Genomic DNA, 72,089 nt, shown 5'->3' with positions numbered 1-72,089 from the left:
ACTGCTTGCTGGAAGCTCTGGGACGCAGAGGGTGTACCTCCGTGCCGTTAGTCGGTACGGAGGGTCTTTTTGCCCCCTTTGCGTGGTTGTTTGTAGGGTTTTGTGTTGACCGCAAAGTTACCTTTCCTATCCTCGCTCTGTTCAGAAAGTCGGGCCTCACTTTGCTAAATCTATTTCATCTCTACGTTTGTCTTTTCATCTTAACTCACAGTCATTATATGTGGGGGGCTGCCTTTTCCTTTGGGGTATTTCTCTGAGGCAAGGTAGGCTTATTTTCTATCTTCAGGCTAGCTAGTTTCTCAGGCTGTGCCGAGTTGCATAGGGAGCGTTGGGCGCAATCCACGGCTGCCTTTAGTGTGGTTGGAGAGGATTAGGGATTGCGGTCAGCAGAGTTCCCACGTCTCAGAGCTCGTTCTATGTTTTTGGGTTATTGTCAGGTCACTGTATGTGCTCTGACTTCTATGTCCATTGTGGTACTGAATTACCTAATCATAACAGTGTGGGTCCCCGACTTCGTGTTGGGGATTTGGTTTGGTTGTCGTCTCGTTATGTTCCTATGAAGGTTTCCTCTCCTAAGTTTAAGCCTCGTTTCATTGGTCCGTATAAGATTTCTGACGTTATCAATCCTGTGTCATTTCGTTTGGCCCTTCCTGCTTCTTTTGCCATCCATAATGTGTTCCATAGGTCGTTATTGCGGAGATACGTGGCGCCTGTGGTTCCATCAGTTGATCCTCCTGCCCCGGTGTTAGTTGAGGGGGAGTTGGAGTATGTGGTGGAGAAGATTTTGGATTCTCGTTTTTCGAGACGGAAACTCCAGTACCTGGTCAAGTGGAAGGGTTATAGTCAGGAAGATAATTCCTGGGTTTTTGCCTCTGATGTTCATGCTGCCGATCTGGTTCGTGCCTTTCATTTGGCTCATCCTGGTCGGCTTGGGGGCTCTGGTGAGGGTTCGGTGACTCCTCCTCAAGGGGGGGGGGGTACTGTTGTGAATTCTGTTGTCGGGCTCCCTCCTGTGGTCATGAATGTTACTTCGGCTGGTTCTGTCCATGGACTTCCTCTGGTGGGTGTTTCTGAGTTTCACAGGTGACGAGGTTAATTCGTTAGCTGCTGCTCTATTTAACTCCATTTAGATCTTTGCTCTATGCCACCTGTCAATGTTCCAGTATTGGTCTGTTCACTCCTGGATCGTTCTTGTGACCTGTCTTCCCATCAGAAGCTAAGTTCCAGCTTGTATTTCTTTGGTTTGCTATTTTTCTGTCCAGCTTGCTATTTAATTTGTTGTCTTGCTTGCTGGAAGCTCTGGGACGCAGAGGGAGCGCCTCCGCACCGTGAGTCGGTGCGGAGGGTCTTTTTGCACCCTCTGCGTGGTCTTTTTGTAGGTTTTTGTGCTGACCGCAAAGTAACCTTTTCTATCCTCGGTCTGTTCAGTAAGTCGGGCCTCACTTTGCTAAATCTATTTCATCTCTGTGTTTGTATTTTCATCTTTACTCACAGTCATTATATGTGGGGGGGCTGCCTTTTCCTTTGGGGAATTTCTCTGAGGCAAGGTAGGCTTTATTTTTCTATCTTCAGGGCTAGCTAGTTTCTTAGGCTGTGCCGAGTTGCATAGGGAGCGTTAGGCGCAATCCACGGCTATTTCTAGTGTGTTTGATAGGTTTAGGGATTGCAGTCAGCAGAGTTCCCACGTCCCAGAGCTCGTCCTTATTATCAGTAACTATCAGGTCATTCCGTGTGCTCTTAACCACCAGGTCCATTATTGTCCTGACCACCAGGTCATAACAGGCCACGCAGTATATAATAATAATAATCTTTATTTTTATATAGCGCTAACATATTCCGCAGCGCTTTACAGTTTGCACACATTATCACTGGCCACGTAATATATAGCACAGCCCGCGCAGTATATAGCAGCCGCATAGTATATAACATTGCCCGCGCAGTATATAGCAACAACGTAGTATATAACACTGCCCACGTAGTATATAGCACAGCCCATGCAGTATATAGCAGCCACGTAGTATATAACACAGGCAACGTAGTATATAACACAGGCCATGCAGTATATAACACTGGCCACGTAATATATAGCACAGCCCACGCAGTATATAGCAGCCACGTAGTATATAACACTGCCGACGCAGTATATAGCAGCCACGTAGTATATAACATTGCCCACGCAGTATATAACAGTGGCCACGTAATATATAGCACAGCCCATGCAGTATATAGCAGCCGCATAGTATATAACACTGCCCACGCAGTATATAGCAGCCATGTAGTATATAACACTGCCCACGTAGTATATAGCACAGCCCACACAGTATATTGCAGCCACATAGTATATAACACAGGCAATGTAGTATATAACACAGGCCACGCAGTATATAACACTGGCCACGTAATATATATCACAGCCCACGCAGTATATAGCAGCCACGTAGTATATATCACTGCCCACGCAATATATAGCAGCCACATAGTATATAACATTGCCCACGCAGTATATAACAGTGGCCACGTAATATATAGCACAGCCCACACAGTATATAGCAGCCGCATAGTATATAACACTGCCCACGCAGTATATAGCAGCCACGTAGTATATAACACTGTCAACGCAGTATATAGCAGCCACGTAGTATATAACATTGCCCACGCAGTATATAACAGTGGCCACGTAATATATAGCACAGCCCATGCAGTATATAGCAGCCGCATAGTATATAACACTGCCCACGCAGTATATAGCAGCCATGTAGTATATAACACTGCCCACGTAGTATATAGCACAGCCCACACAGTATATTGCAGCCACATAGTATATAACACAGGCAATGTAGTATATAACACAGGCCACGCAGTATATAACACTGGCCACGTAATATATATCACAGCCCACGCAGTATATAGCAGCCACGTAGTATATATCACTGCCCACGCAATATATAGCAGCCACATAGTATATAACATTGCCCACGCAGTATATAACAGTGGCCACGTAATATATAGCACAGCCCACACAGTATATAGCAGCCGCATAGTATATAACACTGCCCACGCAGTATATAGCAGCCACGTAGTATATAACACTGTCCACATAGTATATAGCACAGCACATGCAGTATATAGCAGCCACATAGTATATAACACTGCCCACGTAGTATATAGCACAGCCCACACAGTATATAGCAGCCACATAGTATATAACACAGGCAACGTAGTATATAACACAGGCCATGCAGTATATAACACTGGCCACGTAATATATAGCACAGCCCACCAGGGGTGAACCTAGCCTCTCTGCTGTGCACACACATCCCTCCACCGGACCCGGTAATTGCCGCTCGCAGTGGCATACCGGCAGAGGTGTATCTAGGGTTTCTGGCACCAGGGACAAGAATTCATTTTGGTGCCCCCCCTCCACCAAGGACATATACGATTTGCACACTTAGTCATGTACCCACGAGCTCCTGTCCCTAATGCTCTCAATGTTCAGTGAAAAACTGAGAGAAGCAGAAGAGAAGCTCGTTGTCACAGGACCATAAGTATGAAAATCGCATATGAGTGAAGTGTCCATGTGACGACTACTGGAACCTGCAGAGCTGAATCCTGACATCGCAGCTTCTGAATTCTCACAACACATGCACTGCACACTACTAGGATTCTCCCTTGCCGGTGGACGGTCATGTCAGCACAAGCATGTGATTTGTATACTTCTGACCACATTCCGCCTAGACGTGCCCGGCCTCGCTTAGTTCATTTTCAATGACGGAGGCTACACATGTCTAGTCAGCACGTGACCGTGTGTATGTAAATCACCAACACAAGAGAATCCTGACAGCCTGCAGTTCGCACTGTGAGAAGTCAGAAGTCTGCAGTCACAAAGAATGACTGCAGACTCATTGCAAACCTGGACAACCCCTTTAAATCTTCTAACATAAATAAAAACATGAGAATTAGTCAATATCACAAATAACATTTACCGTACATCCAGGTACCTTATAGATGGCGTTGACTCTGGAGCCGTTCTTCTTTTCTTCATCTTGTCCAGACCCCATGATGAGTTTTCTCAGCCACAGCCGTCTCTGCAGACTTCCATCTTTTCCGCTCTTTTGCAGAAAATCTCCACAAGACGCCCTTAAAGATACAAGTGTCATTATACTGCTCCGGAATCAAAAATTTCCCCTCACTATATTGTCTGCACAAAATATGACCCCCACACTGTCCCTCTTATGGTACATGCTCTTCACACTGACCTCTCCTTTCTATACCGGCCCCCTCTTCACACTGTGTCCCACCTATAGGGCCTAGTATTTATACTCCATATTTATACTCCATCCTCCCACCCTGTGTGCATTGCTCCCCCATCCTTCTCCCCTGCGTTCATGGCTCACCCATCCTTCTCCCCTGCGTTCACGGCTCCCCCATCCTTCTCCCCTGCGTTCACGGCTCCCCCATCCTTCTCCCCTGCGTTCACGGCTCCCCCATCCTTCTCCCCTGCGTTCACGGCTCCCCCATCCTTCTCCCCTGAGTTCACGACTCCCCCATCCTTCTCCCCTATGTTCACGGCTCCCCCATCCTTCTCCCCTGAGTTCACGGCTCCCCCATCCTTCTCCCCTGCGTTCACGGCTCCCCATCCTTCTCCCCTGCGTTTGTGGCTCCCCATCCTTCTCCCCTGCGTTCATTGCTCCCCCATCCTTCTCCCCTGCGTGCTTGGCTCCCCTATCCTTCTCCCCTGCGTGCATGCCTTTCCTATCCTCCCACCCTGCGTGCATGGCTCCCCATCCTTTTTCCCTGTCATACTCACCTCTCACAGCGCGGCACAGAACAGAACTTCCTGGCATCTCTTCTGCAGCGTCTTCCTTCCTGTCTTCAGCGGTCACATGATAGCGCTAATTAAGGTCATGAATATGCACATATTCATGACCTTAAATGAGCGGTACCATGTGACCGCTGAAGATAGGACGCGCTGCCGGCGCTGAGATACAGTTGCAGCCACCGCTGGAGGAAGGTCAGTATTACGTCTTCAGGGAGGGGGGGCGGGAAGGAGGGAGGGAGGAGGGGGGGCGGGCACTTGACCCCGGAGTTTTATAAAAAAAAAAAAAAAATCTAGCAGTGCAAATCCAGTTACTACGGAATCTGCCGCCCCCTCTCTTCTACCGCCTGAGCCAAAGGGCCCAAATCGCCTAATGGAAGCAGCGTCCCTGCAGCCCACGCAGTATATAGCAGCCATGTAGTATATAACACTGCCCACGCAGTATATAGCAGCCACGTAGTATATAACACTGCCCACGCAGTATATAGCAGCCACGTAGTATATAACACTGCCCACGTAGTATATAACAGTGGCCACGTAATATATAGCACAGCCCACGCAGTATAGAACACAGCCCACATAGTATATAACACTGCCTATGTAGTATATATCAGCCACGTGGTATCTAACACAGCCCACGTAGTATAGAGCAGTGTGGGCACAATATCCCTGTTAAAAAATTATTAAAATAAAAAATAGTTATATACTCACCCCCTGGGATCCACCGAAGCTCCGGCGATACGCGCGCGGCTGCCGCCATCTTCCGTTCCCAGGATGCATTGCGAAAGTCTCGCAACGGAGGGTGAGAATAGCAGGTTTTTTTTATTATTATTTTTAACATTAGATCTTTTTACTATCGATACTGCATAGGCATCATCAATAGTAAAAACTTGGGGACACACATGGTTAAGGCTATGTTCACACGTTCCTGATTTCCCTGCTGTTTTTTCTGCACTAAAAACCGCAGCTCTTGGCAGAAAACGCAGGTGCGTTTTTTGGTGCGTTTTTGGTGCGTTTTTTGGTGCTTTTTTTATGCGGTTTTTAGTGCGTTTTTTTATGCAGTTTTCTCTGCAGATTGTCTGTGTTTGCTAGGAAGTTTTTTTGCTAGGAAGTAAGGGTTAAAATGGCTGAAAATACCCTAACCCTACCCCTAACCCTAACCCTAACCCTACCCCTAACCCTACCCCTAACCCTACCCCTAACCCTATCCCTAACCCTACCCCTAACCCTATCCCTAACCCTACCCCTTACCCTAACCCTAACCCTAGTTCTAACTGTAGTGGGGGGGGGGGAAATAAATTCTTTATTTTATTATTGTTACTACCTATTATTTTATTTTGATCACTGTGAGGTTATCACAGTGATCAAAATATGCCTGGAACGAATCTGCCGGCCGGCAGATTCGGCGGGCGCACTGCGCATGCGCCCGCCATTTTGGAAGATGGCGGCGCCCAGGGAGAAGACGGACGGACGGACACCGGGAGGCCCGGTAAGTATAAGGGGGGGAGATGAGGGCACGGGGGGGGGGGGGCGTCGGAGCACGGGGGGGTGACATCGGAGCATGGGGGGGTGGGATTGGAGCACGGGGGGACAGCCACACTCCGCCCACGCACTTCCTGCTGCAGCGGTTTCTGCACCACAAACCGCAGAAAACCCGCAGATATTTTTTTCATCTGCGGGTTTTACTGCGGGTTTGACCTCACAATGGAGGTCTATGGGTGCAGAACCGCTGCAGTTCCGCACAAAGAAGTGACATGGTCCTTCTTTTTTACCGCAGCAATTCACCGCGGCTTTTTTAGTGAATTTCCGCAATGTGGGCACAGCGGTTCCTGTTTTCCATAGGGTAACATTGTACTGTACCCTGCATGTAAAACAGCTGCGGACCCGCAGCGGCAAAATCGCGGCGGTTCCGCAGTAAAAAACGCATTGTGTGAACATGGCCTAATAGCAGCGGTTACGGAGTGCGTTACCCGCTGCATAACGCGGTCCGTTACCGCCGGCATTAACCCTGTGTGAGCGGTGACTGAAGGGGAGTATGTGGGCGCCGGGCACTGACTGCGGGGAGTAAGGAGCGGCCATTTTCTTCCGGACTGTGCCCGTCGCTGATTGGTCGTGGCTGTTTTGCCAGGTCCTACTCTTGCCTTACCTCGCTGAGAATAAACGTCTCCATCTGAATGGGTACATGTGAAAACCTCTTCCTAGACTAGCCAAGTGTAGGACCTGGTATAAGAGAGATGCCGTAAAGGGGCTACCAGGTACACATAAAATTGGCCATTTTTATGCGCTAAACGCTCTCATTTTTCATATTTCTAGTGCAGTAATGCAGTTCAAATTTCGTGTTTCAAGTTTGCATGTTCTAGCGCTGCAGTGTGCTGCCTTATTTACTTAACTATATACGAGTTGGCGACTCTAGGTTCAGCACCTGTTCACACTTAGTCTATGTTTGGATGTGCCAGTCAGGTTTTTGAAATGTATTCTTTAGCCTTCTGATCGTGCACTCCGCCTCCTAGCCACAGGTGTTTTAATTACAGCAGGTCCAATACCCCTCCACAGAGAGAGAGAATTTTAGTCTAGGAAGAGGTTTCACATGTACCCATTCAGATGGAGACGTTTATTCTCAGCGAGGTAAGGCAAGTGTAGGACCTGGTATAAGAGAGATGCCGTAAAGGGGCTACCAGGTACACATAAAATTGGCCATTTTTATGCGCTAAACGCTCTCATTTTTCATATTTCTAGTGCAGTAATGCAGTTCAAATTTCGTGTTTCAAGTTTGCATGTTCTAGCGCTGCAGTGTGCTGCCTTATTTACTTAATTATACAGTATGAAGCATCATGTGGGGCCATTATACAGTATGGAGCACTGTGTGGCCATTTTTTTGTTTAGAATGATTGTTTATGAAACAGTGTGAGAGGCAACGCTAAATGGGTGTGGTTGGGGTGTGGCTATGGGTGTGACTAGTTGTGAAATTAGTGTGGTCAGAGGCAGGGCCGCCATCAGGGCATTACAGCTGTGACTGGCGTATGGGGCCCGGTGAGCAGAGGGGGCCCGCTCACCGGGCCCCTACCAGCAGCCGCAGGCTGAACCGGGCCCTTAGCGACGGCCGGCGCTACAGCTGTACGCTATTGACGCAGCTGCAGAGTGCACGGTGCAGCTGCGTGGAGAGAGGAGCGCGGCAGGTAAGCAGAACTTTTATTTTGAGAGCGGCGATGCGGGGGGGGGGGGTCCAGGGCAGTAAAGCTGGACACGGGGGGGGGGGGGCAGTAAAGCTGGACACAGGGTGGGGGGGGCAGTAAAGCTGGACACGTGGTGGGGGGGCAGTAAAGCTGGACACAGGGGGGGGATGTTGTGAATTCTGTGGCAGAGCTCCCTCCTGTGGTCACAAGTGGTACTTCGGCTGGTTCTCTCTGTGAGCTTCCGTTGGTGGAGGAAAGTGGTACTGCGGCTTCTGAGTTTCCTTCCTCAGGTGATGTGGTGAAGTCGTTAGGTGCTGCTCTATTTAACTCCACCTAGTGCTTTGATCCTGGCCTCCAGTCAATGTTCTAGTATTGGACCTGTTTCCTCCTGGATCGTTCCTGTGGCCTGCTGCTCCGCATAGCTAAGTTACTCTTTGCTATTTGTTTGCTGTTTTTTTCTGTCCAGCTTGTCAATTTGTTTTTACTGCTTGCTGGAAGCTCTGGGACGCAGAGGGTGTACCTCCGTGCCGTTAGTTCGGTACGGAGGGTCTTTTTGCCCCCTTTGCGTGGTTTTTGAAGGGTTTTGTGTTGACCGCAAAGTTACCTTTCCTATCCTCGCTCTGTTCAGAAAGTTGGGCCTCACTTTGCTAAATCTATTTCATCTCTACGTTTGTCTTTTCATCTTAACTCACAGTCATTATATGTGGGGGCTGCCTTTTCCTTTGGGGTATTTCTCTGAGGCAAGGTAGGCTTATTTTCTATCTTCAGGCTACCTAGTTTCTCAGGCCGTGCCGAGTTGCATAGGGAGCATTAGGCGCAATCCACAGCTGCCTTTAGTGTGGTTGGAGAGGATTAGGGATTGCGGTCAACAGAGTTCCCACGTCTCAGAGCTCGTTCTTGTTTTTTGGGTTATTGCCAGGTCACTGTATGTGCGCTGACCTCTATGTCCATTGTGGTACTGAATTACCTTTCATAACAGTACTGGAGGCCAAAAGTACTAATGATTCTCTATAGAGGGAAAAAAGAAGTTCTGAGACCATTTTTTTTTCTTTGCACTGTGTTTTGCCTTTTTTTTCCCCTAGACATTTGGGTGGTTCAGGACACAGGTGTAGCAATGGACATTAAAGGTCTGTCTTCATGTGTGGATCAGCTCACGGCAAGAGTACAAAGTATTCAAGACTTTGTGGTTCAGAATTCTATGTTAGAACCGAGAATTCCTATTCCTGATTTGTTTTTTGGAGATAGAACTAAATTTCTGAGTTTCAAAAATAATTGTAAACTATTTCTGGCTTTGAAACCTCGCTCCTCTGGTGACCCAGTTCAACAAGTTAGGATCGTTATTTCTTTTTTGCGTGGCGACCCTCAGGACTGGGCATTTTCTCTTGCGTCAGGAGATCCTGCATTAAGTAATATCGATGCATTTTTCCTGGCGCTCGGATCGCTGTACGATGAGCCTAATTCTGTGGATCAGGCAGAGAAGAATTTACTGGCTCTGTGTCAGGGTCAGGATGAAATAGAGGTATATTGTCAGAAATTTAGAAAGTGGTCCGTACTCACTCAGTGGAATGAAGGTGCGCTCGCAGCTATTTTCAGAAAAGGTCTCTCTGAAGCCCTTAAGGATGTCATGGTGGGATTTCCTATGCCTGCTGGTCTGAATGAGTCTATGTCTTTGGCCATTCAGATCGGTCGACGCTTGCGCGAGCGTAAATCTGTGCACCATTTGGCGGTATTACGTGAGCTTAAACCTGAGCCTATGCAGTGCGATAGGACTTTGACCAGAGTTGAACGGCAAGAACACAGACGTCTGAATGGGCTGTGTTTCTACTGTGGTGATTCCACTCATGCTATCTCTGATTGTCCTAAGCGCACTAAGCGGTTCGCTAGGTCTGCCACCATTGGTACGGTACAGTCAAAATTTCTTCTGTCTGTTACCTTGATCTGCTCTTTGTCATCATATTCTGTCATGGCATTTGTGGACTCAGGCGCTGCTCTGAATTTGATGGACTTGGAGTATGCTAGGCTTTGTGGGTTTTTCTTGGAGCCCTTGCAGTGTCCTATTCCATTGAGAGGAATTGATGCTACGCCTTTGGCCAAGAATAAGCCTCAGTACTGGACCCAGCTGACCATGTGCATGACTCCTGCACATCAGGAGGTTATTCGCTTTCTGGTGTTGCATAATCTGCATGATGTGGTCGTGTTGGGGTTGCCATGGCTACAAGTCCATAATCCAGTATTAGATTGGAAATCCATGTCTGTGTCCAGCTGGGGTTGTCAGGGGGTACATGGTGATGTCCCATTTCTGACTATTTCGTCATCCACCCCTTCTGAGGTTCCTGAGTTCTTGTCTGATTACCGGGATTTATTTGATGAGCCCAAGTCCGATACTCTACCTCCGCATAGGGATTGTGATTGTGCTATCGATTTGATTCCTGGTAGTAAATTCCCAAAAGGTCGACTGTTTAATTTATCTGTGCCTGAGCACGCCGCTATGCGGAGTTATGTGAAGGAGTCTTTAGAGAAGGGGCATATTCGCCCGTCATCGTCGCCATTAGGAGCAGGGTTTTTTGTAGCCAAGAAGGATGGTTCACTGAGACCTTGTATAGATTACCGCCTTCTTAATAAGATCACGGTTAAATTTCAGTACCCCTTGCCATTGTTATCTGATTTGTTTGCTCGGATTAAGGGGGCTAGTTGGTTCACCAAGATAGATCTTCGTGGTGCGTATAATCTTGTGCGTATTAAGCGAGGCGATGAGTGGAAAACTGCATTTAATACGCCCAAGGGCCATTTTGAGTATCTAGTAATGCCGTTCGGACTTGCCAATGCTCCATCAGTGTTTCAGTCCTTTATGCATGACATCTTCCGAGAATACCTGGATAAATTCCTGATTGTGTACTTAGATGACATTTTGATCTTCTCGGATGATTGGGAGTCTCATGTGAAGCAGGTCAGAACGGTGTTTCAGGTCCTGCGTGCTAATTCTTTGTTTGTGAAGGGATCAAAGTGTCTCTTTGGTGTTCAGAAGGTTTCATTTTTGGGGTTCATCTTTTCCCCTTCTACTATCGAGATGGACCCTGTTAAGGTCCAAGCCATCCATAATTGGACTCAGCCGACATCTCTGAAAAGTCTGCAAAAGTTCCTGGGCTTTGCTAATTTTTATCGTCGCTTCATCTGCAATTTTTCTAGTATTGCTAAACCATTGACCGATTTGACCAAGAAAGGTGCTGATGTGGTCAATTGGTCTTCTGCTGCGGTGGAAGCTTTTCAAGAGTTGAAGCGTCGTTTTTCTTCTGCCCCTGTGTTGTGTCAACCAGATGTTTCGCTTCCGTTCCAGGTCGAGGTTGATGCTTCTGAGATTGGAGCAGGGGCTGTTTTGTCACAGAGAAGTTCTGATTGCTCGGTGATGAAACCATGCGCCTTCTTTTCCAGGAAGTTTTCGCCTGCTGAGCGAAATTATGATGTGGGCAATCGAGAGTTGCTGGCCATGAAGTGGGCATTCGAGGAGTGGCGTCATTGGCTTGAAGGAGCTAAGCATCGCGTGGTGGTCTTGACTGATCACAAGAACTTGACTTATCTCGAGTCCGCCAAGCCGTTGAATCCTAGACAAGCTCGTTGGTCGTTGTTTTTTGCCCGTTTTGACTTTGTGATTTCATACCTTCCGGGCTCTAAAAATGTGAAGGCGGATGCTCTGTCTAGGAGTTTTGTGCCCGACTCTCCGGGTGTATCTGAGCCGGCGGGTATCCTCAAAGAGGGAGTAATTGTGTCTGCCATCTCCCCTGATTTGCGGCGGGTGCTGCAAAAATTTCAGGCTAATAAACCTGATCGTTGCCCAGCGGAGAAACTGTTTGTCCCTGATAGGTGGACGAATAAAGTTATCTCTGAGGTTCATTGTTCGGTGTTGGCTGGTCATCCTGGAATCTTTGGTACCAGAGAGTTAGTGGCTAGATCCTTTTGGTGGCCATCTCTGTCGCGGGATGTGCATACTTTTGTGCAGTCCTGTGGGATTTGTGCTCGGGCTAAGCCCTGCTGTTCTCGTGCCAGTGGGTTGCTTTTGCCCTTGCCGGTCCCGAAGAGGCCTTGGACACATATCTCTATGGATTTTATTTCAGATCTTCCCGTCTCTCAAAAGATGTCAGTCATTTGGGTGGTCTGTGATCGCTTCTCTAAGATGGTCCATTTGGTACCCTTGTCTAAATTGCCTTCATCCTCTGATTTGGTGCCATTGTTTTTCCAGCCTGTGGTTCGTTTACATGGCATTCCAGAGAATATCGTTTCTGACAGAGGTTCCCAGTTTGTTTCGAGGTTTTGGCGAGCCTTTTGTGGTAGGATGGGCATTGACTTGTCTTTTTCCTCGGCTTTCCATCCTCAGACTAATGGCCAGACCGAACAAACCAATCAGACCTTGGAAACATATCTGAGATGCTTTGTTTCTGCTGATCAGGATGACTGGGTGTCCTTTTTGCCTTTGGCTGAGTTCGCCCTTAATAATCGGGCCAGCTCGGCTACCTTGGTTTCACCGTTTTTCTGCAACTCTGGGTTCCATCCTCGTTTCTCTTCAGGGCAGGTTGAGTCTTCGGACTGTCCTGGTGTGGATACTGTGGTGGACAGGTTGCAGCAGATTTGGACTCATGTAGTGGACAATTTGACTTTGTCCCAGGAGAAGGCTCAACGTTTCGCTAATCGCAGATGCTGTGTGGGTCCCCGACTTCGGGTTGGGGACTTGGTTTGGTTATCTTCTCGTCATATTCCTATGAAGGTTTCCTCTCCTAAGTTTAAACCTCGTTTTATTGGTCCGTATAGGATTTCTGAGGTTCTTAATCCTGTGTCTTTTCGTCTGACCCTTCCAGATTCATTTTCCATACATAACGTATTCCATAGGTCATTGTTGCGGAGATACGTGGCACCAATGGTTCCATCTGTTGATCCTCCTGCCCCGGTTTTGGTGGAGGGGGAGTTGGAGTATATTGTGGAGAAGATTTTGGATTCTCGTGTTTCAAGGCGGAAACTCCAGTATCTGGTTAAGTGGAAGGGTTATGCTCAGGAAGATAATTCCTGGGTCTTTGCCTCTGATGTCCATGCTCCCAATCTTGTTCGTGCCTTTCATATGGCTCATCCTGGTCATCCTGGGAGCTCTGGTGAGGGTTCGGTGACCCCTCCTCAAGGGGGGGGGGTACTGTTGTGAATTCTGTGGCAGAGCTCCCTCCTGTGGTCACAAGTGGTACTTCGGCTGGTTCTCTCTGTGAGCTTCCGTTGGTGGAGGAAAGTGGTACTGCGGCTTCTGAGTTTCCTTCCTCAGGTGATGTGGTGAAGTCGTTAGGTGCTGCTCTATTTAACTCCACCTAGTGCTTTGATCCTGGCCTCCAGTCAATGTTCTAGTATTGGACCTGTTTCCTCCTGGATCGTTCCTGTGGCCTGCTGCTCTGCATAGCTAAGTTACTCTTTACTATTTGTTTTCTTTCTGTCCAGCTTGTCAATTTGTTTTTACTGCTTGCTGGAAGCTCTGGGACGCAGAGGGTGTACCTCCGTGCCGTTAGTTCGGTACGGAGGGTCTTTTTGCCCCCTTTGCGTGGTTTTTGTAGGGTTTTGTGTTGACCGCAAAGTTACCTTTCCTATCCTGGCTCTGTTCAGAAAGTTGGGCCTCACTTTGCTAAATCTATTTCATCTCTACGTTTGTCTTTTCATCTTAACTCACAGTCATTATATGTGGAGGCTGCCTTTTCCTTTGGGGTATTTCTCTGAGGCAAGGTAGGCTTATTTTCTATCTTCAGGCTAGCTAGTTTCTCAGGCCGTGCCGAGTTGCATAGGGAGCGTAAGGCGCAATCCACGGCTGCCTTTAGTGTGGTTGGAGAGGATTAGGGATTGCGGTCAACAGAGTTCCCACGTCTCAGAGCTCGTTCTTGTTTTTTGGGTTATTGCCAGGTCACTGTATGTGCGCTGACCTCTATGTCCATTGTGGTACTGAATTACCTTTCATAACAGGGGGAGCAGTAAAGCTGGACACAGGGGGGGCAGAAAGCTGGACACAGGGGGGGCAGTAAAACTGGACACGGGGGGGAGGGGGGCAGAAAGCTGGACACAGGGGGGGCAGAGTGCTGGACAGAGATGGGGCAGAGTGCTGGACAGAGATGGGGCAGAGTGCTGGACAGAGATGAGGCAGGATTGGAAACAGATGGGGCAGAGTGCTGGACACAGATGGGGCAGGATTGCACACATACTGGGCAGAGTGCTGGACACAGATGGGGCAGGATTGGACACAGATGGGGCAGAGTGCTGGACACAGATGGGGCAGGATTGGACACAGATGGGGCAGAGTGCTGGACAGAGATGGGGCAGAGTGCTGGACAGAGATGGGGCAGGATTGGACACAGATGGGGCAGAGTGCTGGACACAGATGGGGCAGGATTGGACAGAGATGGGGCAAAGTGCTGGACAGAGATGGGGCAGAGTGCTGGACAGAGATGGGGCAGAGTGCTGGACAGAGATGGGGCAGAGTGCTGGACAGAGATGGGGCGGAGTGCTGGACAGAGATGGGGCGGAGTGCTGGACAGAGATGGGGCGGAGTGCTGGACAGAGATGGGGCACGATTGGACACAGATGGGGCAGAGTGCTGGACAGAGATGGGGCAGGATTGGACAGAGATGGAGCAGAGTGCTGGACAGAGATGGGGCAGAGTGCTGGACAGAGATGGGGCAGAGTGCTGGACAGAGATGGGGCAGAGTGCTGGACAGAGATGGGGCAGAGTGCTGGACAGAGATGGGGCAGAGTGCTGGACAGAGATGAGGCAGGATTGGAAACAGATGGGGCAGAGTGCTGGACACAGATGGGGCAGGATTGCACACAGACTGGGCAGAGTGCTGGACACAGATGGGGCAGGATTGGACACAGATGGTGCAGAGTGCTGGACACAGGTGGGGCAGGATTGGACACAGATGGGGCAGAGTGCTGGACAGAGATGGGGCAGAGTACTGGACAGAGATGGGGCAGGATTGGACACAGATGGGGCAGAGTGCTGGACAGAGATGGGGCACGACTGGACACAGATGGGGCAGAGTGCTGGACAGAGATGGGGCAGGATTGGACAGAGATGGGGCAGAGTGCTGGACAGAGATGGGGCAGAGTGCTGGACAGAGATGGGGCAGAGTGCTGGACAGAGATGGGGCAGAGTGCTGGACAGAGATGGGGCAGAGTGCTGGACAGAGATGGGGCAGAGTGCTGGACAGAGATGGGGCAGAGTGCTGGACAGAGATGAGGCAGGATTGGAAACAGATGGGGCAGAGTGCTGGACACAGATGGGGCAGGATTGCACACAGACTGGGCAGAGTGCTGGACACAGATGAGGCAGGATTGGACACAGATGGGGCAGAGTGCTGGACACAGATGGGGCAGGATTGAACACAGATGGGGCAGAGTGCTGAACACAGATGGGGCAGAGTGCTGGACACAGATGGGGCAGAATTGGACACAGATGGGGCAGAGTGCTGGACACAGATGGGGCAGGATTGTACAGAGATAGCGCAAAGTGCTGGACAGAGATGGGGCAGAGTGCTGGACAGAGATGGGGCAGAGTGCTGGACAGAGATGGGGCAGAGTGCTGGACAGAGATGGGACAGAGTGCTGGACAGAGATGGGGCAGAGTGCTGGACAGAGATGGGGCAGAGTGCTGGTCAGAGATGGGGCAGAGTGCTGGACAGAGATGGGGCAGAGTGCTGAACAGAGATGGGGCAGAGTGCTGGACAGAGATGAGGCAGGATTGGAAACAGATGGGGCAGAGTGCTGGACACAGATGGGGCAGGATTGCACACAGACTGGGCAGAGTGCTGGACACAGATGGGGCAGGATTGGACACAGATGGGGCAGAGTGCTGGACACAGGTGGGGCAGGATTGGACACAGATGGGGCAGAGTGCTGGACAGAGATGGGGCAGAGTACTGGACAGAGATGGGGCAGGATTGGACACAGATGGGGCAGAGTGCTGGACACAGATGGGGCAGGATTGGACAGAGATGGGGAAAAGTGCTGGACAGAGATGGGGCAGAGTGCTGGACAGAGATGGGGCAGAGTGCTGGACAGAGATGGGGCAGAGTGCTGGACAGAGATGGGGCAGAGTGCTGGACAGAGATGGGGCGGAGTGCTGGACAGAGATGGGGCACGACTGGACACAGATGGGGCAGAGTGCTGGACAGAGATGGGGCAGGATTGGACAGAGATGGGGCAGAGTGCTGGACAGAGATGGGGCAGAGTGCTGGACAGAGATGGGGCAGGATTGGACACAGATGGGGCAGAGTGCTGGACACAGATGGGGCAGGATTGGACAGAGATGGGGAAAAGTGCTGGACAGAGATGGGGCAGAGTGCTGGACAGAGATGGGGCAGAGTGCTGGACAGAGATGGGGCAGAGTGCTGGACAGAGATGGGGCAGAGTGCTGGACAGAGATGGGGTAGAGTGCTGGACAGAGATGGGGCAGAGTGCTGGACAGAGATGGGGCACGACTGGACACAGATGGGGCAGAGTGCTGGACAGAGATGGGGCAGGATTGGACAGAGATGGGGCAGAGTGCTGGACAGAGATGGGGCAGAGTGCTGGACAGAGATGGGGCAGAGTGCTGGACAGAGATGGGGCAGAGTGCTGGACAGAGATGGGGCAGAGTGCTGGACAGAGATGGGGCAGAGTGCTGGACAGAGATGGGGCAGAGTGCTGGACAGAGATGAGGCAGGATTGGAAACAGATGGGGCAGAGTGCTGGACACAGATGGGGCAGGATTGCACACAGACTGGGCAGAGTGCTGGACACAGATGAGGCAGGATTGGACACAGATGGGGCAGAGTGCTGGACACAGATGGGGCAGGATTGGACACAGATGGGGCAGAGTGCTGAACACAGATGGGGCAGAGTGCTGGACACAGATGGGGCAGGATTGGACACAGATGGGGCAGAGTGCTGGACACAGATGGGGCAGGATTGTACAGAGATGGCGCAAAGTGCTGGACAGAGATGGGGCAGAGTGCTGGACAGAGATGGGGCAGAGTGCTGGACAGAGATGGGGCAGAGTGCTGGACAGAGATGGGACAGAGTGCTGGACAGAGATGGGGCAGAGTGCTGGACAGAGATGGGGCAGAGTGCTGGTCAGAGATGGGGCAGAGTGCTGGACAGAGATGGGGCAGAGTGCTGGACAGAGATGGGGCAGAGTGCTGGACAGAGATGAGGCAGGATTGGAAACAGATGGGGCAGAGTGCTGGACACAGATGGGGCAGGATTGCACACAGACTGGGCAGAGTGCTGGACACAGATGGGGCAGGATTGGACACAGATGGGGCAGAGTGCTGGACACAGGTGGGGCAGGATTGGACACAGATGGGGCAGAGTGCTGGACAGAGATGGGGCAGAGTACTGGACAGAGATGGGGCAAGATTGGACACAGATGGGGCAGAGTGCTAGACACAGATGGGGCAGGATTGGACAGAGATGGGGAAAAGTGCTGGACAGAGATGGGGCAGAGTGCTGGACAGAGATGGGGCAGAGTGCTGGACAGAGATGGGGCAGAGTGCTGGACAGAGATGGGGCAGAGTGCTGGACAGAGGTGGGGCAGAGTGCTGGACAGAGATGGGGCGGAGTGCTGGACAGAGATGGGGCACGACTGGACACAGATGGGGCAGAGTGCTGGACAGAGATGGGGCAGGATTGGACAGAGATGGGGCAGAGTGCTGGACAGAGATGGGGCAGAGTGCTGGACAGAGATGGGGCAGAGTGCTGGACAGAGATGGGGCAGAGTGCTGGACAGAGATGGGGCAGAGTGCTGGACAGAGATGAGGCAGGATTGGAAACAGATGGGGCAGAGTGCTGGACACAGATGGGGCAGGATTGCACACAGACTGGGCAGAGTGCTGGACACAGATGAGGCAGGATTGGACACAGATGGGGCAGAGTGCTGGACACAGATGGGGCAGGATTGGACACAGATGGGGCAGAGTGCTGGACACAGATGGGGCAGGATTGGACACAGATGGGGCAGAGTGCTGAACACAGATGGGGCAGAGTGCTGGACACAGATGGGGCAGGATTGGACACAGATGGGGCAGAGTGCTGGACACAGATGGGGCAGGATTGTACAGAGATGGCGCAAAGTGCTGGACAGAGATGGGGCAGAGTGCTGGACAGAGATGGGGCAGAGTGCTGGACAGAGATGGGGCAGAGTGCTGGACAGAGATGGGGCAGAGTGCTGGACAGAGATGGGGCAGAGTGCTGGACAGAGATGGGGCAGAGTGCTGGACAGAGATGGGGCAGAGTGCTGGACAGAGATGGGGCAGAGTGCTGGACAGAGATGAGGCAGGATTGGAAACAGACTGGGCAGAGTGCTGGACACAGATGGGGCAGGATTGAACACAGATGGGGCAGAGTGCTGAACACAGATGGGGCAGAGTGCTGGACACAGATGGGGCAGAATTGGACACAGATGGGGCAGAGTGCTGGACACAGATGGGGCAGGATTGTACAGAGATAGCGCAAAGTGCTGGACAGAGATGGGGCAGAGTGCTGGACAGAGATGGGGCAGAGTGCTGGACAGAGATGGGGCAGAGTGCTGGACAGAGATGGGACAGAGTGCTGGACAGAGATGGGGCAGAGTGCTGGACAGACATGGGGCAGAGTGCTGGTCAGAGATGGGGCAGAGTGCTGGACAGAGATGGGGCAGAGTGCTGAACAGAGATGGGGCAGAGTGCTGGACAGAGATGAGGCAGGATTGGAAACAGATGGGGCAGAGTGCTGGACACAGATGGGGCAGGATTGCACACAGACTGGGCAGAGTGCTGGACACAGATGGGGCAGGATTGGACACAGATGGGGCAGAGTGCTGGACACAGGTGGGGCAGGATTGGACACAGATGGGGCAGAGTGCTGGACAGAGATGGGGCAGAGTACTGGACAGAGATGGGGCAGGATTGGACACAGATGGGGCAGAGTGCTGGACACAGATGGGGCAGGATTGGACAGAGATGGGGAAAAGTGCTGGACAGAGATGGGGCAGAGTGCTGGACAGAGATGGGGCAGAGTGCTGGACAGAGATGGGGCAGAGTGCTGGACAGAGATGGGGCAGAGTGCTGGACAGAGATGGGGCAGAGTGCTGGACAGAGATGGGGCGGAGTGCTGGACAGAGATGGGGCACGACTGGACACAGATGGGGCAGAGTGCTGGACAGAGATGGGGCAGGATTGGACAGAGATGGGGCAGAGTGCTGGACAGAGATGGGGCAGAGTGCTGGACAGAGATGGGGCAGGATTGGACACAGATGGGGCAGAGTGCTGGACACAGATGGGGCAGGATTGGACAGAGATGGGGAAAAGTGCTGGACAGAGATGGGGCAGAGTGCTGGACAGAGATGGGGCAGAGTGCTGGACAGAGATGGGGCAGAGTGCTGGACAGAGATGGGGCAGAGTGCTGGACAGAGATGGGGTAGAGTGCTGGACAGAGATGGGGCAGAGTGCTGGACAGAGATGGGGCACGACTGGACACAGATGGGGCAGAGTGCTGGACAGAGATGGGGCAGGATTGGACAGAGATGGGGCAGAGTGCTGGACAGAGATGGGGCAGAGTGCTGGACAGAGATGGGGCAGAGTGCTGGACAGAGATGGGGCAGAGTGCTGGACAGAGATGGGGCAGAGTGCTGGACAGAGATGGGGCAGAGTGCTGGACAGAGATGGGGCAGAGTGCTGGACAGAGATGAGGCAGGATTGGAAACAGATGGGGCAGAGTGCTGGACACAGATGGGGCAGGATTGCACACAGACTGGGCAGAGTGCTGGACACAGATGAGGCAGGATTGGACACAGATGGGGCAGAGTGCTGGACACAGATGGGGCAGGATTGGACACAGATGGGGCAGAGTGCTGAACACAGATGGGGCAGAGTGCTGGACACAGATGGGGCAGGATTGGACACAGATGGGGCAGAGTGCTGGACACAGATGGGGCAGGATTGTACAGAGATGGCGCAAAGTGCTGGACAGAGATGGGGCAGAGTGCTGGACAGAGATGGGGCAGAGTGCTGGACAGAGATGGGGCAGAGTGCTGGACAGAGATGGGACAGAGTGCTGGACAGAGATGGGGCAGAGTGCTGGACAGAGATGGGGCAGAGTGCTGGTCAGAGATGGGGCAGAGTGCTGGACAGAGATGGGGCAGAGTGCTGGACAGAGATGGGGCAGAGTGCTGGACAGAGATGAGGCAGGATTGGAAACAGATGGGGCAGAGTGCTGGACACAGATGGGGCAGGATTGCACACAGACTGGGCAGAGTGCTGGACACAGATGGGGCAGGATTGGACACAGATGGGGCAGAGTGCTGGACACAGGTGGGGCAGGATTGGACACAGATGGGGCAGAGTGCTGGACAGAGATGGGGCAGAGTACTGGACAGAGATGGGGCAAGATTGGACACAGATGGGGCAGAGTGCTAGACACAGATGGGGCAGGATTGGACAGAGATGGGGAAAAGTGCTGGACAGAGATGGGGCAGAGTGCTGGACAGAGATGGGGCAGAGTGCTGGACAGAGATGGGGCAGAGTGCTGGACAGAGATGGGGCAGAGTGCTGGACAGAGATGGGGCAGAGTGCTGGACAGAGATGGGGCGGAGTGCTGGACAGAGATGGGGCACGACTGGACACAGATGGGGCAGAGTGCTGGACAGAGATGGGGCAGGATTGGACAGAGATGGGGCAGAGTGCTGGACAGAGATGGGGCAGAGTGCTGGACAGAGATGGGGCAGAGTGCTGGACAGAGATGGGGCAGAGTGCTGGACAGAGATGGGGCAGAGTGCTGGACAGAGATGAGGCAGGATTGGAAACAGATGGGGCAGAGTGCTGGACACAGATGGGGCAGGATTGCACACAGACTGGGCAGAGTGCTGGACACAGATGAGGCAGGATTGGACACAGATGGGGCAGAGTGCTGGACACAGATGGGGCAGGATTGGACACAGATGGGGCAGAGTGCTGAACACAGATGGGGCAGAGTGCTGGACACAGATGGGGCAGGATTGGACACAGATGGGGCAGAGTGCTGGACACAGATGGGGCAGGATTGTACAGAGATGGCGCAAAGTGCTGGACAGAGATGGGGCAGAGTGCTGGACAGAGATGGGGCAGAGTGCTGGACAGAGATGGGGCAGAGTGCTGGACAGAGATGGGGCAGAGTGCTGGACAGAGATGGGACAGAGTGCTGGACAGAGATGGGGCAGAGTGCTGGACAGAGATGGGGCAGAGTGCTGGACAGAGATGGGGCAGAGTGCTGGACAGAGATGAGGCAGGATTGGAAACAGACTGGGCAGAGTGCTGGACACAGATGGGGCAGGATTGGACACAGATGGGGCAGAGTGCTAGACACAGATGGGGCAGGATTGGACACAGATGGGGCAGAGTGCTGAACACAGATGGGGCAGAGTGCTGGACACAGATGGGGCAGGATTGGACACAGATGGGGCAGAGTGCTGGACACAGATGGGGCAGGATTGGACAGAGATGGGGCAAAGTGCTGGACAGAGATGGGGCAGAGTGCTGGACACAGATGGGGCAGAGTGCTGGACAGAGATGGGGCAGAGTGCTGGACAGAGATGGGGCGGAGTGCTGGACGGAGATGGGGCGGAGTGCTGGACAGAGATGGGGCACGATTGGACACAGATGGGGCAGAGTGCTGGACAGAGATGGGGCAGGATTGGACAGAGATGGGGCAGGATTGGACAGAGATGGGGCAGAGTGCTGGACAGAGATGGGGCAGAGTGCTGGACAGAGATGGGGCAGAGTGCTGGTCAGAGATGGGGCAGAGTACTGGACAGAGATGGGGCAGAGTGCTGGACAGAGATGGGGCAGAGTGCTGGACAGAGATGGGGCAGAGTGCTGGACAGAGATGAGGCAGGATTGGAAACAGATGGGGCAGAGTGCTGGACACAGATGGGGCAGGATTGGACACAGATGGGGCAGGATGGATACGATGGAGACAGATGGGGCAGGATGGGGAGATCATATGGGGCAGAATGGATACTCATGAGGGCAGGATGGGAGAACATATGGCTGGAGCCTGGAATGAGACACACGGGGGCTAGGATGGCGAATATTACTATAGGGGCTAATTAAGGGATATTATTATTGCAGTGATGTATTTAATTTTTTGAGTATACTGTTTTAAATGGGGGGGCGATCCTGTTACTGTGTAGAGTGATACTATGTTGCCTTTTTCATGTGGTCTAATGTAGAAGTTGGGAAAATTAAGTAATGTGTTCTACAAGCGGAACTCGAGATAACTGTTTTATTTCCTGCAGAGACGAGTCCTGGCTGGATGAAGTGATGGCGGTCTGTGCTGGATGAAAGATGAAGGACTTCACCTAGAGACGTCACTGGTGAGTCAGTGTTACCTATACACTGACACTATACACTGTATACTATATACAGAGGTCCTGTGTACAATGTCACCAGTGATCACTGTATTACCTATACATTATATACAGAGCTCCTGTGTATAATGTCACCGGTGATCACTGTATTACCTCTACACAGACACTGCATACTAATTACAGATCTCCTGTGCATAATGGCACTGCTGGTGATAGTATTGTGGGTTTTTTTTTTATTACTGATCAGTATTGTAGTATTCAGTCATTGGTGGTAATATGCGGTCTGGTCATGGTGTAGCGGTATTTGTTCCTTGTATTTTATATTATTCGATCACTGTGGTGGTAATATGTCATCTGGTCATAGTGCGGTGGTATTTGTTCCTTGTATGTAGTATTATAGGTCATTTTAAAAATTGAAAAATAAATAAAAATATACCTAAATTGTATTGCATATTTTAACAAATATTTAGTAGATTACAGTAGAGTAGGGCCCGGCCAAAAGTGTCTACCGGGTTATGGTGGCGGCTTAAAAAATCTTTTGGCCAAAACAAAAGCTGCCGGCTATATGTGTGATCTGGTGATGGGAACTGGCAATGTGTGATAGGTGAGAAGTGGAGATTTCCCAAGAGAGAGCGGTGGGACTGTGGACAGTTCGTGGGGTGGAGCCTGGAGGCGGGGCTGGGGTGGAGCCTGGGCGGAGTTTCAAGGGGGCCCCGAAAATTTTGCCAGTATGGGGCCCCGAAGTTTCTAGTGGCAGCCCCGGTGTAGAATAAAATTGTGCCGCGGCGAATGCGCCGTAAACTTTGAACCGCTTTCCCTTCTTCAAAAGTTGTGAGGTATGATAAAATAATAAGAAAGAAAACAATCCTAGTACATCAGTAGAAGCCTCATGTGCTGCTTGTGGGCGGCACACCAGTATTATTTCCAGCTGCCACTCCGGTAGCACAGAGCGCTGGTCGCACTGCGCGCACGTTACGCTGCGACTCCTTCTGGTCTCCCCGGGAACTAGCAGCCTGTGTACTCACTGCACCGCTCACCGCAGATCTGACAGGAGAATAACCCCCGCCCCAAAAATGACGTCACGAAAGGCTTCAGCCTTGCGCAGCCAGAACGATTCTATTGGTAACTTTTTCCGATGCTAAGTTGTGATTGGCTCGCTGCGCTGGATTTAGGAGTCTGATTGGCTGAAGAAAATCAGTGACTTCCTGCAAGTGCAGCAAAGAGAAAGCGGGGTCGGGCGGAGAGGGATGTAATATTTCGGGACTGGAGGGAGCTGTCGCGACATAAGGTATGATGTTACCTGTCTCCGCGTCCTTTTACAGCGCTGCTTCCCCGGACATGTGCTCCGCCCTGCAGTGCATGCACGTCTAGTGGCGGACGGTCAGCCATCCCCTGCTGCTGTCATGTAGGGAAAGTCAGTGACTTATTGAAGTAGGGAAGAGCCGATTACATCGGCCGATGTGGACTTTTTTTTTCTTGATCGATTGCTGTACTGTATTATATGAATGTTCTCCCATGATGTCTGATACTCGGCCGATCAGATCTGCTGGTGTGCGGGCTCTTTACCAATGTCTATGGCCTCAGTGACGGCTAATGAATGGACATTAGTTGGATTTTATGGGTACGTTAAGTGAGGAGGCAGATCTGAGTATCTGATGCTTCATATTACCAGTGCTGTGTGAGCTCTGCAGCTGTCAGGGGCCGCGGTGCACGGAGGGGCGCCGTGGTGGGGCCGCGGTGCACGGAGGGGCGCCGTGGTGGGGCCGCGGTGCACGGAGGGGCGCCGTGGTGGGGCCGCGGTGCACGGAGGGGCGCCGTGGTGGGGCCGCGGTGCACGGAGGGGCGCCGTGGTGGGGCCGCGGTGCACGGAGGGGCGCCGTGGTGGGGCCGTGGTGGGGCCGCGGTGCACGGAGGGGCGCCGTGGTGGGGCCGCGGTGCACGGAGGGGCGCCGTGGTGGGGCCGCGGTGCACGGAGGGGCGCCGTGGTGGGGCCGCGGTGCACGGAGGGGCGCCGTGGTGGGGCCGCGGTGCACGGAGGGGCGCCGTGGTGGGGCCGCGGTGCACGGAGGGGCGCCGTGGTGGGGCCGCGGTGCACGGAGGGGCGCCGTGGTGGGGCCGCGGTGCACGGAGGGGCGCCGTGGTGGGGCCGCGGTGCACGGAGGGGCGCCGTGGTGGGGCCGCGGTGCACGGAGGGGCGCCGTGGTGGGGCCGCGGTGCACGGAGGGGCGCCGTGGTGGGGCCGCGGTGCACGGAGGGGCGCCGTGGTGGGGCCGCGGTGCACGGAGGGGCGCCGTGGTGGGGCCGCGGTGCACGGAGGGGCGCCGTGGTGGGGCCGCGGTGCACGGAGGGGCGCCGTGGTGGGGCCGCGGTGCACGGAGGGGCGCCGTGGTGGGGCCGCGGTGCACGGAGGGGCGCCGTGGTGGGGCCGCGGTGCACGGAGGGGCGCCGTGGTGGGGCCGCGGTGCACGGAGGGGCGCCGTGGTGGGGCCGCGGTGCACGGAGGGGCGCCGTGGTGGGGCCGCGGTGCACGGAGGGGCGCCGTGGTGGGGCCGCGGTGCACGGAGGGGCGCCGTGGTGGGGCCGCGGTGCACGGAGGGGCGCCGTGGTGGGGCCGCGGTGCACGGAGGGGCGCCGTGGTGGGGCCGCGGTGCACGGAGGGGCGCCGTGGTGGGGCCGCGGTGCACGGAGGGGCGCCGTGGTGGGGCCGCGGTGCACGGAGGGGCGCCGTGGTGGGGCCGCGGTGCACGGAGGGGCGCCGTGGTGGGGCCGCGGTGCACGGAGGGGCGCCGTGGTGGGGCCGCGGTGCACGGAGGGGCGCCGTGGTGGGGCCGCGGTGCACGGAGGGGCGCCGTGGTGGGGCCGCGGTGCACGGAGGGGCGCCGTGGTGGGGCCGCGGTGCACGGAGGGGCGCCGTGGTGGGGCCGCGGTGCACGGAGGGGCGCCGTGGTGGGGCCGCGGTGCACGGAGGGGCGCCGTGGTGGGGCCGCGGTGCACGGAGGGGCGCCGTGGTGGGGCCGCGGTGCACGGAGGGGCGCCGTGGTGGGGCCGCGGTGCACGGAGGGGCGCCGTGGTGGGGCCGCGGTGCACGGAGGGGCGCCGTGGTGGGGCCGCGGTGCACGGAGGGGCGCCGTGGTGGGGCCGCGGTGCACGGAGGGGCGCCGTGGTGGGGCCGCGGTGCACGGAGGGGCGCCGTGGTGGGGCCGCGGTGCACGGAGGGGCGCCGTGGTGGGGCCGCGGTGCACGGAGGGGCGCCGTGGTGGGGCCGCGGTGCACGGAGGGGCGCCGTGGTGGGGCCGCGGTGCACGGAGGGGCGCCGTGGTGGGGCCGCGGTGCACGGAGGGGCGCCGTGGTGGGGCCGCGGTGCACGGAGGGGCGCCGTGGTGGGGCCGCGGTGCACGGAGGGGCGCCGTGGTGGGGCCGCGGTGCACGGAGGGGCGCCGTGGTGGGGCCGCGGTGCACGGAGGGGCGCCGTGGTGGGGCCGCGGTGCACGGAGGGGCGCCGTGGTGGGGCCGCGGTGCACGGAGGGGCGCCGTGGTGGGGCCGCGGTGCACGGAGGGGCGCCGTGGTGGGGCCGCGGTGCACGGAGGGGCGCCGTGGTGGGGCCGCGGTGCACGGAGGGGCGCCGTGGTGGGGCCGCGGTGCACGGAGGGGCGCCGTGGTGGGGCCGCGGTGCACGGAGGGGCGCCGTGGTGGGGCCGCGGTGCACGGAGGGGCGCCGTGGTGGGGCCGCGGTGCACGGAGGGGCGCCGTGGTGGGGCCGCGGTGCACGGAGGGGCGCCGTGGTGGGGCCGCGGTGCACGGAGGGGCGCCGTGGTGGGGCCGCGGTGCACGGAGGGGCGCCGTGGTGGGGCCGCGGTGCACGGAGGGGCGCCGTGGTGGGGCCGCGGTGCACGGAGGGGCGCCGTGGTGGGGCCGCGGTGCACGGAGGGGCGCCGTGGTGGGGCCGCGGTGCACGGAGGGGCGCCGTGGTGGGGCCGCGGTGCACGGAGGGGCGCCGTGGTGGGGCCGCGGTGCACGGAGGGGCGCCGTGGTGGGGCCGCGGTGCACGGAGGGGCGCCGTGGTGGGGCCGCGGTGCACGGAGGGGCGCCGTGGTGGGGCCGCGGTGCACGGAGGGGCGCCGTGGTGGGGCCGCGGTGCACGGAGGGGCGCCGTGGTGGGGCCGCGGTGCACGGAGGGGCGCCGTGGTGGGGCCGCGGTGCACGGAGGGGCGCCGTGGTGGGGCCGCGGTGCACGGAGGGGCGCCGTGGTGGGGCCGCGGTGCACGGAGGGGCGCCGTGGTGGGGCCGCGGTGCACGGAGGGGCGCCGTGGTGGGGCCGCGGTGCACGGAGGGGCGCCGTGGTGGGGCCGCGGTGCACGGAGGGGCGCTGGGCAGGGGCCGCGGTGCACGGAGGGGCGCTGGGCAGGGGCCGCGGTGCACGGAGGGGAGCTTGGCAGGGGCCGCGGTGCACGGAGGGGCGCTGGGCTGAGGTCGCGGTGCACGGAGGGGCGCTGGGCAGGGGCCGCGGTGCACGGAGGGGCGCTGGGCAGGGGCCGCGGTGCACGGAGGGGCGCTGGGCAGGGGCCGCGGTGCACGGAGGGGCGCTGGGCTGAGGTCGCGGTGCACGGAGGGGCGCTGGGCAGGGGCCGCGGTGCACGGAGGGGCGCTGGGCAGGGGCCGCGGTGCACGGAGGGGCGCTGGGCAGGGGCCGCGGTGCACGGAGGGGCGCTGGGCAGGGGCCGCGGTGCACGGAGGGGTGCTCTGCTGAGGCCGCCATACGGACTGAGCCATACACATAGGAAGTACATGGCCTGGAGTTTCTGAGCAGAAAACTTGCGTCAATATCTGCACATTTGCGGTGATAATCCTGCAATCTTCTCCTCTTGCATCTCAAATCTGTCATCGGACAATTTACGTTTCAATAATTCTCAGTAATGACGGAGTGTGTGATTTTTTTTTTTTTTTATTTATTTTTATTTTTTTTTCCCCTTCCCAAGACCCTAATTTTGTAAGAGACATCAGATTTTCCACCCAAAAAACCAGACATGCATTGCGAATACAAATATCCACATATTGGTGCAATGCCAGAGTCAAATATTGCCAGACAGGGCCTGAATGATGTAGTGTTGTTCCCTGGCAGCATGCACACCAACACTGTGCGGTGCACTACAGCCTATAACTAAGGCTGGAATCACACCAGTGTACGGCGTCCGAGGCGACGTGCTGATGACCCTCTGCTCTCTGTGATCCGAGTGTCCTGCTACTGTGCCCTGAGCCTCTCACTTCACAGGTTCGCAGCATAGGTGCAGAGAAGATGGTGACAGTAATTTTTCCATCTCCCCCATTACCTGTCTTGCTGTATATTGGACTGCACTGGGGTGACATTCGAGTGCAGTCCGATGTTTCACACGCACCCATAGACATGTATGTCTATAGTCATGCTGCCATTGTTCTCTCGCCGAATCGGCATGAGAAAATAATGGTAGCTCTGAGCTGCCCCATGGTATAACACCAGGCAGCGTGCGATGTGATGATTTATCGCATAGCACTGGGCCATGTTATACGGTAGTGTGACTCCAGCCTAAAGCTGCAAACACACATTAGATAACTGTCAGCCAAACCATGATTCCGCCATCTGTCTCGTATACAGGAGCGCCATTGTGTTCTCTGTTAGAAAACTGGTGACTGACATGTTGGCCGCTGGCTTATCTCCGGGAGAACAATCCGATTGGCAGTCCGAAATCAGGCGAGCACGAGTGACATCTCTCCCGACCATTAGTCAGCTGATGCACCCATACACGTTAGGCCATTAATATCGGCGTGTTCGGCTGACAGTGTTATGTGTATGGGTGGTGGGGCTTTGGATCACCGTACAGCGCTCACAAAATACTATCCTATAACGGCTCATCAATCATTAGTACCTAAATGGATACCATACTGTGTCCATAGAATAGTCCTATATACAGTGGCCACTTAATAACATGAAGTATTCTTACCTAGGATCATGGTGAATTAATGCTGCAATCTATTGCTCAAACAATACCCCATAAATTACGCTAGCAGTGCTCCTCAAATAAGATAAAAACTATTTCCATTAAAAGCATACCTAGCAGGGTATTCCGCTCTTCGCCATTCAACGTGTGAATGGGAGTACCAGTATACAGTTGTGTCAAAGTGATTGTCCCCCCTGCCTCCCCTAAAACGTAAATTAACTATGGTCTATCACATCTTTCGGAAGCTAAATTCAAATTCCCCAGTCACTGTTCTCAATCAAGAAGTCACTTAAATAGGACCTGCCTGACAAAGTGAAGTAGACTAAGTCCTGAAAAGCTAGACATCATGGAATAATCCTAAGAAATTCTGGAACAAATGAGAAACCAAGTAATTAAATCTATCAATCTGGACAAGGTTATGCAGCCATTTCTAAAGCTTTGGGACTCCAGCTAACCACAGTGAGAGTATTAACCACAAATTAACCTAAGAGCGCAGCAATGACTCGTCTAAGAGGGCACAAAAGACCACACAACAACATCCAAAGAACTGAAGGCCTCACTTGCCTCAATTAAGGTTGGAGTTCATGATTCCACCATAAGAAAGAGACTGGGCAAAAATGGCCTGTATGACAGAGTTCCCAGATGAAAACCACTGCTGTGCAATAGGGACATAAAGGTTCTTCTCACTTTTGCCAGAAAACATCTTGATGATCCCCAGAACTTTTGGGAGAATACTCTGTGGACTGACAAGATAAAAGTTGAACCTTTTGGAAGGTGTATCTCCCATTATTTGGCGTAGATGCAACACCGCATTTCAGAAAAGGAACATCATATCATCAGTAAAATATGGTGGGGGTAGTGTGATGGTCTGAGGCTGTTTTGCTGCTTCAGGACCTGGAAGACTTGCTGTTGTAAATGGAACCATGAATTCTGCTGTCTACCAAAAATCCTGAAGGAGAACATCAGGCCATCTGTTTGTGACCACAAGCTGAAGCGCACTTGGGTTATGCAGTAGAAAAATGATCCAAAACACTCCAGAAAGTCCACCTCTCAATGGCTTAAGAAAAACCAAATTAAGACTTTGAAGTGGCCTAGTCTGGTCCTGACCTTAATCTGATTGAGACTCTGTGGCATAACCTTAAAAAGGCGGTTGGAAACCCTCCAATGTGGCTGAATCACAACAATTCTGCAAAGATGAATGGGCCAAAATTCCTTCAGAGGGTTATAAAAGGCTCATTGCCAGTTATTGCGTACGCTTAATTGCAGTTGTTGCTGCGAAGGTTGGCCCAAGCAGTTATAATGTTTAGGGGCAATCACTTTTTCACACAGGGCCCTGAAGGTTTGGATTTCTTTTTCCCTTAATAATAAAGACCTTACTTTAAAGAAACTGCATTCTGTGTTTACTGGTTTTGGCTTACAAATACTGAAGTAAAATACTGACCATGTGAACGTGGCCTTCCAATCAGATCCCTTGGTACAACTTCAGACACAGTATTTAATTTCCATAAAAATGTGACCAGTATGATGTTTTTACTTTACAGGGATTGGATCGCTATTAGCTGGGGAAGACAACCACTATGACCACGGAAACCTTTGTGAAGGATGTGAAGCCTGGACTTAAAAACCTGAATGTTATTTTCATTGTCCTGGAGACCGGTAAGGACATGTGGTATACAAATACAATGGCTAAATGTGCTACCGTAGTAAATGTCATTTTAAAGAATGTTTACAGCGAAAGATTTTTTTCCAATCTAGGCATCTTGCGTTTTCGGTGCAATGTACGGGATCGTTTCTGATGTCTTTCGCGGGAACGCTGTACAATGTATGGGTGCTCTGTACATAGAAATCTGAGATGTTGTTGGTTCAAGTCATTGAAGCTGCGGCCAAGCCAGGATTTGCAGCTTTGTTGCTCTTAAAGGGGTATTGTCAAGTTTGAAACATGTCCCCTACCCAAGAGATGGGGGATAACATCCCGATCACTGGGGGTCTGACCGCTGGTGCCGCCACTGACCCCGAGATCCAGGGCTCTGAAGTGCTCCATCTGAATGGAGCAGAACTTGATCTGGTGCACTGCTGCTCCATTCGTTCTTATGGGAGTACCGAAGACCAGCACAGCGTCTTCTGCAGTTCCAATAAAAATGATGGCGTGGCGGTGGTCAAGAGCCACCACTGCTACATTCACACAGGGCTCTTGTTATCGGGATAGATAGGGTCCCAGTGGTCAGAACACCAGGGATCGAGAAGTTGCTCCCTAAATCTCAAACTTGAGGATACCTCTTTAAGGGTATGTTTCCATGTTAAGGAAACTCTGCGTGTTTGACGCTGCGTTGAGTCACAGCGTCAAACACGCAGCGTCCAGATGTTACAGCATAGTGGAGGGGATTGAATGAAATCCCGTCTCCACTATGCATGGTAAGGCTAGGTTCAGATTGCATTAGGGCAATCCGTTTAGTGCTAAGCGCTAGCGGATTGCGCTAACGCAATGTCTTTTTTGGGGTCGCGTTTAACATCCCCGCTCTCGCAGATCCCCGATCTGCGAGAGCGGGGAACGGACCTCGGGCGCGCTGCGGATGCTGCAAGCAGCGTCTGAGGCGCGTCACAAAACACCGGCACATCACTAGCGCGTGCCGAAAATGGCATGCGCTAGCGATGCACGTTCCCATTGCTGCCAATGGGCGCGTTAACGGACGCGTTGCACGGCGTTAATTTCGCCGTGCAACGCTGTTCGTTAGCGCAGTCCCATTAACGCAATCTGAATCTAGCCTTACATGCATCCGGCGTCCCTGTGATTCCAGACATGCGGTGCATCTTTTTAGATCGCAGCATGTCCGTATATCCTGCGAAGCCGCAAGGTATAACACAGGGCCCTATGTGTGGGGTGCGATGATACCAGATGTGTGCAATGAACACATCCGGCATCATCGCGTCCCCAGAAGGGGGCGGAGCTTTGGGCGGAGCTAGTTCGCTGCTCTGTCAAAACCGCTGGCCATCCTGAAGGTGGACACATACCCTAATTGGTAAATTAAGGCTGTGTTCACACTGAGAATTCTCCTTTTATGCGTTCTGAAGGAGGATTTAGTAGATAGAAAAGATAAACTATATAATGCATTTCTTTGCTTTGCAGGTAGAGTGACTAAAACAAAGGATGGACATGAAGTCAGAACATGCAAAGTAGCAGACAAGACGGGTAGCATCAACATCTCCGTGTGGGATGATGTGGGCAACTTGATTCAGCCTGGAGACATCATCAGACTTACAAAGGGGTAACTACCTGGACTGATAGTCAAAGACCATAAATCTGCAGCTATCAGGAAAAATCTCCACCTTTTAAAATGCGAATATGTGGAAAGCTGATGTATTTTTGACCATTATGGCGGATGAGTTATTGCCTATTGATCACAAGCCTAAAATAAGGCTATTTGTGAGTCATAAAGCTTTATCAAAATTGACCCTATTGACTCTCATTTTCATAGCTATGTCATGGCCAAGACCTAAACATTCGAGGGCTGCCTTACCTATTGAAATGAGCCAGTCGTGCTGCCTCGGTTTTGGGGAGAATGAATCTAGTTTTCACTCTGGCCATTATAAAGTCATATTTGCTGCCCTTTCAGTAAAGGTACCGTCACACATAGCGACGCTGCAGCGATACCGACAACGATCCGGATCGCTGCAGCGTCGCTGTTTGGTCGCTGGAGAGCTGTCACACAGACCGCTCTCCAGCGACCAACGATCCCGAGGTCCCCGGTAACCAGGGTAAACATCGGGTAACTAAGCGCAGGGCCGCGCTTAGTAACCCGATGTTTACCCTGGTTACCATCCTAAAAAGTAAAAAAAAAACAAACACTACATACTTACCTACCGCTGTCTGTCCTCGGCGCTCTGCTTCTCTGGTCTGGCTGTGAGCGCCGGGCAGCCAGAAAGCAGAGCGGTGACGTCACCGCTCTGCTTTCCGGCTGACCGACGCTCACAGCCAGAGCAGGAGGAGAGCAGAGCACAGCGCTGGAGGACAGACGGCTGTAGGTAAGTATGTAGTGTTTGTTTTTTTACTTTTAGGATGGTAACCAGGGTAAACATCGGGTTACTAAGCGCGGCCCTGCGCTTAGTTACCCGATGTTTACCCTGGTTACCAGCAAAGACATCGCTGAATCGGTGTCACACACGCCGATTCAGCGATGTCTACGGGGAGTCCAGCGACGAAATAAAGTTCTGGACTTTCTTCCCCGACCAGCGATCTCCCAGCAGGGGCCTGATCGCTGCTGCCTGTCACACTGGACAATATCGCTAGCGAGGACGCTGCAACGTCACGGATCGCTAGCGATATCGTCTAGTGTGACAGTACCTTAAGCGTTTCCATCAGGCTCCTTATCAGTCAGGATTACAATGACCGGTAACACCTGTATACACAGCTAGCTGAAGGCATATGATCCACCAATCACAATAGGCGATGTCACAGCTGACACTGCGTACCCATAGACTTGAATGGGTGAGTCTGGTCCGAATTTTTTTTATTTTTTTATTTTTTTTTTGTTTATTTTGTTCAAACCGTGAATATAAAATGTACAGTAATTACTATATAATTTAAATTCCCCCCCCCTAAAAAAATAAATAAATTGTGATGTAGTTTTTTACATTCTGTTATAAAATAATAGCTTTTCCTTGCTTAACCAAATTATGAGAATTTAATTTTCATTCAAGGAAGTGGTTGTGGCAGCCTGAGCATGTTCCCTCAATATGTCCCTGGAGGTTTCGTATATCGAATTTAGAATTGGACCAATATTTTTCAGATGGTAAATGTCCGTTCAAGTCTATACAGTATGCAGTTTAATAGTGTTGTGAACCTGCGTGGTGCCAGCACGTAGAGCCCCGCCGCCAAGAGGAAATTAACTTTATTCCTCCCGGTAACGTTCAGGTTCCAGTCATAGGGGTGACGCCGGCGTGGGTTCAGTCACCACTCTGTGCATGGAGAGCAGCGGCTCTAACCGCACCCCCGACACTGACTGACAGCCGGTCTGTCACTTCATGGTCTTCCACTTTCTACTTTCAGGTATGCGTCTGTCTTCAAAGGCTGCCTCACTCTATACACAGGACGGGGAGGTGAACTGCAGAAGATTGGAGAGTAAGGAATAGTACATTATTATAATTTATTTCTATAGCACCACTGATTCCATGGTGCTGTACATGAGAAGGGCTTACATACAAATTACAGTAAACAGACTGACAATAAGACTGATACAAAGGGAACAGGACCCTGCCCTTGTGGGTTTACATACTACAAGATAATGGAGAAGGAGACCATATGTCAGGGGGTTGCAGCAGCTCTGATGGTGGTGAGATGGCAGCAGGGTCATTGCAGGCTGTAAGCTTTTTTTGGAAGAGATGGGTTTTAAGGTTTCTTCTGAAAGTTCTGAATGTGGTGGATAATCGTAAATGTTGGGTCACAGAATTCCAGAGGATGGGGGATACTTGGTAGAAGTTTTGGAGGTGATTAGGTGGTGAGGAATGTATAAGTGAGAAGGTCTTGCGAGGACTGGAGATTACGTGTGGGAAGGTATTGGGAGATTCGTTTGGAGATATTTGGGGGAGACTATTATGGACATCATTGTAGGGCCATCATGTTAGTGGCTTACCTTGGGGAATTGGGAGTCAATGAAGGGCGATGCAGAGGTGGATTAATTGGGCAGCAGAGTTGAGGACAGACTGGAGAAGTGCGAGTGTGTTAGCAGGGAGGCTACAGAGGAAGATATTGCAGTGGTGGAGGCAGGAGATGAGGGCATGCCCTCAACATTTTAGTAGATTCAGGGTTGAGGAAAGGACCGATTCTGGAAATATTTGGTGGTGGCAACAGGAGATGGCAAGAGCTTGGATGTGCGGTTTGAAGGACAAGGGAGAGTCGAGGATAACTTCGAGGCAGCGGACGTCCGGTACATGGGGAAAGCATGATGTCATTTATTGTGATAGATCAGGTAGGGAAGATAGGTGAGATGGAGGAAAGATGAGTTTGGTATATCACATATTACATTTCCATAAATTTAATGTAGAAATTTTGTTTTATTTAAAAAAACAAACAAACATTGGAGCCCATGAATGATGAATGCTTCCTTTATAGCATCTATTAAACCCTTCCCAACGTGTGATATACTTGTACATCAGATATCGGGTCCCCTAGTATGGAGTGGGCTTAGGACCTGAGAACACCATAAATCCAGGAGATATCAGCTGTGAAACACAGCAGGCATCTTGCTGTAGCAGCAGCAACTAGATCGCTCACTGCTGTTTTAACCATTTAAATGCCGCTGACATGATTGTGGACGGTTTGATGGGTTTTTATGGCAGCCTGTGGAGCTACCATCTTTGTCTTCATGTGAAGCACAGACAATGGCTAGGCATGTGGGATTATTTTATCCATATACTGGTACCGCAGTGTATAGTAGAAGTAATCAAACAACCACTGGTTCAAGCCCCTGCTTTTAAAAACATTTTTTAAATTGCCACATCCATCAACCTCTGATATATCAAAATTTTGCAGTAATTTAACAGTAAATGCTGTAATGAGAGAAAAATTTTAAGTGCCAGAATAAAATTTTTTTATTTTTTTATTTGTGTATATAGATACCGTATATACTCGAGTATAAGCCAAGATTTTCAGCCCAAATTTTTGGGCTGAAAATGCCCCTCTCGGCTAATACTCGAGTCACGATCGGGTGAGGGGGAGAGGGCGCTGAGGCATACTCGCCTAGTCCCGGCGATCCTGGCGCTCCCCCTGCCGTCCCACGGTCTTCGGGTGCTGCAGCTCTTCCCTCTTCAGCGGTCACGTGGGACCGCTCATTAGAAAAATGAATATGGACTCCACTCCCATAAGGGTGGAGCCGCATATTCATTTCTCTAATCAGCGGTAACGGTGACCGCTGACAGAGGAAGAGGCTGCGGCACCGAAGACCAGCTGTCCGGGAGAAGGAGCTGGACGCTGGGTGCAGGTAAGTATGTCATATTTACCTGTCCCCGTTCCACACGCCGGGCGTCGCTCCATCTTCCCGGGGTCTCTCCGCTCTGACTGTGCAGGTCAGAGGGCGCGATGACGCATATAGTGTGCGCGCCGCCCTCTGCCTGATCAGTCAGTGTGGAGAGACGCCGGGACCGGACGCCGGGAGCTGCAAGCAAGAGAGGTGAGTATGGCTTTTTTTTTTTTTTTTTTTTTTTTTTTTTTTAATTGCAGCAGCAATGGCAGAGCTATCTATGGGGCAATAATGAACGGTGCAGAGCATTGTATATGGGGCACAGCTTTATTTGGAGCATCTATGGGGCAATAATGAACTGTATGGAGCATTATATGGGGCTCCTGATTCAATATGGATATTCAAAAACACGTAACCTACTGATGTTTCAATTAATTTTACTTTTATTGGTATCTATTTTTATTTTTTACATTAACCGGTAGCTGCTCCATTTTCCACCCTAGGCTTATACTCGAGTCAATAAGTTTTCCCAGTTTTTTTGTGGCAAAATTAGGGGGGTCGGCTTATACTCGAGTATATACGGTATATAAAAAAGAGCAGCACAATTCTACTTCTCTTCAGGTGCAAGGCCCCCAGGGAATCCGTCCAATATATCCCAACCTCACATATACTTCGCAAAAAAGAGGCAGCACTCCATCGTTTCAGTGTTAGACGTGCAGGATTTTAATCAACCTACTTGTCTGGGTGACGTTTTGGCTCTGAATTAAACTTTCTCAAGCAGTGGGTGTTTCAATAAGGTACATATTTATAATAGTCCCAACAATCCTTAATTACAACCAATCAAAGTACATTTCATAAAGTGCATCTTGTAAATGTGCTAAATTCATAATTGCCAGTTCACTAAGGTAACATAAGGTGCGTTAGTGTAAAGTGCTTTGTGCTCATATAAAGTTATTTACATAACATTACTTCTATGTAATCTAGATCGCTCATTTGAATATCCAACTTTTGCTTCATCATCATCAATCATCAATCATCATAATATTATTTTCTCCAGTCACCTTCCACGACAGCCGTATCGGAGGAGGTCTTCCCGCCCTAATAGGGGACAGGAAACAAAGAGGTTAAATACCCCTCCCTGCAACCACAGGTGTTTTTCCTGTCCCCTATGGGGCATGAAGAGGTTTTCTGATAGTGCTGCCGTGGCCGGCGATCGGGAGCGCTGCTACTTTGAAGCCGGGCAGTCGAGGTCGGGGGCTCCACTCTCCTCCTCCTTTTAGACTGCTCCCATCTCTGCGTCTACCGTGCGACTTGGGACCTTCACCCGCCCTTCCTGCACCTTTTTCGGGAGGCAAAGCAGGGTGGTGTAGTGCTCCGGGGTCCTCCTGCAGCTCCCCGACTTCCTCCTTCCTCCACACTGCTGCTGGTGGTGGCACGCGCGCACCAGAAGTGACGCGCACCCGAACTTGCGGTTTCAGACGCGGCAAGCGCGCGCCGGCCGGCGTCCCTACCCCTAGGACATCCAGCGGCAGCCATGACGGGCACCATGGGGGTAGATACGAGGTAGAGGGCCATTCCGTACAGCATGACATGTTTGGGGGGTCTGAAACCTAAGACTGTGAAGGGATTCCCCATACACGAAAATATCGAAAGCCTTGTCCTCCATGAGTGGGGCCTACCAGAAAAGGGGTTAAATGTCCCATCAGAGTTTAAGAATCGTTTTCCCCTTGAGGGAGACTGTTCTCTACTGGAAATGCCCAAAGTAGATGTTCAAGTGTCAAGGGTAACCAAAAAAACGGCCCTACCCTTTGACGATTCCTCTCAGCTGAAAGATCCCATGTATCGGAAAACTGAGAGCTTAGTGAGAAAATCTTGGGACACTTCAGCTAATTTACTGAGATCTAATGTGGCCTCAACATGTGTAGCCAGATCCTTGTTTCTCTGGCTATGTACCTTAGAGAATCACCTCGTACAAGGTACGTCAAGGGAAGAGATTCTTAATTCTCTCCCACTGCTTCAGAAGGCGACCGGATTCCTCGCGGACGCCTCCGCAGAATCAATACGAGTAGCCGCTAGATCTGCTGTCCTCACTAATTCGGCTAGAAGGGCCTTATGGCTTAAATCCTGGGGAGGCGATATTAACTCAAAGTTCAAGCTTTGGTATTCCCTTCCAAGGTCATTATGTATTTGGGCCAGTCCTGGATGAAATCTTGGACAAAGCTTCAGATAAAAAGAAAGTCCTTCCGGAACTAAAGAACCCTAGGAAACTGTTTTTTCTTTAAACCCATCCGCCAAGTCCCCCAACAAAATTACAGGGGTAAGGGCAAATCAGGCCGGTGGAGCTACCCCAAGGAAGGGAAAGCCAGAAATATCCTGGTCCCCCAACCCCAGCAGACCTCTGAGAAGCAATGTCTGCTCTCCGGTCGGAGGTCGACTCTCGGGTTTCCTCTCCAAAACCGTCTAACCATCACTTCTGTACCGTCTCCAGGACTTCGGGAATCTCTGATGCCGGATATTTTAAGCCTGCTTCAAGCAGAGGTGATTTCCCATGTACCACATCGGGAAATAGGAGAAGGTTATTACTCACACCTTTTTCTGTTGAAGAAACCCTCTGGGAAACACCGTATCATCATAAACCTGAAACCTCTAAATCGGGTAATAAAATACCGAAGATTCAAAATGGAATCAATCAGATCAGCAATCCTGCTGATTGGTCAGGACTGGGTAATGGTGACGTTGGATCTGAGGGACGCATACTCCCATGTGCCAATATATCCAGACCACAGGAGGTTCCTCAGATTCGCAATTTCCCAAAACAAGCGGGTCAGCCATTACCAATTCAATGTCCTACCTTTCGGAGTCTCGTCTGCTCCACGAGTCTTCACCAAAATCATGTCAGAAGCGGTAATCTTTATCCGACAACAGGAGGTCTGTGTCATTCCATACTTGTACGGTGTTCTAATCATCGCCCCATCCGTTTCGCGCCTCAATCAGGACGTGACGAAGGTCCTCGATATTCTAAAGTCACTCGGGTGGATCCCGAATTTGTCAAAATCAGATCTCCGGCCATCTCCACGGAAGAAATTCCTAGGAGTTCTTTTGGACTCAGAGAAAAGGATGTCCTTTTTACCCAGGGACCGTGGAACGATCTTGTCCACAGGATCTCCAGGTTCAGAAGCCAAAAAACCCAGACTCTGTCAATCCTGGGTTCATTAACATCATGCATTCAGGCAGTCTCCTGGGACCAAGCCCATACGAGAATCCTTCAGTCTCACATCCTGACGTATTCAAGAGGATGTCAGATGGCTTTATCCAGGAAGATTCCCCTTCCCACTCGGGTAAGATCCTCCCTCTCATGGTGGCTGAACTCCCGAAACCTACATCAGGGAGTCAGCTGGGATCAGACTCCTCTCAAAGTACTCACAACAGATGCAAGCCAGAGAGGTTGGGGTGCCGTGATCGAAGGTTCCCACTTTCAGGGGTTGTGGCCCCCAGATAGAAGACACAGCTCCTCAAATCTGAGGGAATTAAAAGCAGTGGGGGAGGCGCTAAAAGCCGCATCTGTCCTCATTCAAGGTCACCATGTACGGGTGATGTCCGACAACATGACCACTGTGGCCTATCTCCAGCACCAAGGGGGCACAAGACACTCGAGCATTAAAGTTAACTGCTGGAAGGATTTTTTCCTGGGCGGAGAATCACCTTCTGTCCATCTCCGCAGTACACATAAAGGGATTGGACAATTCCCAGGCGGATTACCTCAGCAGGAGGGACTTCCATCCAGGAGACTGGTCTCTAAACTAGGATGTATTCTTATCCTTGGTCCGGAGGTGGGGAACTCCCGATGTGGACCGTTTGCCAACAATCGGAATACAAAATCAAACGCCTCCTTCTCTGACCTCCTCAAGGTCAGGGACTGGACGCTTTCTCCCACCCCTGGGAGTTTGCCCTGGCATATGCATTCCCGCCAATCCCATTGCTATCCAGAACACTACAGAAGATCCGGATAGATCAGGTTGCAACGATTATGGTAGCCCCATTGTGGCCAGGGAGAAGCTGGTTCAGCACATTAACAGGCATGTGTCTAGAAAGCCCGATTCTGCTTCCCTAAAGACATGACCTCCTTCAACAGGGTCCCCCACTTCATCCGGACCTACATAAGCTGAAGTTGACAGCCTGTTTACTGAAGCCGAGATCCTGAAAGCCAGAGGACTCTCACAGGACGTGATTGAAACCTTTTCAAAAGAGTAGGAAGCCAATAACTAACGCCATTTATGGCAAAGTATGGAAAAAAAATTCTCATCGTGGTGTTCCCCCGAACACCGGATCCATTCAACCCAAATATTGCACAGACCTTCCAATTCCTCCAGAAGGGCTTGGAACTGGGGCTTTCACCTAGTACCCTAAAGGTTCAGGTGTCAGCTCTTGGGTCTTTCTTCGACCAAGATCTGGCAAACCACAGATGGATCAAATGATTCATAACATCGGCAACTAGAATCCGTCCGAGACTTCATGTCTACACACCTCCTTGGGATTTGAACCTTGTTCTAAAAGGTCTGACCGGTGACCCCTTTGAACCCCTTTCAGCCTCCAGCCTAAAAAACCTGACCCTTAAAACCGTCTTCCTGGTAGCTATCACTACTGCCAGGCGTATAAGAGAACTACAGGCCTTGTCAGTCCAGCAGCCATTTCTGACCATAACCATGGATAGTATAATCCTCAAATTAGACACTTCCTTTATGCCTAAGGTAGTTTCAGACTTCCACAGAAATCAAGACATTATTTTACCCTCATTCTGTCCAAATCCCTTTAATCCAAAAGAAGAGGCCTTTCACACCCTGGACGTTCGATGAATGGTCCTGTTCTACCTCCAACAGACAAAGTTGGAGGTTGGACCAAAACCTGTTCGTCCAGTGGTCCGGACGTAATAAGGGCAAGAAAGCAGCCAAAAGCACGATCGATAATTGGATTAAACAAGCAATTAGTCTTGCATACTCATCCCAGAGGCTTGCACCTCCAGCTTCACTAAAAGCCCACTCCACCCGTTCAGTCTCGACTTCCTGGGCAGAGAGGGGAAACGCAGCATAGGAGCAGATTTGCAGAGCCGCCACATGGTCGTCAGTCCATACTTTCACCAAACACTACAGGCTCAACTTCAACAGGGACCTATCATTTGGCAGACGCGTTCTACAAGCGGCTGTCCCTCCCTAAAGAAATTAGCGGTTGGTATCACTCTGATACTGTCGTGGAAGGTGACTGGAGAAAATAGAATTAGTCTTACCGGTAATTCGGTTTCTAGGAACCTTCCACGACAGCACTAATTTCCCTCCCTATCTGATTTATTTATTAGAGGATTCCTGCACGCATGTGGTAACTATACAAGCTACTGTGTCCAGAAAAAACACTGGTGGTTGCAGGAAGCGGAGGGGTATTTAACCTATTCTGTTTCCTGTCCCTTATTAGGGCGGGGAGACATCCTCTGATACTGCTGTCGTGGAAGGTTCCTAAAAACCGAATTACAGGTAAGACTAATTCTATTATATTGCATTTACTTACTCGCCGCAGGAGAGCTCATATGCCACATGGAGGACGCCATACACTTTGAACAGCGTTCCTTACTCACTATTGCGCATGTCACAGCGCGTCATCTCTGCGTAATGGATTGCCAGCCAATAGGCCACTGTGTGGCATTTAGTTCATTGTGCTTGCGCACTAGTGCCTTAAAGCGCCATATTGGTTGTGGCATTATGTTTAGAAACGAGCTTTCTCATTACTTGATACTCAGTTTTTTTTTTCTATGCGATTTTAACTTGCTATAAGCCAAAATTGATATACCTTCTGGGCTCAAATGTTATAAAATAAACTACCGGCCGATGCACCACTATACAGCACTTACTTCACTGCGCATAAGCGTCATTTTAATTTCGGCATTATGTTCAAAACCGTTTTTTTTTTTTTTATATATATATAAAGCAGTGCAACCTTCCTATGCGGTTTTACTTGCGGTAAATAGACTTAATCGGCTTAATGGGTGTTTTGGTCCTACCCTGACAAACTGGACGGCACCTTCTTCAGGCTGTCTCCAGTGCCACATAGCGTCCAAGTGCCCCAATTAACCCCTCCGGATCAACCGTTACAAATGGGACAGCTACAAGGTAGTATCACCCATATCCTGAATTCGACATTTACATGCCTTAGGCCATTGTAAAATATTCGTGCCAAAAGTGGAGTTTTGTTTTTTGAAAAATACATATTTAATGAGATTAGTAAGCCATTCACAGTAAGTTAATTGGGTCAGCAATCCATTCAAAATAAATTGATTATTCAATACATTTTTGAAAAAATCTTTGAAAATTTTTTGGGAAAAAATTCTTTATTTAGAAAAATATTTTTGTCCTCCCATGTGATCACCACGCTCCACCACAGCCAGTCTTCTTTATGGATAGATCTAGAAAAGAGACAAAGCATATTAAAATTAAGGATATGATATCCTCAATAAGAAGACCTACAAATCCTCAGTTACACTTGAGACAAAACCCGTATACTGTTTCCTAGATAACTGTATGAATTTTAAAGTCTACATTTTATACCTTTTGGTTTAAGGGTATTCAGTTCCTAAATCCACATTAGTTTTCTTTTTTAGGATCCACTCCCTATCACCCCCTCTCCTTTTGGATTGGGACTACATCTATTAACTTGCATCGAAGATCCTTTTCAGAATGATTATGTTCCACAAAATGTTTTGGGACTGGAAGATCCATTCTTCTCTTCCTTATGGTATACCGGTGTTGATTCATCCTGACCTTAAATTCACAGGTAGTTTCACCGATGTACCATTTCACTACACTATATATATATATATATGTCCTGGAAATCCCGCGTCTCTGATTGCTCGACCAATCAGCGACTGGCACAGCATGGCGACGATGTCATAAAGGTTGCCTCGACCAATCAGTGACGGGCACAGTCTGCCGCGAATTCGCCTCGACCAATCAGCGACGGGCACAGTATCGACGTAGATGTCATAATGGTTGCCATGGCGACGATGTCATAAAGGTTGCCTCGATCAATCAGCAACGGGCACAGTCTGCCGCGAATTCTGGAATCATCATTGTCCATATACTACGGGGACATGTATATTCTAGAATACCCGATGCGTTAGAATCGGGCCACAATCTAGTGTACTATAAGTTACATGGACACAAGGCTAGGTTCCCATTGCGTTAATGGGACCGCGCTAACGGACAGCGTTGCACGGCGAAATTAACGCCGTGCAACGCGTCCGTTAGCGCGCCCATTAACAGCAATGGGGACGCACATCACTAGCGCGTGCCGTTTTCGGCATGCGCTAGCGATGTGCCGGTGTTTTGTGGCGCGCCGCGGACGCTGCTTGCAGCGTCTGAGGCGCGCCCGTGGTCCGTTCCCCGCACTCGCAGATCGGAGATCTGCGAGAGCGGGGACGTTTAACGCGACCCCTTTACAACACATTGCGTTAGCACGATCTGCTAGCGCTAGGCGCTAAACGGATTGCACTAACGCAATCTGAACCTAGCCTAAGGAGATATATTACATATTCAGAACTGCACGTTAGATATGCTTTAATTTTATAGACTCTTCCTGTCTCAGGATGTTGAAACGTGGGGCCCTTTATCATATGTACACAGTTCACACAATTCAGACAAGGGAAACCTCATCCTTTTTTACTCACATCTGTTAATGTCAATTGGAGACTTTTTTTCATTGATCTTATATCTGATTTAACCAAATAATTCCTAATGTTTTTACTTTTTTTTTTTTTTTTTTTATATGAATATATTGGTAGCACCTTAAATTCCTTAATGTCAGGGAGACACCTCCCCAATGTTTTTTTTTTTTTTTAATTATATTTGCCACTTCTCTACTCTCCTCCGCATAGATCATCACCAGTGGAATTTGATTTAACCATCTCCTTTTACCACATCCTGATGGTTTATTAATCAATTCCTCCCTTCCTTGTCTCAGCACCTTTTCTTTCGTTTTTTTCCAATAAATTTTTTGGGTACCCCCTATCTAGGAATTTATTTATTAGCGAATCAAGCACCCCATCCACCTCTTCCTCCTCCTTTTTTATTCGCCGTACTCTCAGTAATTGGCTCAGCAGTATAGATCTCACCATATTACGTGGGTGTTGGCTATCATATGCCAATAAATTATTTGTTTTTGTTTTTTTTAACAAAAAGCGCTTTAACCCCTTAGCGACCGCCGATACGCCTTTTAACGGCGGCCGCTAAGGGTACTTAAACCACAGCGCCGTTAATTAACGGCGCTGTGGAAAAAGTCCATAGCGCCCTCCAGAGGCCGATTTTCTCCGGGGTCTCGGCTGCCGAGGGTAGCCGAGACCCCAGAGAACATGATTTGGGGGGTTTTTAACCCACCCCGCATTTGCGATCGCCGGTAATTAACCGTTTACCGGCGATCGCAAAAAAAAAAAAAAAGTGTAATTCTCTGTCCTCTGATGTGATCGCACATCAGAGGACAGAGAAATAGGGGGATTCGGGGACCCTAGCATACTCACCTAGGTCCCTGGATCCTCTTGCTGCTCCTCCTGGCCGCCGGCAGCAGAACATGGCGGACGCATGCCCAGTGCGCCCGCCATCTGTCTCCATCTGCCGGCCGGCAGGAGAACAGCAGTTGGGGCTAAAATTAGGGGTAGGGGTAGGGTTAGGGGTAGGGTTAGGGGTAGGGTTAGGGGTAGGGTTAGGGGTAGGGTTAGGGTTAGGTTAGGGGTAGGGTTACGGGTAGGGTTGGGTAGGGTTAGGTTAGGGGTAGGGTTAGGTTAGGGGTAGGGCTAGGGTTGGGGCTAAATTTAGGGTTAGGGTTGGGGCTAAACTTAGGGTTAGGTTTCTTTCACACTTACGTCGGTACGGGGCCGTCGCAATGCGTCGGCCCGACATACCGACGCACGTTGTGAAAATTGTGCACAACGTGGGCAGCAGCTGTAGTTTTTCAACACATCCGCTGCCCAATCTATGTCCTGGGGAGGAGGGGGCGGAGTTACGGCCACGCATGCGCGGTCAGAAATGGCGGATGCGACGTACAAAAAAACGTTTCATTGAACTTTTTTTGTGCCGACGCTCCGCCAAAACACAACTGATCCAGTGCACGACGGACGCGACGTGTGGCCATCCGTCACGATCCGTCGGCAATACAAGTCTATGGGCAAAAAACGCATCCTGCGGGCACATTTGCAGGATCCGTTTCTTGTCCAAAACGACGGATTGCGACGGAATGCCAAACGACGCAAGTGTGAAAGTAGCCCTAGGGTTAGGGTTGGGGCTAAAGTTAGGGCTAGGGTTGGGGCTAAAGTTAGGGTTAGAGCTGGGATTAGGGTTTGGATTAGGGTTGGTATTAGGGTTAGGGTTGGCATTAGGGTTACGCTTGGGATTAGGGTTAGGTTTGGGATTGGGGTTAAGGTTAGGGTTGTGATTAGGGGTGTATTGGGATTAGGGTTAGGTTTGAGCTTAGGGTTGAGATTAGGATTAGGGGTGTGTTGGATTTAATGTTTTGATTAGGGCTATGGTTAGGGTTGTTTTGGGGTAAGGGTTGTGATTATGGTTAGGGTTAGTGATTAGGATTATGGATGAGGTTGGGATTAGGGTTAGGGGTGTGTTGGGGTTAGGGTTGGAGCTAGAATTGGGGGGTTTCCACTGTTTAGGTACATCAGGGGGTCTCCAAACACGACAGCCAATTTTGCGCTCAAAAAGTCAAATGGTGCTCCCTCCCTTCTGAGCTCTGCCGTGCGCCCAAACAGTGGGTTACCCCCACATATGGGGCATCAGCGTACTCGGGATAAAATGGACAACAACTTCTGGGGTCCAATTTCTCTTGTTACCCTTGTGAAAATAAAAACTTGGGGGCTACAATATCTTTTTTGTGAAAACAAAATATTTTTTATTTTCACGACTCTGCATTCTAAACTTCTGTGAAGCACTTGGGCATTCAAAGTTCTCACCACACATCTAGATAAGTTCCTTGGGGGGTCTAGTTTCCAAAATGGGGTCACTTGTGGGGGGTTACTACAGTTTAGGTACATCAGGGGCTCTGCAATCGCAACATAATGCCCACAGACCATTCTATCAAAGTCTGCATTCCAAAAAGGCGCTCCTTCCCTTCCGAGCTCTGCCGTGCGCCCAAACAGTGGTTTACCGCCACATATGGCGCATCAGCGTACTCGGGATAAATTGGACAACAACTATTGCAGTCCAATTTCTCCTGTTACCCTTGTGAAAATAAAAACTTGGGGGCTACAATATCTTTTTTGTGGAAAAAAAAATATTTTTTATTTTCACGACTCTGCATTCTAAACTTCTGTGAAGCACTTGGGCATTCAAGGTTCTCACCACACATCTAGATAAGTTCCATGGGGGGTCTAGTTTCCAAAATGGGGTCACTTGTGGGGGATTTCTACTGTTTAGGCACATCAGGGGCTCTCCAAACGCGACATGGCGTCCGATCTCAATTCCAGCCAATTCTACATTGAAAAAGTAAAACGGCACTCTTTCTCTTCCAAGCTCTGCGGTGCGCCCAAACAGTGGTTTACCCCCACATATTGGGTATCGACGTACTCAGGAGAAATTGCACAACAACTTTTGTGGTCTAATTTCTCCTGTTACCCTTGTGAAAATAAAAATTTGTGGGCAAAAAGATCATTTTTGTAGAAAAAATGCAATTTTTTTTTTCACGGCTCTACGTTATAAACTTCTGTGAAGCACATGGGGGTTCAAAGTGCTCGCCACACATCAAGATACGTTCCTTAAGGGGTCTAGTTTCCAAAATGGTGTCACTTGTGGGGAGTTTCCACTGTTTAGGTACATCAGGGGCTCTCTAAATGTGACATGGTGTCCGATCTCAATTCCAGCCAATTCTGCATTGAAAAAGTCAAACGGAGCTCCTTCACTTCTAAGTTCTGCGGTGCGCCCTAACAGTGGTTTACCCCCACATATGGGGTATTGGCGTATTCAGGAGAAATTGCATAACAAAATTTATGGTTACATTTCTGTTTTTACACTTGTGAAAATAAAAAAAATGGTTCTGAATTAAGATGTTTGCAAAAAAAAGTTAAATGTTCATTTTTTCCTTCCACATTGTTTCAGTTCCTGTGAAGCACGTAAAGGGTTAATAAACTTCTTGAATGTGGTTTTGAGAACCTTGAGGGGTGTAGTTTTTAGAATGGTGTCACACTTGGGTATTTTCCATCATATAGACCCCTCAAAATGACTTCAAATGTGATGTGGTCCCTAAAAAAAAAATGGTGTTGTAAAAATGAGAAATTGCTGGTCAACTTTTAACCCTTATAACTCCCTAACAAAAAAAAATTTTGTTTCCAAAATTGTGCTGATGTAAAGTAGACATGTGGGAAATGTTATTTATTAACTATTTTTTATGACATATCTCTCTGATTTAAGGGCATAAAAATACAAAGTTTGAAAATTGCAAAATTTTAAAAATTTTCGCCATATTTCCGTTTTTTTCATAAATAATCGCAAGTAATATCGAAGAAATGTTACCACTAACATGAAGTACAATATGTCACGAAAAAACAGTCTCAGAATCAGCGGGATCCGTTGAAGCGTTCCAGAGTTATAACCTCATAAAGTGACAGTGGTCAGAATTGCAAAAATTGGCCTGGTCATGAAGTACCAAATTGGCTCTGTCACTAAGGGGTTAATAAGCTCTCCCTCTTTTTGTGTAACCAACACATCCAAGAACTGTATGTCCACTCTGGATGATACAAGTGTGAATTTGATGGTTTGATATATGGTATTGAGGAAATGATGGAATTCTTCTAATGCTTCCTGTGTTCCTGTCCAAAGGAGAAAGACATCGTCAATATATCTCCACCACACCAGCACCTGTTAGAAGTGGTGGGACACATAGACTAAGTCTTCCTCCATCACCAGATTTGCATATGAGGGGGCCAATATCCCCATTGCTCTACCCCGTTTTTGTGCATAAAACGTATCCCCAAACAAAAAATTACGTTTTAATATTATCTCCCAACATTTTCAACAAAATGGTCCTGCCCTCCACCGTAAATTGTCATGTCCAATATTTTTATCCACTGCTCGCAAGCCACAAAAAAAACTTTACTTCATACTCCATGAGAGAGCTCGTTTCTGAACATAATGCCACAACCAATATGGTGCTTTAAGGCACTTGTGCGCAAGCGCAATGAACTAAACGCCACAAAGTGGCCTATTGGCCAGCAATCTATTTCGCAGAGATGACGCGCTGTGACATGCGCAATAGTGAGTAAGGAACGTTGTTCAAAGCGTATGGCATCCTCCATGTGGCATATGAGCTCTCCTGCGGTAAGTGTAAATGCAATATTATAATAATAATAAGAATCAAAAGTTGGATATTCAAATGAGCGATCTAGATTACATAGAAGTAATGTTATGTAAATAACTTTATATGAGCACAAAGCACTTTACACTAATGCACCTTATGTTACCTTCACTGGCAATTAAGAATTTAGCACATTTACAAGATGCACTTTATGAAATGTACTTTGATTGGTTGTAATTAAGGATTGTTGGGACTATTATAAATATGTACCTTATTGAAACACCCACTGATTGAGAAGGGCTCATTCAGGGCCAAAACGTCACCCAGACAAGTAGGTTGATTAAAATCCTGCACGTCTAACACTGAAACGATGGAGTGGTGCCTCTTTTTTGCGAAGTATATGTGAGGTTGGGATATATTGGACGGATTCCCTGGGGGCCTTGCACCTGAAGAGAAGTAAAATTGTGCTGTTTCTCCGTTATATATCTACTAGCTATTGAACCCGTTCTACGCCCGGCTGGCGAGCATTTATATTGGTATATGGTCTCCATCCTGGTATGTGCTGCTCCCATCCTGCGCCCCCGTTCTTTAATTTGCTGCTCCCATCCATATGCCCCATACGCTGCTCCATAAAGGTTTATGGCCCCCATAAAATGCTCCATAGTATATGCCCCCGTACACTGCTCCATTATGGTTTATGGCCCTATAAGATGCTCCATTATGGTTTATGGCCCCATAAGATGCTCCATTGTATGTGCCCCATATGCTGCTGATATACATATACATATATACATATATTATACATATACAGGCAGGGACACCGGCGCGCTGTGGGGGTCAGGTGCCTGTATCGCCGCTAGTTCAGGCCCCACAGCACTCGGCGCCTATTTTTCTCCTCAAAATTAGGGATGCGTCTTATAATCCCAAAAATACGGTAAATAAACGATATGCGGACAAACACCGGCCAGATGGAAGACAAAGCTATACCCTTCTGGCAAATAGTGGCCGTTGGGGCCATTCATGTATAGGTTGGGAAACTCCCCAGACGGCCATAAATATATAAGTCCACAAACGCAGGATGCGCTAAGCCTGACGCCAATTAGAAGCTGTGATGGGATGCTCCACATCCCTAACAATATCTCCCAACACTGAAGGTAACAACGCAGGAGCAGACTTCATAGTTTGATCTGACGGTGCTTGTTACAACATGCCCAATACTTTTTTCCTCCTACTCTGTATGGCGCAATGTTGAATTTTGATGTGATCCCTTTTTTTTTTTTTTTTGTTGCCCTTTTATTAAAGGGAATCTATCAAACTGTTTTTACCACCTAGTAGAGCATGATGTAGGGAAAGAGATCCTGATTCCAGTGATGTCACTTACTGGGATACTTGCCGTAGTTTAGATAAAATCCCCTGTTTCTCTAGTCACCTTCCACGACAGCATAGGAGGATGTCTCCATTTCCTGATGGGGAACAGGAAGCACGAGAGGTTAAAAGCCCCTCCTCCCTCCAAATCGCCAGTGTCTTTCCTGTCCCCCATTGGGCATGGAGAGGTTCTCGTATGCTGCGTGGCCGGCGACTGCAGTGTACCTGGTTTTTCCTGCTGGGCAGTGGTGGTCGGGGCTCTGCCTTCCTCCTCTTCATGGTGCTCCCGTCTTCCCCAGACTTGGGGCCTTCCTGGCCCACTTGCGCCTCTGCGGAGGTAAAGCGGGCCAGTGATATCCGGCGGTGGCCTCCATGAGCTCACCGCCTTGTCCTCCTCTCCTGCTGCAGCGTTCGTCGTCCCAGAAGTGACGTCATCGTTGCGCACACGTCACTTCCGGTCCTGCGCTCTTTGCTGGAACGCAAGTTGGAGAGCATACACTTCCTGGTCCGGCCTCCTAGCGCCCTCAGGATCGCCAATGCCACACAAATCACGCCTTTCCACGTGGAGGCCTGCTCCAGGACCCGGGGAGGAGGAGGGGAACCTGATTCACCAGGATTTATTTCTATATAAACCAGCCTGAAGACGCCTCCAGGTAAGACTGATCCCTTTCATAATGGATGGTGCTTCCTGCCCTGCATCTGCAGAGCCCAGCGCTGTCCCTGCTCCGGTAAGTCCGTTGCGGGGTGGGTCCGAGGCTAGGATTAGTGGGGCCCTTCTGATCCTTACACCACTTTCCCTCTCTTCTTTCAGGGAGACAAGCCTGCTCAGAAAATCCCGGCCAAAAAGACGTCTAAGGCCGGCTTCACACTCAGCGTATGAAAATACGGTCTGTTTTTTACGGCCGTAATGCGCTGAAAAGTCCCCAAAATAGTGGTCCGTAGCTCCTCCGTAGGCAGGGTGTTTCAGCGTTCTTTGCGCATGGCATCCTCCGTATGTCATCCGTATGTCATCCGTACTGCGTGTTTTTATCACAGGCTTGCAAAACCGACATACGGCTATACAAGGGATCCATGTGTTATAAAAAAACAAAACAATATATATATATATATATATATATATATATATATATATATATATATATATATATATATATATATATATATATATATATATATATATATAAGCAGCACCAAATAGTAAAAAAATAATGTGGACTTTATTGCCTGAACGTCGTGGCAACGTTTCGGATATCCAATCCTTTCTCAAGCAGTTAACACATAGGTGAGACAATCTTATATATGTTACTCATATCAATCTCGTTACAGAGCTCATTAAATATAATAATAGAAATATAAATAAGTTATAATAAATACCACTCCATGAAATTAGTGATTCCATGTAAAAAGAACATCTCCATTCAGTGTATTAACAATGAACAATAGACATACAGTGTCTCGTGATTATTCATAAAATATTCTTAATAATCAATTGTGAAACATTAAAATCATGTGTACCCATCCTGATGAGCCATGAACATATGTAACTTACAAATATATTCCTTGATCTGCACGCCTCGGATCTCGGCGTTCATATCGCGCAACTGCGCATGACCGTGACGTCAGAGTCAATAGACCCATAATGCCACAGCCCGCAGCTGCGCAGAGTCACACCAAAGATCACAGGCGCCACATGTAGTCTCACCGACATACCATAACGAGCAGGGACATTGTAGCAAATAGACCACATGGTCTGAATCACACGTCAAATAGTGCCGGATCTTGAACTCCTCATTAGTTTTAGGATGAGAGAAACTTTGGCCTTTTATCATTAAATTACAGTTTACGCATGACAAACAAGGATAACATCCCCTCCTATCAATACCAGTCAATGTATTCTGGCCTTGTTATTTAAACTAATATAGGAGCAACCACGATGTGTTTGAGTGTCTGTTTTTCCTTAATGGGATATATAGCTGGTGGCCATAGGATATGGACCGTTTTTTGTCACTTTAAATGGAGTGGAGAGGTGTCGGGGGTTTCTGCCCCCCCAATAAGTCTCTGCTTCCATATTTAGGTTTGGGACATTATTCCTTTATGTAGGGGTCCCCCTGATCCTGTGACAGTAAAGTGGGCTTATGCTCAGGTCCTTTAGTCCATGGCACATGAAAATCCCTTGGATTAAGAATGATATTAATGCTTGCGTTTGGTCTGAGTGGTGGTGCTCAAGAACACTAGATTACGGAATTATTTCTGTGCACACGATGTCTTGCTTTATAATAGTTATGAGTCCGTTACTGCTAGATACTATTGAATATTAACTGCACATAGTAATTATGTTTTTGTTCCTTCATTCTTATGGGCAATGGTCTCCCTTAGTAAACATGGCGCCTGTGATCTTCGGTGTGACTCTGCGCAGCTGCGGGCTGTGGCATTATGGGTCTATTGACTCTGACGTCACGGTCATGCGCAGTTGCGCGGTATGAACGCCGAGATCCGAGGCGTGCAGATCAAGGAATATATTTGTAAGTTACATATGTTCATGGCTCATCAGGATGGGTACACCTGATTTTAATGTTTCACAATTGATTATTAACCCCTTACCGGCATCGGACGTACTATACCGTCCGATGCTGGCTCCCCTGCTTTGATGCAGGGCTCCGCGGTGAGCCCGCACCAAAGCCGGGACATGTCAGCTGTTCAAAACAGCTGACATGTGCCCGTAATAGGTGCGGGCAGAATCGCGATCTGCCCGCACCTATTAACTAATTAAATGCCGCTGTCAAACGCAGACAGCGGCATTTAACTACCGCTTCCGGCCGGGCGGCCGGAAATGACGTCATCGCCGACCCCCGTCACATGATCGGGGGTCGGCGATGCATCTGGATGGTAACCATAGAGGTCCTTGAGACCTCTATGGTTACTGATCGCCGGTGGCTGTGAGCGCCACCCTGTGGTCGGCGCTCACAGCACACGTGCAATTCTGCTACATAGCAGCGATCAGCAGATCGCTGCTATGTAGCAGAGGCGATCGTGCTGTGCCTGCTTCTAGCCTCCCATGGAGGCTATTGAAGCATGGCAAAAGTTAAAAAAAAAAAGTTTAAAAAAATGTGAAAAAAATAAAAAAACGTAAAAGTTTAAATCACCCCCCTTTCGCCCCAATCAAAATAAATCAATAAAAAAAATATCAAATCTACGCATATTTGGTATCGCCGCGCTCAGAATCGCCCGATCTATCAATTAAAAAAAAGTATTAACCTGATCGCTAAACAGCGTAGCGGGGAAAAAATTCGAAACGCCAGAATTACGTTTTTTTGGTCGCCGTGACATTGCATTAAAATGCAATAACGGGCGATCAAAAGAACGTATCTGCACCGAAATGCTATCATTAAAAACGTCATCTCGGCACGCAAAACATAAGCCCTCAACCGACCCCAGATCATGAAAAATGGAGACGCTACGAGTATCGGAAAATGGCGCAATTTTTTTTTTTTTTTTTTTTTTTTTAGCAAAGTTTGGAATTTTTTTTCACCACTTAGATAAAAAATAACCTAGTCATGTTAGGTGTCTATGAACTCGTACTGACCTGGAGAATCATAATGGCAGGTCATTTTTAGCATTTAGTGAACCTAGCAAAAAAGCCAAACAAAAAACAAGTGTGTGATTGCACTTTTTTTGCAATTTCACCGCACTTGGAATTTTTTTCCCGTTTTCTAGTACACGACATGCTAAAACCAATGATGTCGTTCAAAAGTACAACTCGTCCCGCAAAAAATAAGCCCTCACATGGCCAAATTGACAGAAAAATAAAAACGTTATGGCTCTGGGAAGGAGGGGAGCGAAAAATGAACACGGAAAAACGAAAAATCCCCCGGTCATGAAGGGGTTAAGAATATTTTATGAATAATCACGAGACACTGTATGTCTATTGTTCATTGTTAATGCACTGAATGGAGATGTTCTTTTTACATGGAATCACTAATTTCATGGAGTGGTATTTATAACTTATTTATATTTCTATTATTATATTTAATGAGCTCTGTAACGAGATTGATATGAGTAACATATATAAGATTGTCTCACCTATGTGTTCACTGCTTGAGAAAGGATTTGATATCCGAAACGTTGCCACGCCGTTCAGGCAATAAAGTCCACATTATTCTTTTACTATTTGGTGCTGCTTTTCTTTTTTTCTTGTATTGTTTGAGGCCATTTGGATTGCTGGCTGGATGAGCTTTGCACCGTGACTGAAGGTATTCTCTGGGTGCTGACACATATATGTATATGTATATATATATATATATATATATATATATATATATATATATATATATATATATATATATATATATATATATATATATATATATATATATATAATAAATATTTCATCCAGCGCGATATAGCAGAAAGCCGGTAATTCAATTACCGGCTTTTGCTTTCTCCTTCCTAAACCCGACATGATATGAGACCTGGTTTACTGTATGTAAACCATCTCATATCCCCATTTTTTTTTTTTTTTTTGCATATTCCACACTACTAATGTCGGTAGTGTGTCTATGCAAAATTTGGCCGTTCTAGCTAGTAAATTAAAGGGTTAAATGGCGGAAAAAATTTGCGTGGGCTCCCGCACAATTTTCTCCGCCAGAGTAGTAAAGCCAGTGACTGAGGGCAGATATTAATAGCCTGGAGAGGGTCCATGGTTATTGGCCCCCCCCCTGGCTAAAAACATCTGCCCCCAGCCACCCCAGAAAAGGCACATCTGGAAGATGCGCCTATTCTGGCCCTTGGCCACTCTCTTCCCATTCCTGTGTAGTGGTGGGATATGGGGTAATGAAGGGTTAATGTCACCTTGCTATTGTAAGGTGACATTAAGCCAAATTAATAATGGAGAGGCGTCAATTATGACACCTATCCATTATTAATCCAATACTAGTAAAGGGTTAAAAAAATACAAACACATTATTAAAAATTTAATGAAAAAAAATCACAAAGGTTGTTGTATTAATTTATTCTACTCTCAATCCACTCACTGAAGACCCTCGATCTGTAAATAAAAAAAAAATAAACCAACAATATACATACCTTCCGAGGATCTGTCACGTCCAACGATGTAAATCCATCTGAAGGGGTTAAAATATTTTGCAGCCACGAGCTTTGCTAATGCAACGTTGCTCATGTCTGCAAAACCCCGGAGAATGTAGGTAAAGTAGGTAATTGACCTATATTTACCTGCCTTTGCGGTGAGGCGCCCTCTGCTGGCTGTTCCTAGATCGTGGGAACTTTCCTAGAAAGCTCCCTGGCTCGAGTTCATATGAGGACAACCAGCAGAGGGTTAGTAGTGTGGAATATGCAAAAAAAAAAAATGGGGCTATGAGATGGTTTACTGTATGTAAACCAGGTCTCATATCATGTCGGGTTTAGGAAGGAGAAAGCAAAAGCCGGTAATTGAATTACCGGCTTTCTGATATATATATATATATATATATATATATATATATATATATATATATATATATATATATATATATATATATATATATATATATATATATATATATATATATATATATATATATATATATATATATATATATATATATAATCTGCTGGTCCGTGTGTAATCTGTATTTTTGCTGCTTCCATAGACTTTCATTGACGTTTTATTTGCGCAATACGGTGACAAACGCAGCATGCTGCGATTTTCTACGGCCGTAGAAAGCCGTGTAATACTGATTAGGAAAATACGGCAGATAGGAGCAGGGGCATAGAGAATAATTGTGCCGTATTTTATGCGAGTTTTACGGACGTAGTTTCTGCGCTCTTACGTCCGTAAAACTCACTAGTGTGAGGCCGGCCTTAATGTGCAATCTGCAATGTAAAGCTTCCCTCTCTATGGGAGAAAAAGCTGTGTCAGGAGTGCACGGATAAAGTTGTCAGAGCCGAGCAGCCTTCCCTGCTTGACGAAATCCGGGCCCTAGTCAAGCATGAAGTACAAACCTCCTACCACCTTCAATCCTCCTCCACCTCCATAGCCGCGGGGTCCCTCTCCTTCTAAAAAAAGAAAAATACAATTTGAGGACTCTGCCTCTGAGTCCGATCACTCGTTTTCATCTTCTTCTGAAAAATGGGGTGAATCCTCATCTCCTAAATTTGCGGAAGCAAGAAAATATTTTTTTCTCCTCTGATTATACTGAAGAGTTGATTATGGCTGTACGTAACACAATGGGGTTACATGAGGAATCTGTTCTCCAATCTATACAGGATGAAATGTTCGGAGGATTGAAATCGGAGAGACAAATGGGGTTGCCAGTGCATAAAAATATCTTGGATTTAATATCTCAGGAGTGGGAGCTCCCGGAGAAACGCCTAACCACCCCCTCTGAAATGAAACACAGGTTTCCCTTAGAGGCAGGTTCCCCTTCATGGGACATACCTAAAGTGGACATTCAGGTGGCACGGGTAGCAAAGAAAACCTCTCTCCCCTTTGAGGAATCCTCACAGTTGAGAGATCCACTAGACAGAAAGATGGAAAGCTTATTAAAAAAGTCATGGGTAACATCCACCTCGGGGTTAAAATCTAATATTGCTGCCTCCTGGTGTTGCCAGAGCCCTGTCTCGTTGGATGGACGAGTTGGAGAAACATATTGCTCAGGGTACCTCCAGAGGGGAGCTATTGGCATCTCTTCCTATGCTCCAAAAGGCCTCAACTTTTTTAGCGGACGCCTCTGTGAAATCTATTAGAATTGCGGCCAGATCCTTAGTCCTATATAATTCTGCCCGTGGAGCGGCAATGTTACCTCCAAAATTAAGCTGTGCTCAATTCCTTTTAAAGGTGATTATCTTTTCGGGCCCGCTCTGGATGAAATTCTGGAAAAGGCCAGATAGGAAAAAGGCCCTTTCAGAACAGAAGCCGGTCAGAAAACTTTTTTTTTTTTTTTTGTGCCCAACCCCCCCCCCCCCCCCAGTCTAATACCCCTCAAACAAGAGGTAAAGGGGAAAGCTGGGCGATGGAGCTATGCTAAGGGAAAAATATCCTCATTCCCCAGCAGCAGCAACAGCAGGATAAATGACTCCTTCTCGATGGGGGGAGGCTCGCAAACTTAATCCATCATTGGCGGGCCATTACCAATTGTCAATGGGTACTCAATGTTATTCAGGAGGGCCTTCATATCTCCCAAAAAACCTGCCTCCGCCCCCCCCCCCCCTCGGAATCTGAGAATTACCTCTCCGACCTCTCAGGGAGCACATACAATGATGACAGGCCTTGGACTTCCTAAAATCAAATGCAATCTCCCCAGTACCCCCCGAGGAATGGGGTTCAGGCCACTACTCTCGTCTCTTCCTGGTAAAGAAGCCATCAGGGGAGGCGTGAGTCATAATAAATCAAAAAGATCTCAATTGTCATATCCTATACTGCAGGTTCAAAATTGAATCGGTGAAATCTGCTATTCCCCTAATAGGTCAAAATTATTTCATGGCAACCATCGACCTACAGGACGCCTACTTTCATGTGCCGATTCATCCCCAGCACAAAAGTATCTCAGGTTTGCCATACAGTTCAATCAACAAGTGAATAATTTTCAATTCAACGTGCTCCCTTTCTGCATTTCTTCAGCGCCGAGAGTATTCTCCAGGATAATAGCAGAGGCAGTGTCTCACATACGGAGTCAGGGAGTCTGTATTGTTCCATACCTGGACGATCGGCTGCTTATAGCCCCCTCGGCTCAGATGCTCAACGATCATGTTTCAAAAACTCTCAACATTCTCAAAACCTTGGGGTGGCTCCCAAATCTGAGGAAGTCCCAGCTACAACCTTCCAAATCAAGGAGGTTTCTGGGGGTACTGTTAGACTCAGTAAAGTGAAGTTTCTCCTGGAAGATCATCGAGCGATAATAGAGAAGGTTATAGATCTCAAAGAGGACAGATCTCCGACTCTACGGAAAAGCATGTCGGTCCTAAGCACTATGACGGCTTGTATTCAATGGGTTTTTTTTGGGCTTAGGCCCATTCCAGAACCCTTTAAGCCCACATCCTTGCAAACTGGGACGGAAATCTGGGTTCTCTGAACAAGAGTACACACTCCGGGGCGCGTGAAGGCATCCCTAGCATGGTGGTTGAACCCCAAAAATATCTGCAGGGGTGTGAGCTGGTCACAATCCCCCTTGTAACAATTGCAACCGATACCAGCAAACGCGGCTGGAGGGCAGTAATTTTGCATACTCCCTTCCAGGGATGCTGGAATCAGGCAAAAAGCACCAGATCCTCCAACTTCAGGGAGTTGAAAGCAGTGGAGGAGGCTCTCCTAGCCACAAGCGGCCTAATATCGGGGAATCATGTCAAAATTTATTCGGACAACACAACTGTTGCTCACCTCCGACATAAGGGCTGCTCAAAGTTCAACAGTTTAAAAATCATCTCAAACTGAATTTTCTGTTGGGCAGAAAATCACTCACTCACCTCACCAGAGCAGTCCCTTTTCATTCAGACACCGACGGATAGTACGGGTTGACACTGTTGTACCCTCGGACTGCAGGGCAGCTTGAACTTGTTTAGATGTTAGTTGAGGTACTTTATCCAACATCCGCACAATCTTGCGTTGAAATCTCTTGTCAATTTTTATTTTCCATCCACATCTAGGGAGGTTAGCCACAGTGCCATGGGCTTTAAACTTCTTGATGACACTGCGCACGGTAGACACAGGAACATTCAGGTCTTTGGAGATGGACTTGTAGCCTTGAGATTGCTCATGCTTCCTCACAATTTGGTTTCTCAAGTCCTCAGACAGTTCTTTGGTCTTCTTTCTTTTCTCCATGCTCAATGTGGTACACACAAGGACACAGGACAGAGGTTAAGTCAACTTTAATCCATGTCAACCGGCTGCAAATGTGATTTAGTTATTGTCAACACCTGTTAGGTGCCACAGTGCAGAACTGGTTGGTACTCCTCCTATGCTGTCGTGGAAGGTGACTAGAGAAAATAGAATTGGACTTACCGGTAATTCGGTTTCTAGGAACCTTCCACAACGGCATTAACCTCTCGTGCTTCCTGTCCCCCATTAGGGAATGGAGACATCCTCCTATGCTGTGGTGGAAGGTTCCTAGAAACCGAATTACTGGTAAGTCTAATTCTATTTTCATCAGAAGGATATTATAACTAGCAGACAAGTAAACCTGCTGCCAGGTAGCCTGTATATTTATGAGCTCTGTATAACCTCAACCCCACCACTGATTGGCAGGATTCTGCCTATGCACAGTATACACAGAAAATATATGCACTGCACATAAGCATGTGAACTTTGCAGCAAGTAACACACTGATTTTATCACAACTGCAGCAAGGATCCTTGTAAATGATTCTGTTGCAATCATTTTCTCTACCCCTACATCATGCTGCTCTTAGATGTGGTAGCAAAAGAAGCAAAACCTGCTGACAGATACTATTTAAACAGATCAATGTTTTTATATTCCCAGATTTTGCATGGTTTATTCTGAGCTGCCTAACTTTAGTGAGCCAAACCCTGAATACGTTGCACAGCAATCCCAAAGCAAACAGGTACGTGGGTTTTATTTTCCGCAGTAATGCTCTCTGTACCATTTAAGTGGTTTTGATGTCTTACCTTTCTGATTTCAGGCTCCGGTTGAGGGCACGTCTGGAGCAGCTAATCACAACTCCTCCAACAGTGCTGCTCCGCCAGGTGAAAACACCCCTTCAGAATAATGTATTTTATAAATTTGTTATTTAAATGACTGTATTTTATGTATACGTGAGCCCTGCGAGGTCCCGTATACAGCAGTAAGACCATCCCGTGCAGCTCGCCTGCACGTTCTAGTGTCATCTCCAGGAGCTCAGGGGACTGCACAGCAACGTCCCACCACATTCAGATCAGTGTCGCATCACGGCTAATGATTTTCTATGGTGACGCATTGCGACTTTTTTTTTCGTCACTGGTTGCACACAACTCACTTGCCATATGCACGCTGCAGGTGATCATGTGCCATTTAGCTGTTCTTAGTTCAATATTACAGCTCTAAAATAATCTCATGAGGAGAGGTCACAGACAAGTTACACAATGGTGTTTGGTCCCCAGGGAGCCCCAGACTTGAGTTAGACTTTTTTTTTTTTTTTTTTTTTTTTTAATCTTGGGGAAAAATCCAACCATAAAGATTGCCAATCTGGACATAACCACAGTGGGACCTGACTGTGTCATGGTGGCATTTTACACCTGTTTTATTGTGCTTGGATAAATGATATTATTGCTGTGCCTTCTGTGTGCTGCATCTATTATAGAATGACACCATTTTTGGGGGTCTGGTCCTTACTAGTTTGATATATTCATTTGAAGACTCTCTGAATTATCTCTTATTTTTTTAATACCTCTATGTAATTTATCCTGTAACAATTTTTTGGAAATAAATAAATTATACCTCCTTTACATATTTGCTTTAGGGGGCACTTCACACACAATGTTTTTTTTTGGGAAGAAACCAAATGCATTTTTTTTTTGTTTTCGCTAAACAGTTTTTTTTTTTTTGTTTGTTTTTTCTTCACTTTACTTTATTTTAATCCCTTAACGACCGCAAAACGTAAAATTACATCGTGTTCATAGCTTGTGTATGGAGAGCATGGTACCCAGCAGATGCCAGCTGTAATAAAGCCATCATTTTGCAGCAGCAGCCAGCGTTTGCTCCGATTGCTGCTGTTTAGAGGGCATCTGTCAGTAGGATGAACCCTCCTAAGCCGTCTATATGGGCATCCAGGTCATAGGAAGCTGAATAAAGTGATACCTTGATATCTGCGATCTGATGTTTGTTTTTTTTGGGAGAGAAATCCCCATTTTTCTTGTATGTAAATGAGCTGTTTACGACTATGGGCCGGACATAGTTCTGCCTCTTGAGCTAATTTTATTAAAAGGGGGAGTTACCAGTATGATGAAAGCTGGGTTTGCATCATGGGTCTTCCAGCAGGAGAATGACCCCAAACATACTTCAAGAAGCACCCAGAATGGATGGCAGCAAAGCGCTGGAGAGTTCTGAAGTGGCCAGCAATGAGTCCAGGTCTAAATCCCATTGAACAACTGTGGAGAGATCTTAAAATTGCTGTTGGGAGAAGGCGCCCTTCTATTATGAGAGACCTGGGGCAGAAAGAAGAGTGGCCCAAAATTCCAGTTGAGAAGTGTAAGAAGCTTGTTGATGGTTATAGGAATTTGAGTGATTAGTTATTTATTCCAAAGGAGTGTAACCAAATGTTAAGTTGAGGATACCCGCAATTTTGTCCTCCCTATTTTGTGGTTTTGTGTGAAATGATCTCCGACTTGCCTTTTTTTTTTTTTTCTCGTGTTCTAATACACACAGGATATAAATGTGTAAACAAAACATGTTATTGTAGTAATTTTCTGAGAGAAATACTGCATTTTCTGGAACATTTTCAAGGGTCCCAACACTTTCAGCCATGACTGTATAAGAAAAACATAGATATCTGTGAAATAAGACTTTTGCTGATATCGAGGTATCGTTTTAGTCAGCTTCATGTGACCTGCATGCGCATGTAGACGGCTTAGAAGGGTTGATCCTACTGACAAACTCCCTTTATCCATTTCAATGTCACTTTCATTTAAACTGCGTCACAGCCGTTGCATGCATGTACAAACTTCCATTGGCCCCCTTCCCGTGACATGAATTGCCACTCCAGCCAGGAGGCTTCTGTAATGCCTTTTTTTTTTTTTTTTTTTTGGGGGGGGGGGGTGTGGGAGGTGTAAAGGCATACGCCCTACAAAAAAATGCAATGAAATTAATTATTGGATGTACAGTACAGACCAAAAGTTTGGACACACCTTCTCATTTAAAGATGTTTCTGTATTTTCATGACTATGAAAATTGTACATTCACACTGAAGGCATCACAACTATGAATTAACACATGTGGAATTATATACTTAACAAAAAAGGGTGAAACAACTGAAATTACCGTATATACTCGAGTATAAGCCGACCCGAGTATAAGCCGACCCCCCTAATTTTGCCACAAAAAACTGGGAAAACTTATTGACTCGAGTATAAGCCTAGGGTGGAAATGCAGCATTTACCGGTGAATTTCAAAAATAAAAATAGATCATTATTTCCCCATAGCTGTGCCCCATATAGTGCTCTACACCGTTCATTATTTCCCCATAGCTGTGCCCCATATAGTGCTCTGCACCGTTCATTGTGCCCCATTGCTGTGCCATATACGGTGCTCTGCACCGTTCATTGTGCCCCATTGCTGTGCCATATACGGTGCTCTGCACCGTTCATTGTGCCCCATTGCTGTGCCATATACGGTGCTCTGCACCGTTCATTGTGCCCCATTGCTGTGCCATATACGGTGCTCTGCACCGTTCATTGTGCCCCATTGCTGTGCCATATACGGTGCTCTGCACCGTTCATTGTGCCCCATATCTGTGCCCTGCTCCGTTCATTGTGCCCCATTGCTGTGCCATATACGGTGCTCTGCACCGTTCATTGTGCCCCATAGAAATCTCTCCCGCCGCTGCTGCAATAAAAAAAAAAAACACATACTCACCTCCCTTGATTGCAGCTCCCGGCGTCTCGTTCCGGCGCCTCCATCTTCCCGGCGTCTCTGCTCTGACTGATCAGGCAGAGGGCGCCGCGCACACTGTATGCGTCATCGCGCCCTCTGCCTGAACAGTCAGAGCGCAGACGCCGGGAAGATGGAGGCGCCGGCCGGGAAGATGGAGCGGCGCCCGGCGGCTGGAACGAGGACAGGTGAATATGCTATACTTACCTAGTCCTGGCGATCCTCGCGCTGTCCCTCTGCCTGGTCTTCGGTGCCGCAGCTCTTCCTGTCAGCGGTCACCGGCACCGCTGATTAGAGGAATGAATAGGCGGCTCTGCCCCTATGGGAGGTGGAGCCGCTTATTCATATCTCTAATGAGCGGTCCCACGTGACCGCTGAAGAGGGGAAGAAGCTGCAGCACAGAAGCCCGTGGGACGGCAGGGACAGCGCGAGGATCGCTGGGACTAGGTAAGTATACCTCAGCGCCCTCACCCCCTCACCCGCCGACCCTGCCACCCACATTGACTCGAGTATAAGCCGAGAGGGGCACTTTCAGCCCAAAAATTTGGGCTGAAAATCTCGGCTTATACTCGAGTATATACGGTATGTCTTATATTCTAGGTTCTTCAAAGTAGCCACCTTTTGCTTTGATGACTGCTTTGCACACTCTTGGCATTCTCTTGATGAGCTTCAAGAGGGAATGGTTTTCACTTCACAGGTGTGCCCTGTCAGGTTTAAGAAGTGGGATTTCTTGTCTTATAAATGGTGTTGGGACCATCAGTTGTGTTGTGCAGAGGTTTGGTGGATACACAGCTGTTAGTCCTACTGAATATACTGTGAGAATTTGTATTATGGCAAGAAAAACGCAGCTAAGTAAAGAAAAACGAGTGGCCATCATTACTTTAAGAAATGAAGGTCAGTTAGTCCGAAAAATTGGGCAAACTTTGAAATTGTCCCCAAGTGCAGTGGCAAAAACCATCAAGCGCTACAAAGAAACTGGCTCACATGAGGACCGCCCCAGGAAAGGAAGACCAAGAGTCACCTCTGCTTCTGAGGATAAGTTTATCCGAGTCACCAGCCTCAGAAATCGCAGGTTAACAGCAGCTCAGATTAGAGACCAGGTCAATGCCACACAGAGTTCTAGCAGCAGACACATCTCTACAACAACTGTTAAGAGGAGACTTTGTGCAGCAGGCCTTCATGGTAAAATAGCTGCTAGGAAACCACTGCTAAGGACAGGCAACAAGCAGAAGAGACTTGTTTGGGCTAAAGAACACAAGGAATGGACATTAGAGCAGTGGAAAATCAAAGTGGAAATCAAATGAAAATTGTAAATTCACACTGAAGGCTTCAAAACTATGAATTAACACATGTGGAATTATATACTTAACAAAAAAGTGTGAAACAACTGAAAATATGTCTTATATTCTAGGTTCTTCAAAGTGGCCTCCTTTTGCTTTGATGACTGCTTTGCACACTCTTGGCATTCTGTTGATGAGCTTCAAGAGGTAGTCACCGGGAATGGTCTTCCAACAATCTTGAAGAAGTTCCCAGAGATGCTTAGCACTTGTTGGCCCTTTTGCCTTCACTCTGCTGTCCAGCTCACACCAAACCATCTTGATTAGGTTCAGGTCTGGTGACTGGAGGGCAGGTCATCTGGCGTAGCACCCCATCACTCTCCTTCTTGGTCAAATAGCCCTTACACAGCCTGGAGGTGTGTTTGGGGTCATTGTCCTGTTGAAAAATAAATGATGGTCCAACTAAACGCAAACCGGATGGAATAGCATGCCGCTGCAAGATGCTGTGGTAGCCATGCTGGTTCAGTATGCCTTCAATTTTTAATAAATCACCAACAGTGTCACCAGCAAAGCACCCCCACACCATCACACCTCCTCCTCCATGCTTCAGGGTGGGAACCAAGCATATAGAGTACATCCGTTCACCTTTTCTGCGTCACACAAAGGCACGGTCGTTGGAACCAAAGATCTGAAATTTGGACTCAGCAGACCAAAGCACAGATTTTCACTGGTCTAATGTCCATTCCTTGTGTTCTTTAGCCCAGACAAGTCTCTTCTGCTTGTTGCCTGTCCTTAGCAGTGGTTTCCTAGCAGCTATTTTACCATGAAGGCCTGGTGCACAAAGTCTCCTCTTAACAGTTGTTGTAGAGATGTGTCTGCTGCTAGAACTCTGTGTGGCATTGGCCTGGTCTCTAATCTGAGCTGCTGTTAACCTACGATTTCTGAGGCTGGTGACTCGGATAAACTTCTCCTCAGAAGCAGAGGTGACTCTTGGTCTTCCTTTCCTGGGGCGGTCCTCATGTGAGCCAGTTTCTTTGTAGCGCTTGATGGTTTTTGCCACTGCACTTGGGGACAATTTCAAAGTTTGCCCAATTTTTTGGACTGACTGCCCTTCATTTCTTAAAGTAATGATGGCCACTCGTTTTTCTTTACTTAGCTGCTTTTTTCTTGCCGTAATACAAATTCTAACAGTCCATTCAGTAGGACTATCAGCTGTGTATCCACCAGACTTCTGCTCAACACAACTGATGGTCCCAAATCACACTTATTAAACCTGACAGGGCACACCTGTGAAGTGAAAACCATTTCTGGTAACTACCTCTTGAAGCTCATCAAGAGAATGCCAAGAGTGTGCAAAGCAGTCATCAAAGCAAAAGGTGGCTACTTTGAAGAACCTAGAATATTACCTATTTTCAGTTGTTTCAAACTTTTTTGTTCAGTATATAATTACACGTGTTAATTCATAGTCCTGAAAATACAGAAAAATCTTTAAATGAGATGTGTCCAAACTTTTGGTCTGTACTGCGTGTGTGTGTGTATGTGTGTGATATATATATATATAAAAAAAAAAAATTTTTTATACAAGCGCTCAAGCATTTTTAAAAATAGAAATGCAGCAAAAAAAAAAAGTTTGATTTTTGAAGACACACTTCAATGATGTATCACCAGACATGAGTCATTCTGGTCCAGCGGTCCCATCATTCTCAAGAATAGTCCTGCACATGTGAGGCATTTTATTTTCTATTGCAAGAATAGAATTTGCAGAAATTATATTGTGTTTATGCATTTTGTTATTTGCTATGACAACACAGTTAGAACATTATTTTCTAAACGAGTCCCATTATGTATCTTTTTTATTTCCAGCTTCAGAGCTGCCCAATGGTAATGGAAACAACAACCAAGGTAGTGCTGCGCACCAGACCCCCGCAACATCTCACCCGGCTAGTGGACGAATTACACGCAGCCAGCCCAACCACTCAGTCCCTGGAGCCTCAAACTCAATCAGTAATGGCAAAGAGACACGGCGGACGGGGAAAAGATAGTGGAACTAAAAGCGGTGACCGGAGACTGTCTTGTGCTCGCCTGTGCCTGATGCTTAGTGCCTGGTGGACATTGGGAGAGAAGCCAGGCCTTTATCGTCCTTCTCTCTCAGCAGAAGAGATCAGAATCTGGATGATGTTTTAATGAAGCCTCTTAGTGCATTATAAAACATGTATGTACGGACATGTTCTTACAATGTGAAAGATCACAGTATCTTTTAGTGATTTTTTTTGTAGTATTCTAACCTGTGCAAGCAGAGTATAGGAAGCACCCTGAGGAAGCAGGGTGCTAGATGTGTATCCGAGCCCTGTGTTCTCTAGCCATACATTACACTGCAGTGTTAGCCAAAGGTGAGGTATGTGAATGGACTATGGCCTCATTCCGACGTCCATTTTTCCCCTGATAGAACATGTATCTATTTGTTTCTAATCCTGTTCACCTTAGTTTTGAAAAAAAAAATATCATAGGGACTTGTCATTTTTTAATACACGTTGCAGATCAACCTTATCCATGCAAGTTAGAAAAATCATTGCAGCAAAGGAAGAGAAGTGTTCCACCTCCGTAAAATGAAGATACTTTATTATTCCATTAAAATCTTGATACAGGTAAATCCTTGCATGTATACGAATGCTGAGATGTCAGAATGAGAGCTCTCATTCTGACATCTCAGCATTCGTATACATGCAAGGATTTACCTGTATCAAGATTTTAATGGAATAATAAAGTATCTTCATTTTACGGAGCTGGAACACTTCTCTTCCTTTGCTGCAATCACCACTCATCTCTGTCCTAGATGAAGTTCCGAGCACCTGCGTGGATCGATGAGCTGGCTGCGGTCTAATTATATTAGCCGCATTATTTTATTTTGTTAGAAAAATCATTGACCGCACGCATTGGCATCCATGTGATGTCCATTTTTTTAAAAAATATTGTAATTTTTATTAAAATAAATTTTTAAAGGAAAATAAAAATTTTGCCATTTAAAATTTTTTCACGATCATGTGATGTCAATTTTTAACATCGCATTGAGTAGGAGAAGCAAAGAAAACATTTCTTGCTTACAAGAAAATCGCTGATGAAAATCTGTTCAAAAACACTTGACAATCAGACCGTTTTTTTTCACACCAGATCACGGACGACTGAATGAGCTCTAATTCCTACTCTTACGTTGTTGCATTGACACAACTGGATGTATTTATCAGAAGACATTTATAGATTTCCTTTATTCCGGCATCTGATAGTTTGTTGTTTTATGGTAGTCTTTTATATTAATTATGGGCTGCATTTCTTCGTATAGGATATATTTTTAAGTACTACTGTAAGACCTTTGAATAATTTGTGGCACTAATCTGACAGCGGTGGATGAACATGGTGGATGCTGGATTAAAGGAACTTTCATGTAAGGACAGTATACATTAAAGACGGAGATAAAAAAAAAATGTATTCTGAACAGTTGCATGGTCAGGTTATTCAATAAAAAATATTTTTCATCTTTCTCTTTTCTTTAATGTGATTCACAGTTACCTTAAATATTTGCAGCATAATTCTATAGTATATTATAGTTGGAAACTTTAACAAATGAAATATACACAGATTATTTTCAGACTTTTATTCCTTTTGGAATTCCTTTATTCAGTTTACACTGAGGATTTTTTTTCAGGATTGTTTGGAGCAGAAACTCTTCTTGAACTATGTGCACACAACATATTTTTCAGGCAGGTTTTCTGATTGATACCACCTAAAAAAAAGAACTCATCAGATAAGACATAAGAATGAAATAATGCATTTCTATATAAAAATTACTTGCTCTTCACATTTTCAGTATTTTAGGAAATCTGACAATTCTTCCGTTTTTTTTTTTTTTTTTTTTTTCTGGAAAGATGCACTGTATTTACGCAAACAAGTCAATACGAAAGCTCAAAGGCCAAACATCTTGGATCATTTTGACATCATTTTTGCTTTAAAAAATAAAATCACTAGCAGCTTTTTCATTGTTCAATGGAGTGAAAAAACGACAATAAAAAAAGTCACGAAAACCTGAAAATAAATTAAGAATCGTTGGAGGCCAAACCAGTCGGAGAAATGCTCAGGAAGCGACAAAACACACAAAAAAAATTGTCTTCTGCTTGAAAAACAGGATTTTTGGTTGCTTACCGTAAGATCCGTTTCTTGGAGCCTCCATTGGGGGACACAGGAACCATGGGTGTATGCTGCTGCCACTAGGAGGCTGACACTATGCAAATAAAGTTAGCTCCTCCTCTGCAGTGTACACCCCACCGACTGGCATTATACTCTTCAGTTAGTGAGAAAGCAGTAGGAGATAAATAACAAGGTTGAAAAACCATAACCACAAACTTGAGAGCTGTAAACGTGAGAACAGTCATAGAACATAGAACAACAGGAACTGAGAAACATTGGGAGGGAGCTGTGTCCCCCAATGGAGGCTCCAAGAAACAGATTTTACGGTAAGCAACCAAAAATCCTGTTTTCTTTATCGCCTCTCATTGGGGGACACAGGAACCATGGGACGTCCCAAAGCAGTCCCTAGGGTGAGAAAAACAGACCTCCATCAGGTCAGAGGACTCACCACTGCCGCCTGCAAGATCCTTCTGCCTAGGCTGGCGTCCGCCGAAGCGTAGGTATGGACCTTGTAAAATTTGGCGAACGTGTGGATGGAAGACCAAGTTGCCACTTTGCAAAGCTGTAGGGCGGAATCCCTGTGGTGCACCGCCCAGGAGGCGCCGACTGCCGGGGTAGAGTGAGCCTTGATCTCAGGAGGGGGAACTCTGTTCTTGACCCGGTAAGCCTCCAGAATTGCCGTTCTGATCCAGCGAGCAATAGTCGCCTTAGAAGCCGGTTGGCCTCTGCGCGGGCCATCAGGAATGACTAAAATAGAATCCGTCTTCCGGAAGGTGGACGTTCTATCCAGGTAGATCCTCACTGCCCTGACGAGGTCCAGCTTGTTCAACGATCGCTCCAGAGGATGAGTCGGAGCTGGACAAAAGAAAGGTAGAATGATGTCCTCGTTGAGGTGGAAGGTGGAAACCAGCTTAGGAAGAAAGGAAGGCGGGGGCCTGAGGACCACCTTGTCCTGGTGGATGACCAAGAACGGAGGACGGCAAGACAGGGTTGCCAAATCGGAAACGCGGCGGATAGAGGTGATGGCCACAAGAAAGGCCACCTTCCAAGATAGGACTGACAGGGGAATCTCCCTAAGGGGCTCAAAGGGGGAAACCCTCAGAACATACAGTACCAGGTTTAAATCCCATGAATCCACAGGGGCCCTGTACGGAGGGACAACGTGGGCCACTCCTTGAAGGAAGGTCTTAACCTGTGGTCGGGAAGCTAAAGTCTTCTGAAAAAGGATGGAAAGCGCAGAGACCTGGCCCTTCAGGGAACTAAGAGCCAGGCCCGAATCCAGTCCTGCCTGAAGGAAGGCGAAAATGGAAGGCAGGGAAAAGGACATAGATGAAACGCGGTTGGACTCGCACCAACAGAAGTAAGCTTTCCAGGTACGATAGTAGATCCTGGAAGATGAAGGCTTCCGAGCCTGAATCATGGTGTGAATCACCCGGTCCGAAAGGCCGGACACTCTTAGAACTGCGATATCAACAGCCACGCCGTTAAACTGAGCGACCGAGAATTCGGGTGGCAGATGGGACCCTGAGACAGCAGACCCAGCCTGTCTGGAAGACGCCAGGGAACATCCGCGAGAAGATTGAGGAGCTCCGCGAACCAAGCTCTCCTGGGCCAATCTGGGGCGATCAGAATGACTGGCACCCCTTCTGCTTTGATCTTCAACAGTTTGGGAAGTAATGGAAAGGGTGGGAACAGGTAGGGCAGCACGAACTGTGACCAAGGAATGGCCAGAGTGTCGACGCCCACTGCAAGAGGATCGCGAGACCTGGAGACGAACTGCGGAACCTTCCTGTTCATTCGAGACGCTGTTAGATCCACGTCCGGAGTCCCCCATCGAAGACAAATCTGATGGAAGACCTCCGGATGCAAGGACCATTCCCCTGCCGCGAGACCCTTGCGGCTGAGGAAGTCGGCTGCCCAATTGTCCACGCTGGGGATATGCACCGCGGATATCACCGGAACCGTTGCCTCTGCCCAGAGGAGGATCTTGGATACCTCGGCCATGGCCAAGGAGCTCCGAGTCCCCCCTTGATGGTTGACATATACCACCGCCGTGGCATTGTCCATCTGGATTCGGATTGGGAGGCCCCTGAGAATCCTTTCCCAGTGACGAAGGGACAGAAAAGTGGCCCGGATCTCGAGGACATTGATCGGCAAAGTTGACTCCTGCGCCAACCAGCGGCCCTGTACAGTCAGGTGGCGAAACACAGCACCCCAGCCGAGCAGGCTGGGTCCTTCATCACCACTTGCCAGTGAACTGGAAGGAAGGACCTGCCATGGGAGACGAGAGGTGACATGAGCCACCAGTTGAGACCGTTTGACCCGGGGAGAGAGTCGGATCGGGCGGTCCAGGGAGAAGATAGACCTGTTCCACTGAGACAGGATGGCTTGCTGAAGAGGTCGCGAGTGAAATTGGGTGAAGGGAATTGCTTCCAATGTTGCTACCATCCTCCCCAAAACCTTCATGGCCGATCGGAAGGAGGGAGACCGAGGGCCCTTGAGCAAGCGTATGTCCCAACAAAGGATGGATCTCTTGTCTTCGGGAAGAAAGACCTCGGTCTGACGAGTGTCGAAGAGCATGCCCAGAAAGATGTTGCGCTGAGAAGGAATAAGGCAGGACTTCTTCCGGTTGACCAGCCACCCGAAACGGGCTAGGGTGTCGAGAACGATGGACAGGCTTTCGTGAGCGTGAGAAAATGATAGAGCCTTGATGAGGATGTCGTCGAGGTATGGAAACAGATCCAGGCCTCTGACCCTCAAGATGGCCATCAGCGCTGCCATGATCTTTGTGAAAACTCTTGGGGCGGTTGCAAGACCGAACGGCAGGGCGACAAACTGAAAATGTTCCTGAAGCACTGCAAAGCGCAGGTATCGGTAATGTCCCAGGAATATCGGAACATGGAGTAAGGCTTCCTGAATATCTATGGAACACAGAAATTCCTGAGCCTCCATAGAAGCAAGTACTGAATGAAGGGATTCCATCCTGAAGTGCTTCAGACGAACTCTCTTGTTCAGCAATTTGAGATCCAGAATGGGACGCACCCTGCGGTCTTTTTTCGGTACCATAAAAAGGTTTGAATAGAAACCTGTGAACCGTTCTTTTTCTGGGACGGGAACAATTTCCCCAGCTTTGAGGAGAGAAGTGATGGCTGCGAAGAAACCTGGAACTAGAGTGGGATCTCTTGGAGGTCGGGATTCGAAAAAACGATCCCAGGGTCGTGAAACGAACTCTATCTTGTATCCCGAGGATACAACTTCCTTCACCCATGCGTCCTCTACTGAGGAGATCCAGACGTCCCTGAAGAAGAGGAGACGGCCGCCCAGCCTGGGAGGTGGGCTGTCGACTAGCCGAGAGTCATGTCGAGGTGGTACTTCCAGTCCTGGACCTGGAGGATCTACCCTGGGAGCAGCGAGGATGCCAGGAAGGAGTGGGCCTAAAGGATACCGTCTTCTCTTGATGTGCATGTGGCCTCTTGCAGCTGGGAGGAGTTTGATGTCACGAAGCAACGAAAGGGCCGAAAAGACCAAAATTGACGTCTAGGAGGAGGGCGACGAGGCTTGGCCTGGGGAAGAAGGGACCTTGTGCCCCCTGTAGCGTCCTTAATGATTTGGTCCAGCTTAGAACCAAATAGACGAGACCCCTGAAAACTCAGGCTGGTAAGGGACTTTTTAGAGGACAAATCCGCCTGCCAGGCCTTAAGCCAAACGGTCCGGCGGATGGCAACCGTGTTGCTGGACGCATGAGCCACACAAGACGCGGCATCCAGGGAGGCGGAGACCGGATATTCACCCGCGTGAGAAATCTGGTTGGCAAGTTCCGCCAGCTGTCCAGATGGAACCCCGTCCAGGATGCCCTGACGGAGCTGTTTGGCCCATTTGGATATGGATTTTGAAACCCAAGTGGAAGCAAAGGCCGGTCAAAGACTAGCTGAGGCCGCTTCAAAGGCTGACTTTGCGAAAAATTCTATGACTCTATCGTTAGAATCCTTCAGAGATGCTCCGCCGGACAATGGGAGGACCGTGTTGGTGGACAGTCTGGAAACTGGAGGATCCACCGAAGGAGAAGCAGTCCAATTAGCGGTGAGCTCCGGAGAAAAGGTGTAATAATTATATGGGTACTACGGAATAGCATGGGATAAATCCAGTCTGAGAGCAAAGTTGCAACAAAAGATGTATTTACTCAAAAACAGAAATGTAAACAGAACTAACAGATATTTCTGCAATTGTAACGAGGTCCTCAGCTCTATATAGAGAATCACAGCAAACAGAATAGCGAACAAAATATGGTACAGATATTCCTGCAATAGTAACGAGGTCCTCAGCTCTATATAGGAAATCACAGCAAACTGAGAAGCGGGGCGCGACCGCTAATGTGAACCAGTCCAGCAAGGAAATAATGTGGAAGCAAACAAGACACTTGAACGATAAAGTCCAATAAAGTTATAGTGCAAATGCACACAGTATTTAAAGGGACACTGTCACCTGAATTTGGAGGGAACAATCTTCAGCCATGGAGGCGGGGTTTTTGGGTGTTTGATTCACCCTTTCCTTACCCGCTGGCTGCATGCTGGCTGCAATATTGGATTGAAGTTCATTCTCTGTCCTTCGTAGTACACGCCTGCACAAGGAAATCTTGCCTTGCGCAGGCGTGTACTATGGAGGACAGAGATTGAACTTCAATCCAATATTGCAGCCAGCATGCAGCCAGCGGGTAAGGAAAGGGTGAATCAAACACCCCAAAACCCCGCCTCCATGGCTGAAGATTGTTCCCTCCAAATTCAGGTGACAGTGTCCCTTTAAATGATGAAGTCCAGCAAACTTGCTCACACGTGTGCACAGTACTTGTTAGTAGGAGTCCAATTGTTCACAGATGGTGCGTCATGTGAATGACGTCCTGGAAAAGAGAGAACGAGGGGAGAAAGAGGGAGAGCGCTATCTAAGCATAGTAGATGAGTTCATCTTTCTTGGAGAGAAAAGCACAGCTTGAATCTTGCTCACCTGGTGTGGTTGTGCAAAGAGGCACAACACTGGGAAAAGTTTTGTACACAAAGGAAATCCTTCCACTTGTGTGCTGCAAGTCGCAG

The 72,089-nt window shown here is 48.8% G+C and overlaps 1 protein-coding gene across 1 annotated transcript; it reads left to right on the top strand.

The window, feature by feature from the left end:
- Nucleotides 1–23,548: 23,548 nt before the first annotated feature.
- NABP2 (nucleic acid binding protein 2) lies at nt 23,549–66,361 on the top strand. The gene is made up of 7 exons (XM_069758400.1): nt 23,549–23,648; nt 29,875–29,989; nt 31,458–31,596; nt 33,378–33,449; nt 58,448–58,529; nt 58,608–58,671; nt 64,690–66,361. The coding sequence occupies exons 2-7, from the start codon at nt 29,911–29,913 to the stop codon at nt 64,866–64,868; spliced, it is 615 nt and encodes a 204-aa protein (XP_069614501.1). The 5' UTR covers nt 23,549–23,648; nt 29,875–29,910; the 3' UTR covers nt 64,869–66,361.
- Nucleotides 66,362–72,089: the final 5,728 nt, after the last annotated feature.

This window comes from Ranitomeya imitator, chromosome 3, assembly GCF_032444005.1.
Source record: "Ranitomeya imitator isolate aRanImi1 chromosome 3, aRanImi1.pri, whole genome shotgun sequence".
Lineage (NCBI taxonomy): Eukaryota > Metazoa > Chordata > Amphibia > Anura > Dendrobatidae > Ranitomeya > Ranitomeya imitator.
This window is presented reverse-complemented; position numbering and strand designations above follow the sequence as displayed.

What these genes read in the sequence shown, in the direction of transcription:
- NABP2 (XM_069758400.1), top strand. Translation starts at nt 29,911, where the DNA reads ATGACCACGGAAACCTTTGTGAAGGATGTGAAGCCTGGACTTAAAAAC. An exon ending in GAACTGCAGAAGATTGGAGA is followed by an intron (nt 33,450 to 58,447) that starts GTAAGGAATAGT and finishes TTATATTCCCAG; the next exon opens with ATTTTGCATGGTTTATTCTG. An exon ending in CAACAGTGCTGCTCCGCCAG is followed by an intron (nt 58,672 to 64,689) that starts GTGAAAACACCC and finishes TTTTATTTCCAG; the next exon opens with CTTCAGAGCTGCCCAATGGT.